Raw genomic sequence first — 72,089 nt, 5'->3', positions numbered from 1 at the left:
CTATTTCAAAAAATTTAATGTATTGTCAATAAGGAAAAGAATGCAATTTTCATTGAGCAAGTTATTAGATTATGTTTTAACACAACAAACTGATCATACAATGCCATTATAATCACCAAGAAATGCCTTACAATTGAGATAGTTCTAAGAAGGTTTTATGTGTACTTGTCACTTTGTTTAGCTTCAAGAAAGCTAATGGTGAACTAAAGTGATTGTAAAGTGGATATTTAGTTGGCTAAATAAAAGTGCAATACTATCAGCTAGCTAACCATAACTAGGACCAGACCTTAATACCTTTAAGCATGATATTAGGCACTAACAAGGTATATAAAATGGAAAATAGTCCACAACAAAAAACACATTACTTCAAGCTATAGGATTGTAAAAGTGAAACCATTAACCTTTTATTGCACTTGGTTTTAAACATATGATGCTAGGGAACTCAAGCAAGTGCTGGGTGTGCACCTTGTATAGGCTAACACCATATTAGGAAATTTGGGATTTCACATACACTTTGGGAACCCCCAATACCTTTATTATTTGACCACATGATCAAATCTTGTTTTCTTACTTAAAGGTGAAGTCTATCCTAAATGCTATTTAGGCTACCTTCCTAAATCCCACTTTCAAATATGGATCAAGATTTAGCCACGTGGTCAAATATTTATCACTTATTTGAATTTGGGACTTGGAAATTTTCTAATTTCTCTAATATGGTGATGGCTAGAGATTCATAATTTTTGGAATATTCTTGAGAATTGAAATTCTGCTAACATTGAAATCCAATACACATTTTTGGATTATGCAAGGAGATACACATGGTGCTCTGTGTGTGTGTGTGTGTGTGTGTGTGTGTGTGGGGGGGGGGGGGGGGGGGGGAGGCAAACATGAGGTTTTCTTGCCTAGAAGCAAAGCTCATCTCTTATCTTTGCCTAGAGGGAAAGCTAAAAGATGCTTTGGAAGAGAGCAACAAGGGCAATGGGGCATGCATATCTCATCTATTATTATCATGGTATTAAAAATGTGTATATGATTAATGATAGTCATGGGTTTATCTAATGGTTTGATGCACTCATGACTATTTTGTGAAAATCCAATGTTGTATAATGGTCACATGAGGCAAAGTGTAACTTATCTTGCAATTAGGTGCAAAAATTTATGGTATTTGCACAAGCATGAGATTAGGCATTTGAAATCTATGTCATGATGGGGAGCATCTTGGATATGAAGAAGTATGTCATGATGGGGAGCATCATAAATGAGGAGGACCATGTAACCTATGAAGAAAAGGGAATTCATGTGACAAGATATTTCTACATGGAAGTAAAATGTGTCGCTTCTAAAATTTAGATTAGAACAAACTTTTGTAGAAACAACAATTTTGTAGAACAATTTAAATGGATTTCTTGCAAAGGAAAACAACAAATTGATACACGTGGGATTTTTCCTTATGCCATGAAAAGGCTCGTTCATGAATGTACAAGGTCTACATCTTGGGCCAAATGCCATTTTTAAGGGTGAGTGTGTAAGGGGAGATTCGGAGCAAAACTAAGCACCATTCTTGAAATTTTTTATTGGTTCCCTACTACAATGTCACTACTACAATGTCATCAATCATATGGGTGGATCTAACCCCAATCTTCATAACAATTTCACTATCCATTTTTTGCTTTGTAATCACTCTAAATCTATTGCATTTAGGACAACTTATATGGCTACATCCATGACATTTATGTTCCAACACCATTATTGATGGTTGCAAGTGAAAGAAATAGCAATAACTTTACATGTGCACATGTCAAAAAATTTGTTGTGGACGAAATGTCATTTTTCCTTGTGATTTATGCAATACAAAAATTTCTTGTGCCTTGCCTAGCACATCTCTTTAAAAAAATTGTCATACTTGTTAGCATGCATGAAGCATCAAGAGAGGTAGTGCTCAAATGTGTAACTCAAATGATGATCTAGGGCTCAATATCAAACATAGTATTTTTCAAACACTTTCTTTGTAAAAATATGTAACTTGATTATACAAACGCCTTAAGGACACAATAGCTTCTACTAAAATATTTTCTTGCAATTGAGATGGTATGTTTTGGGGCTTTCAAATGTGTGAACTTTTTCCATAACATCTATCTCAAAGGTTCATTAGGATGTGGACCTCAAGAAATAGATTTGCAATCCATAAAACTTTGCTTTTTCAAGAGGAGAATAATGTCTACAACATTAAAAGCACAATTTAAATTGGTATTAATACTACACATGTTGATGAAATTGAACCATGAACTAGTTGCCAAAATGCACAAATCAACATTGGACACAAAATATAGAGAAACAAATGCAAAGAAAGTAAAACTTCAATCAAGTACAATCCCCCCCCCCCCCCCCCCCCAAAACCCCCACAATGCATTGAGAGGGCTCTTCTGAATGCATGTAGTTATTGATTTCATTGATCTTGTGCCCAAGAATAGGATATCACATCCATACTTTTTGTTCCTTTCATAAATGGCTCATCTTTTTCTAATATCTAAATTGTATCTAAAATTTTTAAAAAATATATTTGGGTCTTATATAAATCTACGAAACCTTAGGACCACAATATAGAAGCATACAAGATATAAAATGTCTTGTGAACTAAGTGCATAAATACTACATTTTACATGCCAAAAATATTATTTACTTCATCTTACACTCCCTTGGTAATATAAAAATCATAATTTCCTCCAACTCTCCAATCTAATACTCTATCTATCAAAAATACAAAATACATTAATTCCCTTATTATCCACATAACGCAATGCGACCAATGTTATGTGTTCACATGTGTAACAAGTATGACCCTACTACAAATGAGAAAAACTAAAAATACACGTTAAAAATAGTATAATAAAATCACCTATTTAAATCAAGTACATCAATAATCATAAAATTTTCCAAGGGTAGAAAAGTAATTATTTTCAACTAACAACTAGTAAACAGCACAAGTGATCAACCACATACTAATGTTGTCTCATGTGATAAATTTGTACTAAGTCAACCAAGAAGTAACCAAAAGATGAATCCCAATAAATAAATTCAAATGAAAATAAATTTTGTGTTTTGCCTCATGCAACAAACTAGCTTATTCAAATTTGTGTTTGATATAGAATTTAATGTGCTTGTGATTGGTATATAGATATTAAATGATCATAAGTTGGAGAAAGGGTCATTTTCTAAATCCACTGGAATTCCCAAATAAAGTGATTTGTATATTTAACCAAGTACTGACGATATTCATGATCAATACAGATAGTGGATTTATAATGATCAATAATGATTTTAGGAATTAAGACCTTTCTATCCTCCTCAAGCAATGGAGGATCATCAACCACTAGAGCAATAAGAATATTGTCTTTAAAGGGCTTTAATAGGCTCATATGAAAGGAACTACTTGTTTGCCAATGGCACAAAATATCTAACAAAAAGAATTATCATTAATCTTATGAAAAATTCTAAAGGATCCATAATATATTGGGGCTAGTTCTCGATGTCATTCAATGGACTTTAATTTTTGTTTCTCGATTTGAGGCCAAACTAAATAATTTTCCTTAAATAAGATAGATTTTCTCTTTTTCTTTTCTTGAGCAATATACCTTAATTAAGATTTTCCATTCTTTTCAATGAGTTCATGTAAAAAATTTCAAGTGATCATTCATTAAAGAATCAGTTACCTAAGTTCTTGGAAATAGCAATCCAAAAATGATTACAAAAAAAGCCATATCATGCAAAAAGTATAACCTTGGGAGAATAGTGATTATAAATAGCTTACACTACAAGGATATTCACGAATAGTGGTGGGCAGTTCCGATACAAATTAGTGGTGTCACTATTTGTGTCGCTATAAATAGAGATGGTACTTAGACAAAAAAAAAGAGTCGAAACCCGAGCGCAGAATTTTGCTGCAAAGCGCAAAAGAGAGAGTGAAATAGATCGTGTGTTTAGGAGAGAAAGAGAGAAAGAGAGAAAGAGAACTTCTCGCCAGCGCCGCCGTTCATGAAGAAGAGGAGAAAGTGCAAGAAGGGCAAAGAGGAGCCTCCATCGCAAAGAGGAGCTGTCGTCGTGAAGAGGAGACGAAGATCCCATCCTTGGGCCTTTGCAGTGAGTGCATTGCTCAGGCTCTTGGTTTGTTTTTGTTCTTTCTCCTTTTCTTTTGTTAGTTATTGTTGAGAATGAGGTGCATTGAGGAAGAAAGAGAGGAAATGAGAGAGAGAGAGAGAGAGAGAGAGCGAGAGAGCGAGAGAGGGAATAAACATTAAACATAATAAAGAAAGAGAGAAATAGAGAGAGAGGGAGGGAGAGAGGAGAATGAATGAGACAACACGAGGGGGTAGAGAAAAATGAAGAGAGGGTTTGTTCTTGTTCTTTAATTTTTCTTGTTCTTTAATTTCTTCTTTTTTTGTTTGTTTTTTTTTTAACAATGATGTGCATTGAGGGAGAAAGACAGGAAATGAGAGAGGGATAAGAAGAAAGAACGAGAGTGAGAGGGAATAAACATGAAACATAATAAAGAGAGAGAGAGAGAGAGAGAGAGAGAGAGAGAGAGAGAGAGAGAGGGGGGGAGAGAGAGGAGAGAGGAGAATGAATGAGAAAACACGAGGGGGTAGAGAAAAACAAAGAGAGGGTTTGTTCTTGTTCTTTAATTTCTTATTTTCTTGTTTGTTTTCTTTTACAATGATGTACATTGAGGGAGAACGAGAGAAAATGAGATAAGAAATGGGAGAGGGTAGAGAATGTGGTGCATTGAGGGAGAACGATAGGAAACGAGAGAGAGAGAAGAAGAAAGGAAAAGGAAGAGAGAGAGAGAGAGAGAGAGAGAGAGAGAGAGAGAGAGAGAGAGAGATAGGAAATAAGAGAGGGAGAAGAAGAAAGGAAGAGGAAGAGAGAAATGGCCATCACGTCTGTTGTACTCTCATGTTTTGAAACTGTTGAGCAATATATGAAAGGTGGGATGGTGGATGTAGTAGTAGTAGTAGTAGTAGTAGTAGTAGTAGTAGTAGTAGTAGTAGTAGTAGTAGTAGTAGTAGTAGTAGTAGTAGTAGTAGTAGTAGTAGTAGTAGTAGTAGTAGTAGTAGTAGTAGTAGTAGTAGTAGTAGTAGTAGTAGTAGTAGTAGTAGTAGTAGTAGTAGTAGTAGTAGTAGTAGTAGTAGTAGTAGTAGTAGTAGTAGTAGTAGTAGTAGTAGTAGTAGTGAGAGAGAGAGAGAGAGAGAGAGAAAGAGAGAGAGGTTTTGTTAAAGGTGCACCTTGGGTGTGTTCGACGCTTCGGAAAGGCACGGAAGGCCTATGTAAGCAGGCTCGGTAAAGCAAAAGAGAGATTGAACTTGGAGGTGAATGGATAGTTTTCTTGACATGCTTTGTGCTACCTCCTCCTAAACTCTGCATATCAAGTCACAAACAAAGAGAAAAAGGTGGTGAGGTTCGTGCATTACCATGGGATAGACGTAGGGTAGCTAGTCCCTTGTCCCCATGCATAGCATATTAGACTTTACATACTATAGGCCCGCTGCCTATAAGGGGGTGGAGAGAAACAAAGAGAGGGGCAACAAAGAGAGAGAGAGAGAGAGAGAGAGAGAGAGAGAGAGAGAGAGAGAGAGAGAGAGAGAGAGAGAGAATAAAAGAGGGAGAATAAGGAAGAAAGAGGAATAGAGAATGAGAAAGAGAGAATAAACATGAAAGATAAAGAAAACATGAAAGAGAAAGGAGAGAGAACATAAAACAAAGAGTGCAAAGAAATGTGCAAAGAAAGGGGAAGAAAACCAATACTTTAGTTTATGTTAATTTTGTTGAGTTAAAAGAGAAGAAATCCCTTCTCAAACAATTTAAGAAAGAAAAAGAGAATGAGAACAAAACCAAATTGTTTGTCGATACGTAGACCAAATGGACAATGATGAAGGTCGTGATGTTCAAGATCGTGAGCATATCTTAATCAGTGTACCTTGTGCCCTTGCTCTCAATGCAATCTAGCAATTAGACAAAAACGTCGATTGTCTATAGAACATGTATGACACTTCAATGAGTTTCAATCAAAGATCATTGATCAGGCAATCTCGGACTTTGAGCAAATGGTAAGAAAAGTGTATATCAATCATGCATTGTATTCGCAAACTAATTAAATATCATATAAAAAAACATTGGATGTAGCCATAAAATTTATTACAGGGAGATGACATCTCATCCGAAGGAGAAGTACACCTACTGCGGCTAGTTAGAAGAGTTCATGGGCATTCGATGGATAGAGTGCTTGATCCAATCCATCACTTGAAAGGCACTACCCAGTCTATACCATCAATACCAAAGGAGACAGGCAGTCTTTCAGAATTTCCTACAATCTTGGAGCCTGAGATGGAGGCAACGATCGATGCATTGATGCCCGTGGATGCCGAGACATAATGCTTTAGAAAATGGATTATAAACCGTGGAGACATATGTTAGGTTTATACTACAAATGGATTATAAGTGGCCTACGTATTTTGCTATTTGGAGCGTAGTCATTGTTCATAATGCTTCTTCATTTATGGCAATTTGTATTACCAATCACGATTGGGGGATGCCTCACTCCAGAAATACGCAAGTCAATTTATAGGTTGTCAAATTTAGTGCAATGGATCTCACAGAAGGAGATCAAGACATCCTCTATTGAATCTGCAAAGCAAGGAGCAATGGAGACGGTTTGTCTCCTTGTGAGAAGTACTTACCCACTAGCATGCTCACAATACAAACCCACCTCCTAGTGCATCTTGTAGATGAAGTGGAGATTGCGGGACCTGTCCATATGTGATGGATGTTCTTCTTGGAGTGCTTCATGAAAGCCTTGAAAGGCTTTGTGTGACAATGAGATCGGCCAGAAGGTAGCATGGCTAAAGGTTGGTTGGTATCCGAGGCGTTAATGCATATCTCACAATGGCTACCAAAAGTGGATTCAAACAAAAGTACGCTATAGTCATCGCTGAAGGATGATGATAGACTAATCGGAGATGTGGTGGTTGGAAATGGGGTAAGAAAAAGGATGGATGCTTCAGTGGAGTAAAAAGTGAATCATTTTTTTACGTTGCACCGTGCCTCCATGGAGACGTGGCTCACTAGGTACGAGCAAGTCAGGAAAGATTAGGAAGAAGTGCGATCTGAATTTCGACGTAGTACGCTGTCAAAGGGGTTTTTGTCAAAAGGTCGTATCCACTAGGGATCAGAGGTAAAAGGAAGTAGAGATAGAAGATGGAAGAGAAGATAAAGAATACACAAGAGGTAAACACGATAATGACAAAGCACAATGAATCAAATCAATATGTATTGATAGAACCTGAAATTCTTTGTTTGGCACTACTCAGAAGCACTCTCCAGGCATTAGATCTCTTGGAGCTTCTTTGTAAAACAAAAATGTGGGAATCAAAAAATAATAGCTCCTTCTCTGTTGCTCGGAACCCAAATCTGATGGCTCTGTTGGCTCCAAAAGAGAGGTAAAACGGCATAACACTTGCTCACGGATCTCCTAGATCACTCGTTCTTCCTCTTCCAGTTCAAACTGCAGTTTTCATCCTATCAACAGCGATCGCGATGTGCACGATTTTGTCAATCTGTCTTTTTTATGAAAAATCTCATAACTGGCTAAAAAAACAATTTGTTTTTTGCATGCCATCCTAATCTAAAATCTTTTTTGTTTTTTTTTTAATTTTTTATAATAAATAATATCAAAAATACACTAAATTTATCCAAAAATCTAGTATTTTGGGATAATCCATGCAACTCACACTAGTACTAATGACTTAGATCACATTGACTCTCTTTATCAATAAGAAAGTCGAATGATGATGCATTCTATGCTTTTTCACACTGTATCCGCATAGCATCATGGCAACGCACCATCGATCGATTTGATATCCCAATGGCATGGAGGAGATACTGCGGTTTAAGTCTATGCGATGATTGCATGGAGCTTTGATCGCAGCCTCTCACAAAGGGGTAAAGGTCTCTACTGAGGAGTGGGAATTCTTGAGGGGATGTAGTCCAAAGGTGACCACATGTTTTATAAGCTGTCGTATCTAGATTTTATATGTGACAACTAATTAACCATTTCAATGTACAGTACAAAACATACAGTGCGGCGTGGTCGCACAGATGACATTTCCACGTCGAGCGTATCGACAAAATGCGCTCCATCATGGCAAAGTTCAAGCAAGAGAGCCAACAGTGAGCCATGAATCGAAACACTGTTATAGAAGAGATGGAGTATTATGGGGACTTGCAAAGTATTATCATGGTGGATTACCATAGCTTCTCCATGATCCTATTTGATGTACAGTGGTTCAAAGTGGTACTGGAAGGAGACATGGCAACTATTCAACGAGGTCCATCTGGATTTCTCGAAATAGATTCTGAAAAAAGGTGGACAGATTTGCACGACATGTTTGTATTGCCGGCCCATTGCGAACAGGTGCATGAACTCATGTTTTTTAAATTTTATTACAACATGGTATATGTCACAAATGTTAAATCTCTCTTGTATGTGATTTTGAATAAGTAATTTTCTATCCAAACCCCTGACAACCTCAATGATGGTACGTTGTACCTTTAGCTCCCTGAAGTGCGAGAGTATATGATGAAAGCAATTTTCCCAGCGTAGATGAGGATAGTATGTAGTTAGAGGGGTCAATATTGCAAGATGTGGAGGCCGCCCAAAGCTTTGGAGCATGTAGTGGAGGCAGAATCGGGTAACAATGATGGAAAGACAAGAGGCCAAGAATTCTTTGAGAACGAGGTGGACTCATCCTTTTGTGGTGACCTTTCTATCAACCTTTTAGTGTATGTGGAGTTGTGTCAGAAGATTGACATGGGACCATAGGCTATGTTATACTTGGAGTATCCACCTACTCAATTCCTTGATGAATCGCTTATAAGGGTACTCTAGAATATGTATTTTAAGTAACATCTTTCTTTTTAGAGTTATGTTATCATGCTTTTCTTGAATCTTTATATTCATTATGCTAACATCAATTTTTGTCTATGCAGGTGACCTTTGTGGATTTTTGGACAACACGATGAGTCGAGGGATGAGCAACCAAGAGCTACAGGAGATCTTCACATATATGTCTCCAGATCAGATGGCTCAATTCAAAGATATGGTGGGTTGTCTCGAACACCATCAAGCCATTTCGTTGGACCTACTTCAACATGCTCTGATGCTCTGATTTCCAGTAGACAAGGTCCACGCTCCAGACTTGGGCTAGCAGATGGAGAGAGTGGTTCTGGGGGATGTTGATGTGGAGATGTGGATGTAGTGAGCCCACAGTCAGAGATACAAGTGATATTCCTCACTCTCATGCAAGTTCAAGAGAGAGTGGCTCATGTGGTTGTTGTGGAGGTACCGATGCAGTGTCTCCATCTCTTCGTTCTATTGGAGTTGCATCACCTATGGGATTTGTCACACCTATGGGGGACGTCTACTCCAATCACTCCAACTTTTGCTTAGCCATCTGCAGGTGGCACCCCTATGGGTCCTACTCTGAGAGATACCACCCCTATGGGTACACTAGATGTATAGGGGTCTCTTGGATATGCCCAAGATCACGGTCTCGCAGGTGGGAGAGGACACATCTTAGACATACCCCAAAGAGGTATGGATACCTTGTAGATGTAGAACATGAGCTGTCATCATGAATGATGAGGGGAGGAGGATGATGGCTCATATGAGAGAGTTGTGCCAACAAGTTTTTTGGCACAACATCTTGGATCTCATGCTATTTTGGCTATGCAAGTCCCCTATCATTTTGTCGTTGTTTAAGAAATTATGCTTTAATGTCATCAAGACTGAGGGTGGTGCAAATAGTTATGGGAGAAGATATGCGATCTTTATGATAAGCAAAATTGTATTTCACAATTATACTAGCTCAAAAAGCTTGTGGACCTTTGTACAAAAGAAAGTACATCTATGTCTACTCACTTGAATGAGTTTTACTCTATTTGCAACCAACTTAATTCACAAAAGATCATCTTTGATAATAACATAAAGTCTATGTTTTTGCTTATCACACTTCTAGAATCTTGGGATACATTTTGCATGGCTGTTAGCACTAGTGCTCATGAGAATGGTTTTTGATGCTCAAATGTAGAGGGAGCTTTACTCATTGAGGAAGTGAACATGAAGAATGTTGATGGAGCCTCCACCTCTCATGCTCTTACACATAGAGGCAAGAATGATACTAAAGACAGGTATGATCTCCATGGTAGAGATCCACAATAAAACAAATTTAAGTCTAGATCTCATGGGTAGGATTGTAGTAAATCATGTAGTCCTAAGCCTTCTCTTACTCATCATTATTGTGGGCAATAGGGATATATATGGCCATAGTGCCATAAGATGCGCCAAGATAAGCATGAAAAAGGCAAAGGAAAAGTGCAAGATAATGCTAAGACATATGAGTATTAGCATATTACTACATCCACAATTTAAATTGAGGATCTTAATGTATTAGAGTACAATTCAAATGATTATATTGAAAGGTGGAGCAAGAGTGGAAGCACAATTAGAAGCAAGAAAGAAGCAATACCTATGGAGGTTCAAGCAAGTGATAGCAAGACGGTATGTGGAAACTCCAACAATCACAATGTGTAACTTGCCTTCCCTTATTGTATTGTCATATAAAGAATAAAGAATAAAGTGATAGTGATGGGTGACCACCACTTGTAGTGTACATGTGAATGGGTAGTAAGCATAAGTAAATGTAGGTAGCTGAGCACATGCAAGCTTTAACATGAAAGACTCTATTACATGCCAACTAAATGGTGTGTATAGAGTCCAAATGTAACGTGGGCGTCGCAGTTACACCAAGGTCGACAATCAAACAGCCTAACAATAGGGCCTCCTTGCAAGCCTCAATGGGTACAATATGCCCAGCCTCGATAACAAACAAGCCCATGCATTTTTGTACCCTAGATACAGAGAAATAGCACCTCAAAAAAGGTGAAGACATAGCTAAAGGTGGACTTCCTACTATCAGCATGTCTTGCATAGTCAGTTTTCTATGTAGACCACAACTCTAGTATCCTGGCCACCACAACAAATGCACATATCTACAATATCCTTAAGGTATCTCATGATACTCTTCATAGCGTCCCAATGTCATCTACCAAGTGTCACATAATGAGCCACAACTCATGTTACAAATGATATGTCAAGTCCAATGCTGCCTAGCATAGCATAATACAAGTTGCCCATCACAAATGCATAAAAGACCTTGGCCACCTGAACCTTCTCATCATCTGATTAGGGACAAACTTCCTAACTAACATTCACGTGAGAAGGTAATGGGCAGTCAAGAGGCCTACCACCTCGAATGTAGAACCACTCAAGGACTTTATGAATGTACTTTTTCTATCGCGTGTAGAGGAGTCCTTTATAAATGATTATGCATAATGTGCATGCTAAGTATGTGAGAGGCATATCCCATGTCATTCATCCCAAAGCTCTTCTTGAGCTGATGAGAGCTAGATTTTAGGACCCGATTTGGACCCGTTCTTGGAGCGCTGGAGCCCGTTTTGAAGCCGAAAAATGCCCGAGAGGCGTTAAAAAACCAAATTTCATGAAAAATCAAACAGTGGTGGATGATTGAGCTGGAGTTTTCCTAGATACTTTTCGATGATAGGAATCCAATACAAGTCTCGATTTGTCAAATCGGGAGGTCATTTGACCCCCCCCCCAATTTAATCCCTACAAGGATCACTGTTATAAAGCAACTATCGGATCACGAAGCTGTAATGTGTGTGGGAGAGTCTAAGTTGATGGAGTTTGACGCCACGAATCCACTTATTTAGTCAGATTGCAAATAGGAGTTCGTTTGGGCCTTCAAAATCGAAAAATCCATTTGTCGGGGGGAGTGTGAACAAGAAAGGCTGAACCGGTTATTTTAGGTCTTTAAACCTTAATGAAGGATTAAAAGGGGGAAAAAACTCATGAAACTATCAAGACAGAAGGGGGTGCATTTCTTCATGATGCCCCGATGATTGGAGCATCTTCGTTATTGGGCGGGTGAGAGAGATGAAGATGGATTACTGATCCACACAGAGCACTCTCCATTCTGCCTGTAAGCACGCATCATATAATTGAGAAATAACAAACCTAATTTTTTTGGTATTTCTCTCTCCTCCCACTCTCTCCTGCAAGGGATAGTTCTTGCGTGTGAAGGGAGATGAAGCCTGGGTGGTGAATGCTTGTCCGACATGGTATCGGATCACTTCTGAGTCGACTTGGGGCTGGAGATGGATGATTGGAGATGGGCTGAGCATTAATGGTGGACTATTCTGTTGTCTCGAATCCATTTTTAGAAACCCGCAACCATAAAAAACCGGTAATTCTATCTTATAAAGGAAAAAGTATTTCTTTTTTAGATTTGGTTGTTTAAATTATGTTCACATTTGATGAAAATTGGTAGGAATGTTGTTTGCTATATTTTTTATGATTCTATGTCAAAAAAATCAAAATACATAATGCCATAATGCTGAAAATAATTTTCTAAAACCCGAAAACCACATTTTACAAAGGAAAAATGGGATTTTGCATGTTTCGAGTGGGAAAAAATGTGCACATGGACTGGAAATTTGTTTGAGCCTTGCTTGCATCATGTTTGAGGGTTGCACATGGGGAAATGTAGAACCCATAATAATTTATGGTCATAACTAATTACTTAAAACCCGAAGAACACGCATTTTACAAAGAAAATGGGTTTTTTTGTCATTTTGGATTAGATAAAAATGATGCATGAGGGATAAAATGTGAAAAATGAGTAATTCTCAGTTGTCATAATCAAGAAAACTAGAAAAACCAGTGAATGATCTATTTTCTTGATAAATAAATAAGAAAAAATAGCAAAAAATGGAAAATTTTAAGGTTTTTGGGATACAAAAATGTGAAAAAATATGGATAATGTGCGTGCATGTTTGGCAAGGTTGAGGCTTGAGGTATAGCCCTAGATCATCCTTGTTTATATTTGTTAGTGTGCTTTTATTGCTTTATACATTGAAAATGATAAAAATTAAAACCCTACAACTATGCAATGATGCAACACATAAGCAGTAGGGGGAAAAAAGGGTTGTGGAAGTGTTTAAGTACAGAAAATGAAGTAAAGTATAAGCTTTTGGTTATACACATCATATAGGATGATCTTTTGTTTAAGTTTTAAGAGGCTAGTAGGACGAGGTAACTCGGTGCTAGTCTCTAGCAACGCAGCAACAACGAATAGATTGAAAATCATTGAAGGGCTAATTTTTGCACTCCACTTTGCTGATTTGTTTTAAAATAAAATGTTTGTGCACAATAAGCATCCACTTTTTCATTTTGCATGCCACATGGTATAATCTCCTAGATGCATAGCACATGTATGCCGAACATTGAAGACCAACGCTGAGAGTGTGAGGAAGTCCTTTACTGTAGGCTAGACAAGCAGTTCCTTGGGATAAGTTCAATGAGGAAACATCAACTCCTCAATCATTTGATAAATCAAAGAGTGGAGTTTGTATGTTTGATTTTTTTATGTTGAGGCTACGTATCAAGGGGCCAATCCCCGAGATGTAGAAGAGCTGCAGTGAGACCATGGTGTTTTAGCCGAGAGGTTGCCTCTTGTGTATGTGATACGAGGTATTATACATGTGTATTATACATGTATGTTATGGGATCTCCCTCTGAGGAGAAGGGAAGGTAAACATTGGACTGTGTCCTATTACAAACACAAAATCAATATTCAAGTTTAGTGTAGTGTAAGCCTTAGACGCTCCTGGTCGTGAGGCCATGCAGGGTCTTGGGGATAAAAAGATTCCACTCCCCTAGCAAGTCCCATTAAGGCTTGCAATAGTTCCACGAGAGGTAGTTGCAATGGCGGCACTAATACGACCATCGGGCCTGTGAGTATGGATAAGCATGCTATGAGTAGTCCTATTTGTGCTATAGTAAGGCTCTTGAGAAGCCTTTTCAATTTATGGATGAATCATGCTTTCGAGTAGATGTTATTTCTTTTAGTAAAAGCATGGTTCCTATGGCTAAGCAGTTGCAGACTGGACAAAGGAAAGGAAAGACATCTCATATGAAGAAGATGTACCATGCCCAAGGTCCACCTATGCTGAATAAAAGCCCTAAGGATGTGAGGTCATTTGTATCAAGAATCGCATGGTGGAGGGACTTGCTTGAGCTGTTGCGCCAAACACACACTATACATAAGAGGAGGCTCACTCAAGAACACAAGAAGAGAGATGGAGGCCAAAACATTTTCTTGCTGATTTTTTCTTCTTCTTCCACACACTATACAATGTACACAAAGTATATATAAGATACAGCATAAAGGAAAGCGGCCTACCAAGTCAAATAATGCATAACAGACTACACTAATTGACTAGCGTTATATATTTGCTAGCAATAGGTAGGTGTAACAAACTAAATATAATATATGATAAGTCAGTGGCCATGTGAGTATCATAATGACCACCAACATGCTAAGTGTAGATGTGCGGACCCATCTAGCCAGGCAGTCCATCATCACTGTCTACACATGTTGAGCTGGCCATCTCAACACTCCCCCTCAAGCTCAACTCTATCTCTGCAACTTCAAGTAAGCTTCGAAACTTTTGAAGCTCCTCTGCACCCAATGCCTTTGTGAAAATGTCAGCTATCTGATCCTGTGTGCTGACATATACCAAGTCAATCTCTCCTGCAAATACCTTCTCTATCACAAAGTGGTAGTGCACCTCAATGTGTTTTGTCCTAGTATGGAACATTCCATTCCTAGCTAACTGTATGCTGCTCATGTTGTCACAATGAATGACAACTAGACCATCTTCCTGCACATCCAAATCACCTAATAACTTTTGCAGCCATACCACCTCACATGCTATCATAGCAGCACCTCTATACTTAGCCTCTGTACTTGATAAAGCAAGTGTAGGTTGCTTTTTGCTACTCCATGTAACTGCTGCACTACCAAAGGAAAACATGAATCCACTAGTAAATCTTCTGTCTACCAACCCAATCCGCATCTGTGTATCCAAAGACTTGTACATCCTTACCTGCCTCATAACAAAGTCCATAATGTAAAGTGGACTTCACATATCTCAATATATGTCTAATTGCATCCAAATGAGGCTTTCTAGGTATTTTTATAAATTGACCGACAAGGCCAACAACATAGCTCAAGTTTGGCCTTATGATAGTCATGTAAATCAAACTCCCTACCATCCTCCTAAACATAGTAGGGTATTCTATCTCATCCCCAACATTAGCACTCAACTTCACATTTTGCTCCAATGGTACTGAAAGAGGCTTACATGCTGTCATACCATACTTGGATAACATATCCAAGCCATACTGCTTTTGTGATAGCCATATACCATCATCACATCTGATCACCTCAATACCAAGAAAGTATCTCAGCTCACCCAAATTCTTCATCTCAAACTTCTTCTTCAATAAGTTCTTAACTTCAAAAATCCCATTGTCACTGTCACCTGCAATAATCAAGGCATCCACATAGATGACTATGATGACCAAGCCTGCATCTCCCTTTCTCACATAAAGTGAGTGATCAGCATCAGAAATACAAAATCCAATATTGACAAGATACTCTCCAATCTTGTAATACCATGCTCTAGATGCTTGGTTCAGCCCATAGAGTGCCTTCTTTAACCTACACACATATGTGGGATGCTCTAAATCCTCATAACCTATTGGCTGCTCCATATACATTTCTTCTTGCAATTCACCATGCAAAAAGGCATTCTTAGCATCCATTTGCTACAAAATCCAACCTTTGGTTGCTACCAAGGCAATCACACACCTAACAGTTGTTGCCATCCTACCAACTAATCTAAACGTCTCTTCATAATCTATGCCATATGTTTTAGCATAGCCTTTTGCAACCAGCCTAGCCTTATACTTGCTAATATAACTGAACCATCTGCATTATGCTTGACTTTGTAAACCCACTTACAACCAATAGCTTTCTTACCCTTAGGCAAGGATACCAAATCCCAAGTCTTATTGTCTTCTAATGCACCCATCTCCTCATCCATTGCTGCATCCCAATGAGCATGACCAACAGCATCCTCAAAACAAGTGGGCTCAACATCCTCAACTAGTTTCACCATATAAGCATAATGGTGAGCTACATAACCTTCAAAGCCAAATCTTTTAATAGGGTATTTGACCTTGCTAGAATTGTGTACCACTGGATCACTCAATGGAACCTTTACATTACTATGAGCTCTCTGTACACCTCATGTCCTAACTGAGGGAATACCAAGCTCATCATCCAAACTCTATGAACCGCTAGAATCTCCATCAAATCCCAAATGACTAGTAGATGCATTATTACCATCCAGCACTTTCTTCTTTCCTTTGTCTTTGCCTGCAACACTTATAGATACACCTGAAGATGTAGGGCTACTTAGTCTCCCAAACCAAGGGCTCACTATAGGTGTAGTACCAGATGATGTTTCTGGTCCACTAAGACTCCGTAATTCTTGCTTTTCTTTCTGCACATAGCTATCATGATCATTATCATCATCTAATACATCACTAGCAAGTGCATACCAACTATTCATCTCATCAAAAATAACATCCCTGCTCACTCTGAACTCACATGTGGTAGGGTTATAACAATGATACCCTTTCTACTCTAAAGAGTATCCAATAAAAATACATTTTTGAGCCTTTGGATCAAGCTTCTTCCATAGCTCATCTGGCACATGAACATATGCAACACATCCAAATACCCTCAAGTGTCATACGTCAGGCTTCTTGCCAATAAAGCATTCTTTAGGAGTCATCCCATGAACTGTAGCTATGGCACTTCTATTCATAATATAAACAACAATATGGACAACTTCAGACCAAAAATATTTTGTCATATTCTTTTCAGCCATTAATGCCAGTGCAACTTCTGCAATATGCCTACTTTTTCTTTCTGCAACTCCATTTTTCTATGGGATATACCTACAAGTAAATTGGCTTTTTATCCCATGACTCCTCAATAAGCCAGTAAACTCGTTAGAGAGGTACTTCTCCTCTCCATCTGATCTCAAATACTTCACTTTCAAGCTTGTTTTTGTTTCAACAGCTGCCTTGAAAGATTTGAAGTGCTCAAATACATCACTCTTTTCCTTCATGAAATATACCCATTGCTTCCTTGAACAGTCATCAATAAATGTGACAAAGTATTTGCTAGCACCAAGAGATACATTCTGTGTAGGCCCCCAAATATCTATATGCACTATATCAAGTATATTTATTCTCATTTCTCTGTACATGCAAGAAGGGTTGTCTTGCCTGCTTACCAAACTGGCATGCTTCACAAACTTTATGCAATTCTGCAACTCTAAATAAAGGCAACCCTGTAACCAATCCTCTGGACTGCATTAATTTTAGTCTTTGCACATTTGCATGTCCAATACGTTTATGCCATATTTCAATATCTGCAACACTACTCCTTTTCCTTTAGCATACATAGCAGCATCCATGCAAGAATTCCGACATCTAAAGTGAACATGCGGCCAACTCTACTTCCTTTTGCGACCAGCCTGCACTTATCATTAAAGTCTTATACAAAACAACCTTTTGCATTGAATCGAACGTGCAACCCTTGCTCTACCATTTGACTAACAAACACTAGATTTTTTGTGATTGATGGCACATATAATACATCTATTAGACTCTTTGTATGTCCATCATGCAAGGATAAGGGAACCTTTCCAATGTGTGAAATTGGGTGACATGAATCATCACCCGTCTGCACATAACCTGGATCTTGTAAGTCATGCATCTCTCCAAAACATTCAACATGACTAATCATATGATTAGATACACGTGAATTGGCATACCATACATCATCATGTGTCCCCTTTCCTGTAACTGCATTCATCATATGTTGCATAACAAACAAGCGCTCATTTTTGCATTCATTCTGTCGTGAAGATGATGCATAATTTCTTGTTATAATTTACCACATTGAATATCATCCTTATTAGCATAACAATGGGCTACAATATGACCTATCTTGCCACAATAATGGCAAACAATAGCAAAATTTCCAGAACCTCTGTTCTACCATCCACCTCTTCCTCTAGAGCTCCCCCTGCCTCTAAAGTTTCTTCGGCCTCCTGAATTTCTTGTCGAGCTTGTCAATAATGGGATTTCCACTACTCTCTACCATTATCACAAAAAAGGATACAACACAGCAATACACCAAGCAACCTTTTTCACTGATTGCTCAATAATACATGTAGTCTGCAACCTGTTTGTAGATAAACCTTATGTTTGCTTCCTGGTGAACACCTCAAAAATTACAAATTCAAAATCTGTAACCTGTGCACCCACTTTCAATCAATACAGCCGAAATCACATTGTACTGTTGAGAAATAAGCCAAAAGTCTAAGGCATAGTCTAAGCCTTATCATATTGTTGTATGTAAAGTGTCCTTAAGTTTGGGGGCATCTATCTTTTGAGGATACCACTTTAGTGAGTGGACTGTTGTTGGAGATAAGTGTGGGAGAATATTGAAGAAGAAGTGAATGAAGAATGGTTAAGCCTCCATATCCCATGCTATCCACTCTCCATTGCATGTCTTTCTTCCTCTCTTTTCAGTTGGTATCAGAGCACGAGCGCGGGAGCTCAAATTGGAGTGAGGAGCGCATCAAATCGAGGTCTACATCGACTTGGGAGCTAACTATCCACCATTGAAATCAGGTATACTAATCTTGATCTAAGCCACCCAAAGCAGGTATCGGGCTTGAGGAAGCCATTGAGGCTCAGATTTTGAGCTATTGAGTTCGCATCGGATGCATACGAGAAGAGAAAGCATGCTGGAAATCATGTATGACAGCAAGGAATCGGTTTGTTTTTGGTTCAAAATCGAGTCATGGATCGATGCCGAAAGCTTGGGGGCTGCTTGAGCTCAGCCCCAGCTTAAGCACAGGGTCTGCTTGCAAGAAAGAAGCAGGGGGCCTGCTTGCAAGAAACACAGGGCCAGCTTGTTTGAAGTAGAGAGCTTATCTTTAACAGACAAGAAAGAGTGTTGAGTTTGAGAAGATTTGATGGTGCTTAAGGAAGAGCTTTGGGCTCACAAAGTTGATCGTCTACGGCGGGAGTATGCTCTTGAATCATTCGGCGTCATCAAAAACAGGCCGCAGGATGACTGGGAGTGCGCCATTTTCTGAAGGCGGTGACTTGCACACGTGATGGATAATGTTTTTTTTTTTAACCTTATTAGCCTTATTACAAAGGCTTAAGGCCCTCTTAAATTACCCCTGTTCACACTTGTATGCATTGAACTAGATATTTTGGAACCCATGTTCATACTGGAGGAAGATGGAACTAGTTAATTGGTAAACTGGTTCACAGTCAAAGGATTTCACACTACAGAAGAACTTGAACTAGTTGTTTTGGAGCTGAGAAGGGCAGTTTCTATGCAATTTACGGGAGGCCATTTGAAGGCCAATTTTTGCTCAAAAAATTCCAGGAAAAATTCTGTAGCTTCCTCTTGATATGCACTTCTAGCCTGGCATGAAAAATTGCAAAAAATTTGCAGGAAAAATGGTCGATTTTAAGCCCGTGTTTTGATGCATTTTGGGTCATACGGACACCGTTTGAGGTCCGATTTGGATGTTTCTTGTTGGGAACTGAATGTATGACATGTTGGCATCATGGATGGATGTATATAACCATTTTTGGACACATGTATGATAGTCATATTGCTGAATACCATTTCTGGACAGATTGTATTATGGTTTTCTTCTAAATTTGCAGCAGTCATAATGTCCGACACGGCACAAATCACACAGATCGTGGGGGACAAATTGACCAAAGACAACTATAGTGTTTGGTCCTATAGGATGGAGAATTTTTTGATGGATAGAGGTCTATGGGATCTCATAACAGGTGATGATGAATGTCCAGAAGTTCCCGAACATCCAACTGAAGAGCCAAAGAAAGCGTACAAGGATTGGACTGGGAAGAACAGGAAGGTTTTGCATTGGATCTCCATATGTATTTCAGAAACATTGATTCCTCATATCAAAAAGGCAAGTACTTATAAGGAGGCATGGAAAATCATAGAAAAAATGTATGGAACATGTACAGAGGCTCGTAAGATACAACTTAAGCAGAGATTACATGGTGCATGGAGAGGCAATCACAGTATCAGTGACTATGTGGCAGAAATCAAGCAAATTGCAGAAGACCTTGCATCCACTAATGCACATGTTGATGATGATGATTTAGTGTCAGTAACATTAAATGGGCTTGGACCAGCTTTTAAATCTTTGGATACCTCTATTTCTATTAGGGGAGGCTCTATGCCTAACTTTGAGGAGCTTATTGGATTGCTACTTACAGAAGAAATCAAGTTGGGATTGAATGCATCTAGCAGTGGCAAAAATGTAGGTGGAGATAGTGTTTTCTATCACCAGAGAGGTCGTGGCAGCTCATCTAGAGCTAGAGGCTCTTCACCTGGTCGTAGTAATTATGGTTTTGCTCATGGAAGAGGCAACTTTGGTCGTGGTGACTTCATGCATAGAGGCAGGGGGAGATCTTTCCCTAGAGGTAGAGGACGGTCTAGTCCTTCTTCACAGAGAGATGGCACTTGTCATTATTATGGGCATTTTGGTCACTTTGAGAGGGATTGTTATCAAAAATAGAATGCTATGTCTAGGGGTTGTGGAAGGACCCAATATGGCCACTATGCAAGCACTTATGGTGGTACAGGTTATGGACCTAGAGGTGGATCGCCTAGAGGTCATTTATTTGCTATGGAGCATGTGCTTGGGAGCATGACTCATCCTCCTCGTGAGAATGACTGGTTTTTGGATTCAGGAGCTACAAACCACATGGCTCATCATGCTGAGTGGTTTGACAGCAAGGAGCAAGTGCAAAATGATGAATATGTTGCCACTGGTGATGATACTTTATACAAAATTGCTCATATTGGTAGTGTGCCACTTGTTACTAAAGATGGGATTGAGAACAAGCTTGGTGATGTACTTTATGTGCCCACAATAAGTAAGAACCTAGCATCGGTTGGTCAAATGACAGATCAAGGATTGTAGGTGAGATTCAATAAGTTTGGATGTTTCATTGAAGAGTTCCATAATGGGAGAACTGGCAGGGTGATTGCTCATGGTAGAAAGAAAGGGAGATTTTTTGCCTTGGATGCAGGTACTCCAGTGATTCAAAACTCTATGTATGTTGAGAGAGGACATGGGCAAGATAAGGATGTGGAATTATGGCATAGACGGATTGGTCATGTTAATTTGCAAAGATTGAAGCAAATGCAATCAAAACAGATAGTCTGTGGTCTACCGCATTTAGGATATGTAAATTTTGATCATGTATGCGAGGCTTGTCAATTTGTCAAGCAGTCCAGATTGCCATTTCCAAAGAGGGGGAGAATAAGCAGCTATCCTTTGGAAATAATACACTCAAATATTTGGGGCCCATGTCAGAATGTTTCCATGAGCGGAAAATGTAGATTCTATATCACTTTCATTGATGATTTCAGTAGGATGACTTGGGTGTACTTTATGCAGCATAAAAGTGGAGTGTTTGAAAAGTTCTTGGAATTTAAATCTATGGTGGCTGAAAAGCAGTTTGGATGCTACATAAAATGTTTGAGGTCAGATAATGGTGGAGAGTACATGTCATATGAGTTTTGTGACTTCTTGAGAGATCGTGGTATCAAAAGGCAATTGACATGCAGGTATACACCTCAACAAAATGGTGTGGCTGAAAGGAAGAATCGGATTATTGCAGAGGTTGCAAGGGCAATGATGAACCAAATGAACATGCCATTGTCATATTGGGCAGAAGCAGTGCATACTGCAGTTCACATTATGAATAGAACACCTACAGCCTTGATTCATAATATGTCACCATATGAGAGAATGTATGGCATGAAACCTACTGTTGCATACTTTAGAGTCTTTGGATGTGTCTGTTATGTTCATGTTCCGGATGATTTGAGGAAGAAGATGGAACCTAAGGCTATAAAATGCATTTTCCTTGGATATCCTGATGAGAAGAAGGGATACAAATGCTATGATCCAGTGAGTAAGGAAGTATACATAAGCAGGGATGTCAAATTCAGTGAATATGAATCATGGTACAAGCCCAAAATTGTAGTGGATGTTGATTCTTATGAAAGCAATGATGATAATGGCTATGGAAGGAAAATTTCAGCAAACAGCAAGGCTAAAAATCAGCATGTGGAAGATGCTTCAGGACCTCAAGAGAATGTGGAAAGCAATGGTAGCTACAGTCCATGGAGTGGTAGATTGAGAAATGCACAAAGGAGTGCAGAAGTTGCAAAAGGTAAGAGACCAATGACTGAAAGTTCAGAAGATGAATCTATAGATGATGAGTATGGCATTCCGCATGTTAAAACACCTGGCACTAGAAGTGCAGGAAAGTATGTGCCACCACATGCTAGATCAGATGAGACACACGGTAGTGCGCCTCAATTGAGAAGGTCAGAAAGAGTAAGGTATCCAGTTGATAGATTGACTTATAATGGGTTCATGAAGATGCATTATGCATACATGGTTTCTTATGTACAATATGTGGAACCTACTTGCTTTGAAGAAGTAGTAGAGAGCAAAGAGTGGAGACAAGCAATGGATGAAGAGATGGATGCACTAAGGAAAAACAAGACTTGGGATTTGGTGAAACTACCTTATGGCAAGAAGTCCATTGGATGTAAATGGGTTTATAAGATCAAATGTAAGTCGGATGGTTCTCTTGAAAGGTATAAAGCAAGGCTAGTTGCAAAAGGATATGCACAAACTTATGGTTTGGACTATGAAGAAACATTCAGTCCAGTAGCTAAAATGACGATAGTAAGATCAGTAATTGCTTTGGCTTCTATCTATGGTTGGAGGCTTTATCAAATGGATGTGAAAAATGCATTTTTGAATGGCAACTTAGAAGAAAAGTGTACATGGATCAACCAGAGGGCTATGTGGATCCAAAATACCCACATTATGTATGCAGGTTGAAGAAGGCTTTATATGGACTGAAGCAAGCACCAAGAGCATGGTGTGATAGAATCAGCAAATTCTTATGCAGTATGGGATTTCAGCAGAGCAAAGCTGATTATTCACTTTATGTGAGGCATACAGAAGATGGTATGGTTGTTGTGGTCATCTATGTTGATGATCTCATTATTACAAGTACACTTGAGAAGGAGATTACTGAAGTCAAGTATGGGTTACATAAAGAGTTTGATATAAAGGATCTTGGTTTGTTGAGATACTTCTTGGGTATTGAGGTTATTGATACACCTCATGGTATATGGCTGATACAAAGGCAATATGCATTGGAGATGTTGGAAAAATATGGCATGACAGGATGCAAACTGGTTGATACACCATTGGATCAAAATGCTAAGTTGATGGATGATGGATCTTATGTTGAGGATGTTACTATGTTCAGAAAGATGGTTGGTAGTCTTATCTACTTGACCATTACAAGACCAGACTTGAGTTACGTTGTTGGATTGGTAAGTCAGTTTATGCAGAAACCATGCAAATCACATTTGGATGTAGTAAGAAGAGTTCTTAGATATGTGAAAAAGACAGCTGGATTTGGGTTGTTTTATGGAAAAGGAATCAAGCCTACACTGTTTGGATACTCAGATGCAGACTGGGCAGGTAACTCTATGGATAGAAGATCTACTAGTGGCTATGCATTCTCATTTGGGTCAGCCATGGTAAGTTGGAGCAGTAAGAAGCAACCTACAGTTGCTTTATCAAGCACTGAAGCAGAATATAGAGGCATTGCATTGGCAGCATGTGAGCAGACATGGTTGAGATTGATCCTATATGACATGGGGATAGAGATTGATGGTGGAGTTATTATGTATTGTGACAATGTTAGCAGCATTATGTTGGCAAAGAACCTAGTCTATCATGCAAGGACAAAACATATAGAAGTGCACTATCATTTCATTAGAGAAAAAGTCATTGATGGAGATATTGACTTGGTCCATGTGAAGACCAATGACCAAGTTACTGATATCTTTACCAAAGCATTAGGTAAAGATAAGTTTGAGTACTTCAGGAATGCACTTGGAGTCTTATGTGTGCAAACTCATTCTGAGCTTGAGGGGGAGTGTTGAGAAATAAGCCAAAAGTCTAAGGCATAGTCTAAGCCTTATCATATTATTGTATGTAAAGTGTCCTTAAGTTTGGGGGCATCTATCTTTTGAGGATACCACTTTAGTGAGTGGACTGTTGTTGGAGATAAGTGTGGGAGAATATTGAAGAAGAAGTGAATGAAGAATGGTTGAGCCTCCATATCCCATGATGTCCACTCTCCGTTGCGCATCTTTCTCCCTCTCTTTTCATGTACCCTAAAACTGTTGACTGCAACCTTGCTTTTGGCTCTAAAACGGGGCCTAAAATGGCCTCAGATGCCCAAACAAACTGTGGGATATCCCTACACGACTGATCTGTAGAACATATAGTGCTCTACTTGCACACCAAATCTCATAGCAATCTGAGATTTTCCCTCTATCCTACTTCTGGTGCCTCCACAGGCACTATCCAAGAGAAAGAGTGAAAGAATGGGAGAGCTTCTTACCCATTGCTTGCTCGCTCAAATCTTGCTTCTCTTTCTTCACTTCAGCCTTCAAAATCAGCCTCTCTCAGTGGCGTGGCTCTAATACCATGTCAAGAATCGCGTGGTGGAAGGACTTACTTGAGTTGCTACGCTTGTATACACAAGAGGAGGCTCAGTCAAGAATACAAGAAGAGAGATGGAGGTAAAAATGTTTTCTTAATGATTTTTTCTTCTTATTCCACACACTATACAATGTACATAATGTATAGATAAGATACAACATAAATGAAAGTGACCTACTAAGTCAAACAATGAATAACAGACTATACTAATTGACTGGCGCTATATCTTTGCCAGCTATAGGTAGGTGTAGCAAACTAAATATAATAAGTGATAAGTCAGTGGCCATGTGAGTATCATAATGACCACCAATGTGCTAAGTGTAGACGTGCAAACCCATCTAGCTAGGCGGTCCATCATCAATGTCCGCACATTTTGAGCTTGCTATCTCAACAATTTGGCTATAGCAATAAGTCCGCTTTGAGTCCATTAGACCAATGTGGAAAAATGAGACAGTCTAAGGATATGAAAAGGAATATGAGATGGGTTTGGAGACCCAAAATTTCTAAATGTGTGGTTGGTGTGCCAGATGAAAGGCCAGGAATTCCATGTGGATATGCCTTGAGGATTTCCCAAGTGGATGAGATCAATGGCCATAATGACACATTTGATAATATGCACAACCCTAAGCTACATTTAGGTGATGGGCCTAGGGTTGAAGCTCTACCTAGTTTAGGTTACAACATTGACATATACCAAAATCAAAACAGGGAAGACTCGAATGAGCACAAAGCTGTGATTCATGAGTCCAATGAGGTCACTCATTTAGCTCATAGTACCCAAGAAGACATGGCCCTTATTACTGAGATATCAATAGAAAGGCTTGGGCTAGTGGATCTACAAAAGCCCAAGATCAAGCTTTGAGCTGACTCGCATAAGCAGTATGTGGCTAGCCCTCACATCTCATGATATCTTTGGTCTCGACTAGCCAAATAAGATGTAGTATATATGCCAAGAAGACCATGTATTGCATGAAGACATATCCATTTTAGGCCAAGAGGGCCATTTGTTTGTTTAGTGTGGGTGCGGTTAACGTTTTTTGTTCTAATGTTGTGCTAGACAGATTACATGGAACTTGGGGAGAAGCCTTTACTGCATAGGCACTTCTCGTGGCCCAATCCAGGTGATATCTTTCCTTTATGAGTACCTTGTTTTTATACTATATATGTTTGGTTACTTATGAGGAATTTCTTTTGTTGTTGGGGATTGGCAATCGAGGCATGAAGTCCCATGTTTAGGTTAGTATGTTTGTGTGAGGTCTGAGTAGTTGTGGCCTCCTATGCAGGCATTATCAGGCACTGAAAGACCTACTTTAGAAGGTAGTTCTAGTGATCCTATTCTGCTAACCTGCTAGGCAGCCATTCTAGGAGTTTCTATTTGTTGTGAGGCAGTTAAAAAATCCTACTAGAACAAATATATGCAAAGAAGCAAAACCCTACATAGCTGAAGAATAAAAATACAGAGGTGTGTAAAAACGGATTCTAACCCCTATAAGAATAGAAAAGGAAAGAAAGAAAAATCCTTGAGCAATTCTTCATCACCTTGCAAAGGCCTAATAGGTTATTGGGGCTGAGATAAGACCCGGGGCCGATGCCTTGACTTCCTAGGGGTGGGAACTAGCTCAAAAGCAAAGGAAACTAAGAAAGGTTGGAGCGAAAATAAAAGTGAGCATCAGCAAAGAATTAAGTGTCGCCTCGTGAGCGCTTGGTAGGATCTTGGGTATCGAGACATGACCTAAGGTGGATGCCCTGTTCTCCTTGGGTCACTACGCTCAACTCCCTCCTTTTTACAGGCCTGAGTATGAAAAAAAAACATTAAAGGCCTAAAAGAAAAATGTGCTAAAAGATAAAAAATTTTGATCAGGCCATAGGAGTCCTCGCCTAAGAGGAGCTCCTGGTTGAGTTGTCCTCAGTTAGGTAGATAGTTAAGACCACCATTTAGGATGACCTCTCTAATAGTTCTTTTTAGCTTGGCTGTGTTGGAGCAATCAGTTAATGACTAGCTTTAGGCTTTCTGTCAAACTATACTTGACCTACTCCTCGTGAATTTCATGCCTTGGTTTTGACAGGGGTAGGGTGAGAGCTGTGATGTGTTTTGTTGTGTATCTATTTTGTATTAGCTTGATGCTCTTTCTGATTATGCTTGTGCAAATCTGTTCGTGGGATTCGATGGGCTAAGTCGCCCTATCCCGTGGTCGCCAATGAGAGCTAGATTTTTGGACCCAATTTGGACCCATTCTTGGAGCGCTAGAGCCTACGTTTTGGAGCCAAAAAGTGCTCGAGAGGCATTAAAGAACCAATTTTCATGAAAAATCAAACGTTGGTGGATGGCTAGAGCTGGAGTTTACTTAGATGCATTTGATGTCAGGAATCCAAAGCAAGTCTCGGTTCGTCAATCGGAGGTCATTTGACCCTCCATTTAATCCCCGCAAGGTTCAACATTATAAAGTAGCTATCGGATCAGGCAGAAATAAAGTGTGTTCGACACCATGAAGTTGCTTGTCGAATTGGATTGCAAATTGGAGTTCGTTTGGGCCTTCAAAATCGAAAAATCCATTTGTCGGGGGGAGTGTGAACAAGAAAGGCTGAACCGGTTATTTTAGGTCTTTAAACCTTAATGAAGGATTAAAAGGGGGAAAAAACTCATGAAACTATCAAGACAGAAGGGGGCGCATTTCTTCATGACAGGTCCAAGCTTTCTACTCCAGTTCAGGAAGGGGACGTGGCAGGTTCTCTTCAAGAGGCCGTCGTATGGAATGTGGTAGTGACAACCAGCAAAACAGATTGAATCAGCAATTTGGTGATATGCAGGTTTCAGGAGGTCGTGGTAACTTCAGAGGTCGGGGGAGCTTTAGAGGAAGAGGTGGATGGCAGAACAGAGGTTCTAACAACTCTAGTATTGTGTGTCACTACTATGGCAAAACAGGTCATATTGCAGCCCAATGTTATGCTAAGAAAGATGAAATCCACAGTGGTAAGTTGCAGCAAAGAAAACTATGCATCGTCTTCACAACAGAATGAAAACAAAAATGAACATCTGTTTGTTATGCAGCATATGCTGAATGCTATTACAGGAAAGGGAACACATGATGATGTTTGGTATGTTGATTCAGGTCCATCCAATCATATGACCAGCCATGCAGAATGGTTTGGAGAGATGTAGAATTTGCATCAAGGATATTTCTGCTTACATCTCTGTCATTTGAAAAGGGTTGTCTTGCCTGCTTACCAAACTGACATGCTTCGCATACCTTATGAAATTCTGCAACTCTAAATGTAGGCAAACCTGTAACCAACCCTTTAGACTGCATTAATTTCAGCCTTTATACATTTGCATGTCCAATGCATTTGTGCATATAGACATTTGGGGGCCTGCACAAAATGTATCTCTTGGAGGCAGTTCATACTTTGTCACATTCATTGATGATTGTTCTAGAAAGCTGTGGGTATATTTTATGAAGGAAAAGAGTGAAGCGTTTGAGTGCTTGAGGTCAGATGAAGGGGGAGAGTACCTCTCGAATGAGTTCAGTGATTTTCTGAGGTCTCATGGGATAAAGAGACAGTTCACATGCGGGTATACCCCACAACAAAATGGGGTTGCAGAAAGGAAAAACAAGCATATTTCAGAAGTTGCACGTGCCTTGATGGCTGAAAAGAATATGCCTAAGCATTTTTGGCCTGAGGCTATTCATACTGTTGTTTATATTATGAACAGAACTCCCACAGCTGCAGTTCATGGTATGACCCCCAAAGAATATTTTACAGGTAAGAAGTCTGATGTTTCACACTTGAAAGTGTTTGGCTGCATTGCATATGTCCATGTGCCAGATGAGTTGCGGAAGAAACTGAATCCAAAGGAGGCTGAAAAGTGTGTCTTTATTGGATACTCTTTAGAGCAGAAAGGATATCGCTGTTACAACCCTGTCACATGTAAGTTCAGAGTGAGCAGGGATGTCATCTTTAATGAAATGAGCAGTTGGTATGCATCTAGTGGTGATGCATTGGATGATGATGATGATGATCATGACACTCATGTGCAGGCTGAAAAGCAAGAATCACAGACTCTTAGTGGACCAGAGACATCATCTAGTAGTCCTTGGTCTGGGAGACTAAGGAGCACCTCTACATCTTCAGGTGCATCTAGTAGCACTACAGGTAAAGACAAAGGAAAGAATAAGGTGTCAGAAGGCATTGATGCAGTTCTTGATGGAGACTCCAGTGGCTCAGAGAGCCTGGATGATGAGCTTGGCATTCCTTCAGTGAGGACTCCAGGTGTGCGGAGAGCACACGTTAATGCAAAGACTCCATTGAGTGATCCAGTGGTACGCAGGTCTAGCAGGGTGAGATACCTTGTTAAAAGATTTGGTTTTGAAGGTTATGCAACTCACCATTATGCTTATATGGTGAAACTAGTTGAGGATGTTGAGCCCACATGTTTTGAGGAGGGTGTTGGTCATGCTCATTGGGATGCAGCAATGTATGAGGAGATGGCTGCATTAGAGGCCAATAAGAATTGGGATCTAGTATCATTGCCAAAGGGCAAGAAAGCTATTGGATGTAAGTGGGTTTATAAGATTAAACACAATGGAAATGGTTCTATTAGTAGGTACAAAGCTAGGTTGGTTGCAAAAGGCTATGCCCAGGCATATGGCATAGATTATGATGAAACCTTCAGTCCAGTTGCTAGGATGACAAGTGTTAGATGTGTGATTTCTTTGGCAACAGCCAAAGGTTGGAGGTCACAGCAAATGGATGTGAAGAATGCCTTCTTGCATGGTGATTTGCAGGAAGAAGTGTATATGGATCAGCCAGCAGGTTATGAAGATTTAGAGCATCCCACGTATGTGTGCAGGTTGAAGAAGGCGCTCTATGGGCTCAAGCAAGCACCTAGAGCATGGTCTGACAAGATCAGAGAGTATCTTGTCAATACTGGCTTTTATGTTTCTGATGCTGATCACTCACTTTATGTGAGAAAGGGAGATGCAGGTTTGGTCATCATAGTCATCTATGTGGATGACTTGATTATTATAGGTGATAATGATAGTGGGATTGCTGAAGTCAAGGATGTTTTGAAGAAGAAGTTTGAGATGAAGGATTTAGGTGAGCTAAGGTACTTCCTTGGCATTGAGGTGATCAGATGTGATGATGGTATATGGCTGTCCCAAAGATAGTATGGCTTGGATATGTTGTCCAAGTATGGTATGACAACATGCAAACTACTTTTAGTCCCGTTGGAGCAGAATGTAAAGTTGAGTGCTGATGTTTGGATACACAGATGCAGATTGGGCTGGTAGTATGTCTGATAGAATATCTACCAGTAGATACATGTTCTCTCTTGGTAGTGCAGCAGTTGCTTGGAGCAACAAAAAGAAATCTACAGTTGCTTCGTCGAGTACAAAGGCTGAGTATAGAGGTGCTACTGTTGCATCATGTGAAGTAGTATGGCTACAAAAGTTATTGGCTGATTTGGATGTGCAGGTGGAAGGTCCAGTTGTCATTTATTGTGACAACATGAGCAGTATACAGTTGGCTAGGAACCCTGTGTTCCATGCCAGGACAAAACATATTGAGGTACACTACCACTTTGTGAGAGAGAAGGTACTAGCAGGTGAGATTGACTTAGTGTATGTCAGCACACATGATCAAATAGGTGATATCTTCACGAAGGCATTGGATACAGAAAAGCTTCAAAAGTTTCGAAGCTTACTTGGAGTTGCAGAGATGCAGTTCAGCTTGAGGGGGAGTGTTGAGATGACAAGCTCAACACATGAGGACATTGATGATGGACCGCCCGGTTAGATGGGTCCACATGTCTACACTTAGCACGTCGGTGGTCATTATGACTCTCACATGGCCACTGACTCATTACTTATTATATTCAGGTTGTTACACCTATTTACAACTGGCATAGTTATAGCGCCAGTCGACTAGTATAGTCGGTTATGCATTGTTTGACTTAGTAGGCCACTTTCCTTTATGTTGTATTTTATCTATACTTTGTGTACATTGTAAAGTGTGTGGAAGAAGAAGAAGAAATCAGCAAGAAAAATTTTTGGCCTCCATCTCTCTTCTTGTCTCTTGAGTGAGCTTCTCCTTATGCATTCTGTGTGTTCGGCGCAGCATCTTGAGCAAGTCTCCCCACCACACGATTCTTGACATCTAATACATCTTCCCTAACAATGTGTCCATATTGCAACCTTCGAACCAACCATCACTTGGCCAAGTATTCCATCCAACTATAGGCCAAAAGTGAAAGGTGAGAAGAATCGAAGCTTTCTAGGAAGAGCTATGGCGAGAGAGCAAGAGCAAGAAAGAAAGAGACACAAAATGGAAACTCCAACAGTCACAATGTGTGACCGGCCTTCCTTTATTCAAACTGTCACTAAAAGAATAGAGAATAAAGTGATGCTGACGGGCGCCCGCCACCTGCAGTGTGCAGTGGCAGGTACTATCAATGTAGTAATGTACGAGTGGCTAGGCAGAGGCGCCTTTACCCCCAACGACCTCCCACTTAAAGGTGAATCTGTCCCAGTGAGGAGTGAAAAGAAAAAGAAAAGGCAGTACAATGTACATATGTACAACAAGATGAGGAAAAACATCATCTTATCCAACGCCCATCAATCTCTTGAGGAAGGCAAAGCACTTAGTAGTGAGGCTTTTCGTGAGCAGATCTGCAGGATTTTCATCAGTGGAGATCTTGAAAAGGTCAACAGACTTGTCCTCCACCACAATCCCATGTATGAAGTGATACCTCATCTCAATGTGTTTCGTCTTCACATGGAAGATTGGATTCTTGGCTAGTTGAATAGCACTCATAGAATTCGAATGCAACGTAGGTATAGAATCAATCCCAAGGTCATGAACCAAACGGCCCAACCATATGGCCTCCTTGCAAGCCTCAATGGCTGCAACATATTTGGCCTTAGTTGTGGTAGAGAGAGTCGTACACTTGTGAACCCTAGACATCCGAGAAACAGCACCTCCAAAGCATAGGTGAATACATAGCCAGAAGTGGACTTCGTACTATCTGCATGTCCTGCATAATCAGAGTCTATGTTCCCCCACAACTCCAGTATCTTGGCTGCCATAGCAAATACACATATCTATTGTGCCTTTCAAGTATCTCATGATACCTTTCACGGCATCCCAATTTTTCTTGCCAGGTATAGCCATATAGCATGCCACAACACCAACTGCAAAGGCAATATCTGGACAAGTGGCTATCATGGCATACATCAAACTGCCCATGGCTGATGCATCAGAGCCTTGGCCATCTCAACCCTTTGCTCATCTGTTTGCGGACAATTGGCCTGTGAGACCTTCATATAAAAAGGTAATGGATAGCCAATAGGCTTTATGTCCTGCATGCGGAAACGCTAAAGGACTTTATAAATGTACTCCCTCTGTGAGACGTAGAGTAGTCCCTGATGCCTATTGCTCTTAATGCGCATACCAAGAATGTGAGAGGCCTATCCCAAATCCTTCATCTCAAAGCTCTTCTTCAGCTGAGATTTAAGAGCATCCGCCTGCTCATCATGAGTTTTCCCTACTATCAATATATCATCCACATAAAGTACCAAAATAAGCAATGAGCCATCACGGGCTTTCTTTGTGTAAAGACATGGATCCATAGCACTCCTGTTATAGCCATGTGACTGGATAAAGGCATCAAACTTATGATACAACTTCTTAGGTGTTGTTATGGTCGTACACTCTATGTCTCCTCAATGCAAACCTATATACCTATATACCCATATACCTATAGAGATGAGGCTCTACCCCACCTCACCCACCCTCTCACACTCCCTCTCTAGTAGTGGAGAGTCATGAAAGATAATTGCATCACATGCACTAGAAAGCAAGAGGGACTGCCAAGCCCTACCCTTAGACTAAAGAATATGATCTTTTTCATGCCTTGGCCTTAGCCAAGGCCAAAGAATCCAACTCAAAATCAAAGGAGGCAAATGACCCGACAAAGGAGTCTATATCTTGCTTCTTCATCTTCTTCTCCTTTTTCTTTCTTGAAGCTATTAACTCTTTGCAGTTCTTGCGTAAATGCCCCTCCTTACCATAGTGATAGCAATGGGCCTTAGACTTCTTCTTCCAAGCACATGTCTCTAAAGCTACAAAGACCTCATTTGAGCCACTAGACTATGATGGAACCCTTCATTCTATAAACAATAATATTAAGCATTAATATAACCATGTAGCATACCCAAACAGCATATGACATTCAATACATTAACATTAACTGTTATGAATACTTGCTATTCAAACCAAAACTATTCTATTCTATGTAAAATAAAGAACTAAAAGTTACAGAGAATCAACTTTGTGATTGCTCAAATCTTTAGTTCTTGTTGTACTCTTCATTTTGAGCTCTAAAACACCTCAATCAGAGATTATATGCAAGAGTTATTTCCAAAATATGAAGTGTTGTCAAGTTATTGTAATGTTCTGCACGCTCTTGCATACGAAACCCCCCCTTAGCTTAAATAAAAATTAATCAATTTTTTTCACGCCCCCTCCCCCCTTGTCGATGCTACTAGCTAGTGGAGGGAGGGGGAGCTGCAAAAACCAAACAATGTGGCGAAGGGTAGTGACAAGCACAAGGAGGAAGTGAAGGTGATGATGATGACGGAGTGGACTGCATGGCGGCAGCTCCACCCTAGTTGCCCACATGGAGGGGAGGGCCTCCATCACGCCCCCCATATTATCCCCCCTTCCCACTATAAAACCCCCCAGTCATAATAAAAAGATATACGAAGCCTTAGAGGAGGGGCCAGGACGTTGCAGAGAAGAAGAAGGAGAAGAAGAGGAGGAGGAGGAGGAGGAGGAGGAGGAGGAGGAGGAGGAGGAGGAGGAGGAGGAGGAGGAGGAGGAGGAGGAGGAGGAGGAGGAGGAGGAGAAGAAGAAGAGAAGGGAGAGAGAGAAGAAGAAGAGGAAGAAGAAGAGAGAGAGATAAGAAGAGGGAGAGAGAGGGTGAGAGGAAGAGAGAGGGAGAGAAAGAGAAGAAGAAGAAGAAGAAGAGACAATGATAGAGAGAGGAAAGGAAGAAGTTGAGGGAGAGAAGAAGATAGAAGAGAGACAAAGAAAGAAAAAATATATATAATAATAATTAATAGAAGAGGAGGGTATCATCTCAAAGGCCCTACTCTATCACCTCTTGTGGAGTCAAAGTCTCTCTCATCTCTTGCGAAGGCTCTACTATCTCCATCCTAGCTACTCAAAGCTAGATGATGCAACCCTCAAGTCCATTGAAGTTCTACTCAAAGAAACATGCATCCATCATGGGCCCTAAGAGGAGAAGTTTGGGAGCTATGAATGCGGAAGTCGCGAAAGCTGCACTTGGAAATGCCTGCGGAGATAACATTCTGACCCCCATCATGCAAACCCACGTTCATCTATTGCATGAAAGAGGGTGTCCACACGCATTCCTTCTCTCCCATTGGCCGTGGACCCATACCCCATTTCCACATGATTACTCCTTCGATCGCAAGATCATCTTGCTCCCCACTTGGCCCTTGCTAATCAAGTACAAGATGTGGAAGTCCTGTGCAAAGCACATCTAAAAAAGAGAAGAGATCGAGGATGGCGCCCACGCAGAAATTGTCGCACCCAGATGGCAATCCCTCAGAAGGCTCAGGTGAGGGCATCATTGCCAATCCGCATGAGATACCAATAGTAAGTAATGTATTTCCAAATTAATAGATGCTTGCTTTAATTTCTCACATTAGATCTGTATTATGCCGTGTAAGAATAGGACATTGAAAATGATAAACTGCATCGTAAGTATTCGAAAGATTGAATTCCCAAAATGCATGTATCAAGAGGAGTTAATTGTGTTTAGACACTACGCAATGAATTCATAAACAACATTTAAGGTTTCAAGCATGTCCTCGCAATAATAGGTGTGTTTTCCTTTCTTTGAAGGTATAAGTTGCAACTTGCATGCTTGGCGGATTGCATGGCAAGCAACTTAGTCTAGAAAATAATTGTTATCGAAGCTCTAGACCTTCGTCCAAGTTCTCATTAATAGCTTATGGTTGATAGATTAGGAGTCTTCATGTTATGCATAGTTAATACAAATGGCGATCATAAGGACTAAAACTGAGATGTCTTGAGATCTGTCCGATAGCCACAATGTTATCAATCCTATTCAGGGACTAGAATGGATACAAACAACTCTAGGCCTCAAAGGAAAAGGAAGGACTCAAGGGTTAGGAAACCCTAAGTCAAAGGAAAGACCGATGCTTTTGTACTCGTTAGGAAGAAGGTTTGGTTACAGTCAAAGTAAGGGAGTATTAGAACTCACATCTTGAGCAATGTTGAAACTTCGATATATGTCCTAGTCAAATAGAGAAAGTGTTAAGTAAATTTTTCATGTAATTGCTTAGATCCCAAGGGGGAGAGCAAATACGTGATGGAAAAGTTATCGCGACTATTCCTGCAATGTTTGGAAAAAAGGATACCATTGTTTTATTGATTGATCAAATAATGTCCTATATGCTTTTGCATTAAATTGATTGTTGAAATGTGATCTGAATGATTATTCCAGGATGATTATTCCAAGTGCTTGTGTTTGATGGTAAATGCATGGTAGGGTTCTGTAATGACAAGTTGCCATGGGAATAAATGAATGTTATCTTGGAATATGATATTAGGCTGATTGCCTTGATTGTGCTTGATTCTTAATTGGATTAATTAAGGAAGGATATTTTGTGTGGGTGAATCATCTCCAAGGTCATACTGAGTTTCAACTCGAGAGGGCACTACTCGATTCACGGGCCGAAGGTCGAGTGGTGAAAAGGCCAACCACAGAAATTGTGTCTCACTTCTAGATCGCTTGGCTTTAGTGGAGCTTTGGACACCCCTTGCCGAGTCCAGGACGACAGAGTTGTAGGCTGCCATGAGCCCAACATTTGGAGGTATTGGAAGATCCTATTCTAGATAATGGATGGAAATTGTGGTGCCATGTGATTTGGACCAGTTACTTCTACAGGGTAGAAGGGGTACTTCTATTGGATAGAAGGGGATATATAATTCTCCTGTATGGGCAGGAGACAAAGATTAACTTGAAGATAAGTTAATGAGCTTGTTTGAGCTTGTTTGTCCAAAGAATTACTTGCTCTATTTTCGTATCTATGCTATAAATTACGGAAATGAACCCTGTTCCCTAAAAGGCTTAATTAACGAAGCTGATTTTTTAAGTGTCGCACATAAATGTGGTAGGACCTATTTAGAAAACTAAAGCTATCAAGGGAAGCGAGTGGGTGGAATCTGTGACGGGTCTCTTCTACGGCAAGGTGGTTCCAAAGAACTGGGAGGCTTCTCACAAGATTTTATCATCGTTCGACCTTTAGGCATTGCTTAATTCATGTTGTTTTAGGGGACCGGAATGGGACTATGCCCTACGGGCAGAGAGGTTGAGCAGCGCATCCCTCTTGTTTCCCATTCTCTTTGAACCAAGTGCAGTATGGATCTGCTTTGGATTGGGTATCTCTGCATAAAGAAGGATGTCCAGAATCCGACGCTAGAATGCTATCAAGAGACCTTGTCCACTAGGAACCCAAGGTTTAGGTCCATCTTAGTGGGTTCAGCCGTGGACGTTCCGTTGCGAGGCGGACTCAAGAAACCCTAGGCAACAAACCCTGTGACATTCCATAGGAGTGCCATGCGCATTGCTAAAAACGTGCTTGGACAACTAATGGACAAGCACATTACATTATCATAGCTATCCACAAATTTTTTAGTGTGCTTTGTATTCACTCAAAAATGGATAGAATGGTGGCCAAATTCAAACACCAAATATAGCATGATCACAAATTAGTTATGAGTGAACTATGTGTCTTTAAACACTTTTGTCTCAATATGTTGGCCCTACTATTTCAAATGTACCTACTTCAAGCCAAATTTTATGTTGATCAAGAGAATGGCATTTGTAATTGCAATCATAATTATTCAATTGGTTTCCTCCCCTTGTTTCTTTTGTAAGCACAATGATTGTTAGCCTTCGTGGGCCAAAACTTTTTGTTGCTTATTTCCTTTCAATTTTATCAATAAGACATGGTGATGTGAAAATCTGACCTCTACCCTCATTGTAGAGATCAAGAAAAAATAAATTATTTTGTGGACTGAATGTCAATTGAAACCATTGTGGCCACATGGCTAGTCTTTGCTCCTTTTGCATGCACCTATACCTTAGTTTTATGAAAAAATTAACTAGTGCACATCATACTCTTATGGTGTTGCTTAGTTTGATACAATTCGCATGGGAGGGAATCCGGCTCTCAATAAAATATCCAATTGATTTACACCAAAATATATTTTCAAAAATTATGGAGCCTTTTACATTTGCAATTAGCAGTGACCTTAGCTTAATCATATTGTAGCATTTCTACTTGTGCTTAAGAGTACTTTTGAGTAGGGGAGAATAATCATCATTGTCATCAAGTGCCATGACTTTCAAGTTGAAATAGAAGTTTTTTTAAAAAAATTGGGATCTTGTAGCAAGAGTAGAAGAAGTGACTTATGGTATAGATAGGGTATGGTCTGCAAGTTGAAGGGTAAAATCTAGTGTATGAACCAATCCTATGCAACTCATGCTCTACTACACATGCACAAAGACCTTGGTCTTTAATTGAAGATGCTTAGTAAGGAGGTCTTCTAGAGAAATTGGAAATTTTAAAGAAAAGAAAGATCTACCTTTTCTCATTTTATTCGTCAGTTGCCTATAATTGACAATGGCTATATCAAAGTCTAAAGCTAGTTCAATTGTCAAAGTTTGTTGGAACCAACAATGCAAATCACGGGTGCTACTAGAATTGAAGTCTTAGAGGCTTGATATTAGGCCCCCCTCCTTCCATATTAGCGTGTGTAGCTATAGACTTAGAAGCATACAAGATATGAAATGTCTTGCACACTAAGTGCATAAATAATACATTTCAAAATGTTAAAAATATAATTTGTGCTCCATATAGTGCTCCCTTGGTAATATAATATAAAAATCATAATTTTCTCTAATTATCCAATTTAATAATCTACCCACTAAAAATACAAAACACATTAATTCCACTATCATCCACCTAGCACAATGCAACTAGCACTTTTACATGTGCAACAAATCGTGATTATGCAATGGATGAGCAAAAATAAAAATCCACATAAAACATAATAGCCAAATTACTTATGTAAATCAACAAAGCCAATATTCATAACAACACAGATCCATCCTAAGGACTACCTACAACCACAAAAATTGATCTAAGAATTATTTACATAGGTTTTAGCTAAAAGCCATGTAAACTCTGTGCTACCTTAACATATATACACACATTGACACACACACTGACATACATGGAGAGATCTTAATATGTATGAGGTATAGGTAAGCAAGTATTTCTCATGATAGTTACAAATCTTTACGTACATTGTTGTGACATCACTTCATTTAAATATTTCCACTAATTAAGTTTTTTGTATTTATCGTTGCCTTAGTTGCTCATTTACTATTTTATATCCCATCTCACATTTACTTGGACCATATGTACCATCAAATGTTCTCTAATTTCAATGAGTTGTTGACTTTGATATGAGTTACTCACTTTAATATTTATAAACATGTGAACTGTATGAAGAGAAACTGGCCCTAAATTGATATATATTTATGGTTTCCAAACACATTGCAGTGTTGTGTCTTTTTGCTTTTGTAATTATAGTTAAGAGTTTAAATAGTACTATTTTCTGAGACTTCACATATGCAATGAGAAATTATGAGTGGATGTCACAAGCAAGTATTTTGTGTCAATGTCAAGGTATTGTATATGTATAATAGGCATACATATATGTTTAAAAATGAGTTGTTATAAAATAGCAAATGCTTTTCATATGTTCCTTGTGTTGTAGTTGCCTTTTTATGTTATCCACACAACCACATGGCATAGACATTTAAATCTCACCTTGTCAAGAGATTTTACCTACCAATACACATGAAGATAAGTAGCTTGAAGCCATGGTGTAGAAGCATGGTAGGATAATTGTATTTTTAGAGAGTAACTTGGTATTTAGTCCTCTTTTTTGGTCCTTTCTTTCACTTGTGCTACAATCAAAGTGACTTTTCCAACTTTAACAATTCTTAGTTGCCACTTTATGCAAACTTTAACTTATGAAGTCATGCCCTTATGAAACTCTAAAAAACTCTTAAGCCTAAATTTTTCACACTCACACACAAATTTTTAGAAGTACATGATCAAAAATAGAGAGAGAGAGAGAGAGAGAGAGAGAGAGAGAGAGAATAGTGAATGAAGAACCAATATGGTTTTTTTAAGGGATTCAAATCCTTAAGATCAACCTATGGGATGAGCAATATGTTAAGTCTTTTTGAGGCCCTTCCAATCTAAGAATGGAGACTAAAAAAAGGGGGAGAGAGAAATGATCATGTGTCCCCCTACTATTGCATCAAAGGGCCAAAGAAAATCTACCCTCAAATCAAAGGATCCTCATCAATGTTGCTTATTGAACCAACACAATATCCAAGGCATCAAAAATAGCAACACTTAAAGCTTACATGCAAATTCTTTTCAAATTGAACTTGGATGGAAGCCCACTAGTAAATAAATAATGATGGATTGAGTGGAAGGGTTGCTAAGTGTGGAAGGATATGCATAGTAGAGAGACAAAAAAGGAGCTCATTTTAGTAATATATATGGTTGAGCCCATGAATACCTCAACTCATTGTAGACCTTCTCAATGGGGACATCCGTGGCCTCTTTCTCTGCCATTACAAGGATATAAAGGAATAGCAACGGCCATTTGCAACGTAAATTAGCAACGGACATTTGCAACGTAAATTAGCGACGGCCATTTGCAACGTAAATTAGTGGTGTCGTAAATTGCCGTCGTTATTTTGACGGTACTCAAACGAAAAAAAATAGGCCGAAACCTAAGCGCAGTATTTTGTGCAAAATAGCGAAAGAGAGAGTGAACTACACTGATCCCCCACTTCGGCCGTTGATGGGATGACACCTTTTGAGGCTTACTTTGGGACTAAGCCCGATGTTTCTTATTTTAGGGTCTTTGGGTGTGATGCTTATGTTCACATTCCCAAGGATCATCGTGATAAATTTGAAGCAGCTTCCCGAAGACAAGTATTTGTTGGCTACAGCTCCCAGTCCCAAGGCAAAGAGGAGCCACCCTTGCAAAGAGGAGCCGCCGAATCCATCCTCGAGCCTTTGATGTGAGTGCATTGCTCCCTCTTGGTTTGTTCTTATTTTTTCTTATTTTCTTTTGTTTGTTTTTGTTAAGAATGATGTGTATTGAGGGAGAAAGAGAAGAAATGAGAGAGTGAGAGAAAGAGATAAAAAGAAAGAAAGAACAAGAGAGAGAGAGAGAGAGGAAATAAACATGAAACATAATAAAGAAAGAAAGAAAGAGAGAGGGAGGGAGCGAGAGAAGAAGAGAGGAGAAGGAATGGATGAAAAACAAAGAGAGGGTAAGATCTTGTTCTTTAATTTCTTCTTTTATTGTTTGTTGTAGTAGTTGTAGTAGTAGTAGTAGTAGTAGTAGTAGCAGCAGCAGCAGTAGTAGTAGAAGTAGTAGAGAGAGAGAAATAGATGTTTTGTTAAAGGTACACCTTGGGTGTGTTCGACGCTTCGGGAAGGCGAGTAGTAGTAGTAGCAGTAGCAGTAGCAGTAGTAGCAGCAGTAGCAGCAATAGTGAGAGCTTTTGTTAAAGGTGCACCTTGGGTGTGTTCGATGCTTCGAGAAGGCGAGTACTAGCAGTAGTAATATGTGTTCGACGCTTCAGGAAGGCGAGTAGTAGTAGTAGTAGTAGTAGTAGTAGTAGTAGTAGTAGTAGTAGTAGTAGTAGTAGTAGTAGTAGTAGTAGTAGTAGTAGTAGTAGTAGTAGTAGTAGTAGTAGTAGTAGTAGTAGTAGTAGTAGTAGTAGTAGTAGTAGTAGTAGTAGTAGTAGTAGTAGTAGTAGTAGTAGTAGTAGTAGTAGTAGTAGTAGTAGTAGTAGTAGTAGTAGTAGTAGAAGAGAGAGAGAGAGAGAGAGAGAGAGGTTTTTTTAAAGGTGCACCTTGGGTGCGTTCGACACTTCAGAAAGGCGAGTAGTAGTAGTAGTAGTAGTAGTAGTAGTAGTAGTAGTAGTAGTAGTAGTAGTAGTAGTAGTAGTAGTAGTAGTAGTAGTAGTAGTAGTAGTAGAAGTAGAAGAGAGAGAGAGAGAGAGAGAGAGAGGTTTTTTTAAAGGTGCACCTTGGGTGCGTTCGACACTTCAGAAAGGCGAGTAGTAGTAGTAGTAGTAGTAGTAGTAGTAGTAGTAGTAGTAGTAGTAGTAGTAGTAGTAGTAGTAGTAGTAGTAGTAGTAGTAGTAGTAGTAGTAGTAGTAGTAGTAGTAGTAGTAGTAGTAGTAGTAGTAGTAGTAGTAGTAGTAGTAGTAGTAGTAGTAGTAGTAGTAGTAGTAGTAGTAGTAGTAGTAGTAGTAGTAGTAGTAGTAGTAGTAGTAGTAGTAGTAGTAGTAGTAGTAGTAGTAGTAGTAGTAGTAGTAGTAGTAGTAGTAGTAGTAGTAGTAGTAGTAGTAGTAGTAGTAGTAGTAGTAGTAGTAGTAGTAGTAGTAGTAGTAGTAGTAGTAGTAGTAGTAGTAGTAGTAGTAGTTAAGGATGTACCTTAGGTGTGTTTGACACTTCGAGAAGGCGTAGAAAGCATGTGTCTCCAGGCCCGATAAAGCAAGTAGTAGTAGTAGTAGTAGTAGTGGTAGTGGTAGTGGTAGTGGTAGTGGTAGTGGTAGTAGTGGTAGTAGTGGTAGTAGTAGTAGCACCACCTTAGGTGTGTTTGACACTTCGAGAAGGCGTAGAAAGCATGTGTCTCTAGGCTCGATAAAGCAAAAGAGAGATTGGACTTGGAGGTGAATGGATGGTTTTATTGATATGCTTTGCCCTACCTCCTCCTATGCTCTGCATATCAAGTCGCACATAAAGGAAAAAAGGCAGTGAGGTCTGGTGCAATACCACGAGATGGGGAATACTCCAACATAGGGTAGCTAGTCCCTCGCCCCCATACATAGCATATTAGACTTTACATACTGTAGGCCGTCCGTAGGTGAATGAAGACTTTACATACGTTAATTTTGTTGAGTTATAAGAGAAGAAATCCCTTCTCAAAAAATTTAAGAAAAAAAATGATGATAACAAAAATAAATTATTTGTCGTAACGTAGACCAAATGGAAACGATGAAGGCCATGATGTTCAGGATCATGAGGCATATATTAATCAATGTATCCCATGTCCTTGCTCTCAATGCAAGCTAGCAATTAGACAAAAATATTGATTGTCGATAGAATACGTACGACACTTGGGCGAGTTTCAATTAGTGATCACATTGATAAGGCAATCTCAAATTTTGAGAAAACTGTAAGAAAAGTGTATATCAATCATGTATTGTATTCGCAAACTAATTGAATATCATATACAAAAACATTGAATGTGGCCGTAAAATTTATTGCAAGGAGGTGACATCTCATCCCAAGGAAGAGTGCACCTTTTGTGGCCAGTTAAAAGAGTTCATGGGCCTGCGATGGATGGAGTGCCTAAACCAATCCACCACTTGGAAGGCACTACCCAATCTATACCATCAATACCAAAGGAGATAGGCAGCCTTTCAAACTTTCCTATAATCTTGGAGCGTGAGATGGAGGCAATGATCAATGCATTGATATCCATGGATATCAAGACATCTGATCCACTTAGAGAGGAAGCATCCATACCATTATATGATGGGTGCCGAGTATCTCGCCTGAAGACACTGCTTGCACTCCTAACTGTGCAAGTAAAATATTGGTGGAGCAATGCGAGTGTGACTGAGTTGTTCAGTACCTTCTACGTATGCTTCATTGATTTCTTTTTGGCACCATCTTAAAAAACAATTGTTCTTTTGCAAGGTGTTTTATAATTTCTTTTCAGATTGCTAAAGTATCATATATTACCACTTGCAAATACCATGTCTGAGTCTTGTGATGATGCACGATATGTTTTACGAAAGCTTAGCGTGGACTACAACAACATCTATGCATGTGTCAATGATTGTGTACTGTTTCAAGGAGAATATGAGACTATGGAGACATGTCCAAAATGTGGTGCTCACACGTAACGACAAGACTTGCAAGGGCAAACCATCCCTCAAAAAGTTCTTAGACACTTTCCACTTAACCCCCTATATACATCACATGTTTTGTATATCCGGCATGGCAAGCTTGACAACCTGGCATGCACAGAATAGATTCACAGATGGAATCCAATGAATTTCAATGGATTCATGCACATGGAGCCACATTGACTTTCCAAGCTTTGCCCGAGAGCTAAGGAATCTTTGGCTCGGTCTTACTATGGATGGCGGAAAGCCATTCGGTCTGTGCTCAACTTCTTACAGTGTGTGGCCTCCTATAGTCCTTGTTAACTACAATATCCCTCCATGGCTTTCTACAAAGAAGGATACCTCATCCTTAGCTTGCTCGCTCCTGGTCGCTACAAAGTCAAGAATATGGACGTGTATCTTCATCCATTACTTGATGAGCTTACAATTTTTTGGGAGGAGGGGATCATCCTGGAAAATATGAGCAAGCCTGATGGTTGACATTCTGCCAATATACGAGCCATTCTCATGTGGACCATGCATGACTTTCCGGGATTGTGCTCAAGTAAGTAGACTTCCATTCTTGTTGGTAATATCTATGTTCTTGTTGGTAATATCTATCATAGCTCGTTCAAGTCTGTATTCATTGTATAGAGGTGTTGGGAAAGGTATGGTTACCTTAGGTTATCATGCATATCCATTGTGTGGGCCACAGTTAGACTCCCGAAGGTCACGAACCATGAAGAAGATGGTATATCAAGGACACATCGCTTTCTTGCCGAAGGGTCATGAACTGAGGGAAGGTTTTCTTGGACGACCTCCAACACGAATGAACACCCAAAGCTGGTACAAGCTGAAAATGGTCCACACAGAGTCATATCCAAATGGAATGTGACGGTTCTCAGTTTCCTATGAGTTGTCGCATTGGACCCCCTTATAGATCAACCACTTGTTAGATCCCATGCATATTTTCAATAATGTGGGTAGCTTACTATGGGACCACATCATAGGAAAGAGATACACTACAAGGGCACAAATGGATTTGAAGGAGGTAGGCAAGATGGAGATGCTTTGGTTGCAATCGAGTGGCGCTGATGGTCGCTTATAGCTACCTCACACTCCTTGGGTTTTGTCCACTAAAGAAGAGCACCTTGTGAAGCAAATTATCAAGTCTATCCGCACTCCAATGGATATGATGCATTCTCTCACGTCCGCATTTTTTAAAGATGACCAATTATTAGGGCTAAAATCCCATGATTAGCATAAGATATGTGAGGTTTGTACTACAAATGGATTGTAAGTAGGCTACGTATTTTGCTATTTGGAGTGTAGTCGTTGTTCATAATGCTTCTTCATTTGTGGCAGTTTGTACTACTGATCACGATCGCAGGATGCCTTACTCCAGAAATACGCAGAGCGATTTACATGTTGTCAAATTTAGTGCAATGGATCTCACAGAAGGAGATTCAACACATCCTCTATTAAATCCACAAGGCAAGAAGCAGTGGAGATGGTCTCTCTCTTTGAGAAGTACTTGCCCACCAACATGATAACGATACAAATCCACCTTCTAATGCATCTTGTAGATGAAGTGGAGATTGTTGGACCTATCCATACGCAATGGATGTTCTTCTTAGAGTGCTTCATGAAAACCCTGAAAGGCTTTGTGCGACAACGAGCTCAGCCAGAAGGTAGCATGGCTGAAGGTTGGTTGGTGTCTGAGGCGTTAGTGCATATTTCACAGTGGCTACCAATGGTGGATTCAGACAACAATATGCTATGGTCGTTGAAGGACGATAGACTGATCGGAGATGTGGTGGTTAAAAATGGGGTGGAAAAAAGAATGGATGCTGCAATGGAGGAGAAATTGAATTGTTTTTGTATGTTGCACCATGCTTCCATGGAGACGTGGCTCGCTAGGTACAAGCAAGCCAGGAAAGATTGCGAAGAAGCGTGATCTGAATTTCGATGTAGTACATGCCATCGACTGATTCGATATCCCGAGGGCATGAAGGAGATGCCGCAGTTTATGTCAACGCAATGGTTGTATGGAGCTTTGACTACAGCGTCTCGTGAAGGGCCGGAGATCTCAACTGAGGAAGTGGGAATTCTCAAGGGGATATTGTCCAAAGGTAACAACGTGTTTAGGGTTTGTCGTATCTAGATTTTATATGCGACAACTAATTGATTGTTTCAATGTACAGTACAAAATATGTGGTCGCATATACGATATTTTCGCATGGAGAGTATTGACAAAATGCGCTTCACAACAGATTATGGTATCATGGCAAAGTTCAAGCAAGAGAGCTGACGACGAGCAATGGATCCAAACACCGTTATAGATGAGATGGAGTATTCTGGGAACTTGCAAAGTATTATCATGGTGGATTACCATAGATTCTCCATGATCCTATTCGATGTGCAGCGGTTCAAAGTAGTACTTGAAGGAGTTGGGGCAACAGTTCGACGAGGTCCGTCTGGATTTCTTAAAATAGATTTCGAAAAAAGATGGATGGATTTGCGCAACATGTTTTTATTGCCGACCCATTGTGAACAAGTACATGAACTCAAGTTTTTTTTATTTTATTACAACATGGTACATATCACAAAAGTTAAATCTCTCTTGTACGTGATTTTGAAAATGTAATTTTCTATCCAAACCCCTGATAACCTCAATGGTGGTATATTGTACCTCCAACTCCCCGAAGTGCAAGAGTATATGATGAAAGCAATGTTCTCAATGTAGATGAGGACAGTATGCAAATAGAGAGGTCGATATTGTAGGGGGTGGAGGCCGCCGAAAGCTTGGAGCGTGTAGAGGAGCTAGAATTTGGTAACAATGATGGAAAGACAGGAGACCAAGAATTCTTTGAGAACGAGGTGGACTCATCCTTTTGTGGTGACCTTTTTATCGACCTTCCAGTGTATGTGGAGTTGTGTCAGGAGATTGACATGGGACCATAGGGTACATCATACTTGGAGCATCCACCTACTTAATTCGTTGATGAATCACTTATAAGGGTACATAAGATTTGCGTTTTAAGTAAGATCATTATTTTAAGATTTATATTATCGTGCTTTGCTTGATTTATACTAATTATGCTAAAATCAATTTTTGTCTATGCAAGTGAACTTTGTGGATATTTAGATCCGCACGATGAGTCGAGGGATGAGTGACGAGGAGCTATAGGAGATCTTCACACGTATGTCTCCATATCAAATGGCTCGATTTAGGGATATGGTGGACCAGGAGCCATATCTCGGACACCGTCAAGCTGTTCTATTAGATCTACTTCAGTGTGCTCTGATGCTTTGATTTCTAGTACATGAGCTCGACGCTCCAAACTTGGGCCAGGCGGAGGGAGTGGTTCTGGGGGATACTACAGAGATGTGGATGCAGTCGGCTCAAGATACAGGTGCTACTCCTCGCTCTCGTGAAGATTCAAGAGAGCATGGCTCACGTGGTTGTTATGGAGGTATCGACGCAGTATCTCCATCTCGTCATTTTACTAGAGTTGCGTCACCTGTGAGATTTGTCACACCTGTGGGGAAGTCTACTCTAGTCACTCCAACTTTTGCTTAGTCGTCCGCAGGTGGCACCCCTATGGATGCTACTCCGAGAGGTACCACCCCCGTATGTATACCAAATATACAAGGGTCTCTTGGATATGCCCAAGAGGAGTGCGATCACAGGTGGGAGAGGATACATCTTAGGCATACCCCAGAGGGGTATAGATACCTTCTAGATGATAGGACAGGAGCCATCATCATGAATGAGGGGAGGAGGGTGATGGCTTGTATGAGAGAGTTGTGCCAACAAGTTTTTCGGCACAACGTCTTGGATCATTGGAAGAACATACCGGAGGGGAGCAAATACTACATAGTAGCATCCTTGTATGAGGAGTTTCCAGTACCCACCACAACAGATAGGTTTTCCACACACTGGATGATGGATTGCATGCATGCATACATGTCACAAACGATCGGACACACGCAAGGCACTTAAGAGTGGGGCCTTAAAGCCTGAGTGGCTAGATGCAGATGACTGGCATCAACTCAAGGAAGAGGCTATAGATTCTCCGAGACGTTGGAGATAGCAACACAAGCCAACAAGGGCACGACTGGAGAGTTAGGAGTGGTCCATCATCTTGGGAGTGGCCACCACAGGACTTATCCGGAGGACTTTGTAAGTTTTTCTTTTGTTCTTCTCACTTATTTTTTTGCAATATCCCTTGTACTAACAATCGTGTTTCTAACAGTTGTATTTTGTTTTCTTTATAGCACTCCATTACAAACCGTGATCCCACTACACTAGAGACTTGATATGCAGAGAGACATGGTCTCACTGTATTGATCGACCGATTATATGCACACGGTGGCCCAATAAGTCACTCATCTTTCTTGCTCGTAGTTACTAATTTTAATTAAAATGCATTATTATATGGTGGACTGATGTGTAGTTGTTTCTTTTTTTGCAAAGTTTGTTCGATGCTCCTTTGTGGCGAGACAAGCTTTCGAATGGCGAGGATCTATATCTCGCCCTTGGATTTGTGGAGCACACATCCTCGTCTTTTTTGGTCATGTGATTTATGTAGGCATTTTCTATGCACTATGTTATTATCATCCTTTGTATCCTACAATGATTCTACCGTCACTTTCATTACATGATCTTGTATTTATTTTATGTATCAGTCTTATGGATTCAAGTACACTTTGCCTTCATTTTGAGGAGCATTGTACACTTTACTGTAACTTTTTTATATGGCCCAAATAAAGCATGTAGTGCTATTTGTGGTAGGACTGCCCTGCCACCAAAAAAAAAATCTCCGTAACCGTCGCTATTAGCGTCGCAAATATACTACATGCGTCACTATTAGTGTCGCAGTTTGTGTCACAAACCGTCGCTATTAGTGTCGCTATTTGCATCGTTATCAGCCACACAAATGATAGCGACGCAAATAGTGATGCTAATAGCAACGCTTATAGTAATGGTTCTATGCCGTCGCTAATACCGACAACAGGGGCAAATTTTTTTATGAACATCTTTATCGCTTTGAACGTCGGTATGAGGCCTGTATCTTGTAGTGTGCCTTAATATGCTCACCCCAAAGTCTAACAATGATGGTTCTTTTAATCTTTTAAAGGCCCTTTTAATTTAGGAGTGAAAAAAAAAACAAACAAGAGAAATAGAAATGGCCATGTACTACTATGTTGTTACAAGTGTTGTGTGTGTGTGTGTGTGTGTGTGTGTGTGTGTGTGTGTGTGTTACTATTGGAAAGAAGGATATAGATGCAACACACATGTCATGTATAACCACATACTCTCTCTCTCTCTCTCTCTCTCTCTCTCTCTCTCTCTCTCTCTCTCTCTCTCTCTCTCATAAAAGGATCAAAGTTCATCTACATTAACATCAAATGGGGCTCACAACTTGTAACTTTTTAAACCAAAAGGCATCAAAAATAGCAACACTTAAAGCTTGCATATAATTTTTTTTCAATTTGAATTTGGACATGGAAGCCTAGTAATAAATGAAGAACTATAGATTGTGTCAAAGGGTCCTTTTTTGGGAGGGGGAGTCATTAGAGAGAGAGAGAGAGAGAGAGAGAGAGAGAGAGAGAGAGAGAGAGAGAGAGAGAGAGAGAGAGAGAGAGTGTGTGTGTGTGTGTGTGTGTGTGTGTGTGTGTGTGTGTGTGTGTGTGTGTGTGTGTGTGTGTGTGTGTGTGTGTGTGTGTGTGTGTGTGTGTGTGTGTGTGTGTGTGTGTGTGTGTGTGTGTGTGTGTGTGTGTGTGTGTGATATGTTGGTTATACTTTTCTTTCATGAATCGCAAAGGGAATTTATGGCTTCTATTTGCTTTCAAAAGCACGAAGTGAGCATGGATAACAACCAACAAGATGCATTTAGTAGGCCTACTAACAAAGCTTATCGTGCCAACTATTTGTCGAAGATACTATGAAGTTTTGCCTTACTTTGCTAGGTGCTACTAGAAAGGTAAAGGTAGCTATTACATTCTATAAAAGATTTCCTTCAAATTCCTGATTAGTTGGTTTTGATCAATGGTTTTACTTTCCCCTTTTTGGTGGGGAAGCCTAACCCCTCCATTTATTGCTTATGTAATAGGAAGTTCATTCTATAAAACTATTAAGAATGCTATTAAGTGAGTCATAAGTGTCTTGGAGATAAAAGTTGACAAGAGAGAACTTGTAGGTAAAGAGAAAAATGGTTTTGAGAAACAACCATGCTATTTCATTTAAGCAAGTTAGCTATCAAGCATGCTTCGTAGCTTAAGTCCCAATGGGGGAAAGAGGGCAATAAGGGGCACATTTTATTGAGATGCATGCCATGTCCAATGTTACAATCCAATGTCACAGCTACCCTTCTTTACTCTAGTTGTATATATAGGTTCACAAGTCAATTTGCTCATATGTCCAATGTGGCTCTTGGAGTTGGAAGCAAACCATCATATTATTGGTTAGACATGAGTTAACTATCACCCATTTTTGGAATGTTGAACTTCTTAATACATTATCAAGTTGGTTTTCTATCCACAAGTGAAATTTTGAAATAAGCTCGAAAGTTTGAAGTCTTGGCCAAGTCCATGAATAAATAGAAGCCCAACATTCATGAAAAAGCAAGATTTACTGCGAAGTGAATCATTACAATAGAAAATAAACTTTTTAATTGTGAAATCTAGGTTTTGTTTTTGTCATAATATGATCAAGGAACTGACAAAATCTTTTTATTATAAAAACCTACAATTGAAAGAAAGGAAAAAAAATTGCAAATCTATAAGGGAGGTTCAACTAAAAAATAAAGGGGAGTTCAAGACAAATACTTAAAATATTAAGAAAGAAAGCCTATAAAAAAGGGAAGTTCAAGACAAATACTTAAACTTGCGAAAGTTGGGGTCTAAGGATTTAAAATTTTAGGGAGAGATTTAAAAACTTAAGGAAATAATGAAGAGAAATTATAAGATGGCTACTTTTAACTTATTTTTCAGCACCATTTCCTAACAACTATTTTTTACCACATGCGATGAGGGCTACTATTTATATGTCAATCATTTTTCGACAAGCCCAATTTACATAGAGGGTTGGGTTTATTTTTTAGACCGCATTTTCTTTTGAAAAAAATAACATTTGTGAATTTTTGTATGCATATGATGTAGTTTGGGCCATTGATCCCAACTCGTATTGAGGGTCTTAAAAGGCCGAGAAAGAGATAGTCCCCAAGGTACTAAGAGCTCGAGTGGCTAATTGGGGGACAGGAATCCTATTCCCCCTATTAGCTCTTGGTCATGCCGCTACTAGTAGGGTTAGTGGGGGTTGCTTCCCCTTGCATTTCCTCCACTAAACCCCTGAAAATTATGGGTGGTAGTGTAGCATTGACAGCGCTAACCAACTGGTCTCATTCTTTTTTAGATGTCAAAATACGACCACCAATTCAAGTGTTTTTATTTTCAAAAATCATGGAATATACTTTCTTTTCATTTTCAAAAATACTAGGATATACTTTAAAAATATCTTCAGATTGCTCCTACCACATAAAAAATTGCTCTTCGTTTTTCTTCTTCTACTTCGCCTCCCTTGCTCTTCCCTTTAGTGATGGAAGCCTTGGTGCGACCAAAGGCTCTAAATGTGGAGCTCGTTCGCCTCCGAAATTTTGGCCTTTTCAGTAGCCTTTACGCTCGATTTGAGTGTTGCCGTGCGGCGTGTATCAATTATTGCGCATTCCTTTGCGGTCCTTCGTGAGAGGTTGCGTTGGCGTACAATTTTACAACCAACAAATATCAACAGTGCTCTGCACACACAAATATCAACAATAATTTGGATAAGCCTCTGGCCCACCATCTTGGCGACAGCCCCGAGCCCCATGCACGTTTGGACAAACCTCGAGCCTCGAGCCTCGGCACCACCTGACGTATAAGTTTACAGCTCCTGATCGCAAATAATATGGTTAAGACAGAGGTATAGGTTTCTTGGCTTTGTTCTGCCTCTCTCTGCCTGCAGGCTGCCATCTTGCTTTGTTCGCAGGCTGCAGCCCCGCCCAGAATGCAGTGCCTCCATCTCCCCTCTTGCTTTCTGGGGGCGAAGCTTCCTACCTTCACAAAAGAAAGCGCTTTACATGCCCATACTCATACATTGACTGTCAAGGCCACTTTGTCCATCGATGAGAAGTCTCTGAGACCTTCTGTCAATAGATCGCACCTTCAAGCTCTAGAAGAAGAAGAAGAAGAGCTGCAGGAAGAGAAGGCTGCACAGAGAGAATCAGTGCCTGACCAGGCCTCCCAATCCCAGCTGCTGTTTCCTCCCTCAAGCAACCCGGCAGAGGCCGGGGTGAGACAGGACCACAAGACACATGTCGAGAAGATGCAAATTCAGGCTCCCCCTCGCGTGATCCATACTCCAAAGCCGGCTGAGCTGAATTACAACGAACTGATCGCATCCAACATGGATGATCAGAATGCCCTATCGACACTCTGCAATGTGATGGACACGCTGGTGAACTCCGTCCTCAGCTTGCAGGAGCTGGCGTCGGATGTGGATCCAGCAGTGCAGTTGTCCGGCAACTTCTGCCCGGTAGGAGAGACGCCGCCGACGGAGTGCCGCGAGATGAGGGGGCAGCTCCCGCCAGACCTGAGCGGGATCTACATACGCAATGGGCCTAACGCGGTGCACGTGCGCGACCGGGAGGGCTACCACAGCTTCGACGGCGACGGAATGCTGCACGCCGTCAGGATCAAGAGCGGCCGGGCCACCTACTGCGCGCGCTACGTCAAGACAAGCCGCCACCTCCAGGAGGAGGCCGCCGCCAGGCCCCTCTTCCCTAAGTTCTTCGGCGCCCTCCGGGGGTTGCCGGGGGTGGCGCGCATGGCGCTAATGGCGGCGCGCGTGGCGGCGGGGCTGGTGACAATTACAGAGGGCTGGGGCCTGTCGAACACTAGCGTTGGCTACTTCAACGGCCAGGTGCTGTCCATGTCGGAGGACGACATGCCCTACGTCGTGCGGGTGACGGAGGCCGGGGACCTGGAGACGGCGGGGCGTGTCCAGTTCCGGCAGGGTAACGGCTGGCCGAAGATAAACATGTGCGCGCACCCGAAGGTGGATCCGGCGACGGGGGAGATGGTGGCCTTCGGGATTAATCCGGCATTCCCACCATTCAGTGTCTTCCGCGTGTCAGCCGACGGGATTCTGTCCGGCGAGGCGTCCGTGCCGCTGCTGGACGTGCCGCTGGTGCACGATTTTGCCATCACGCGCCGGTTCGTCGTCTTCCCCGACAGCCAGTTCGTCGTCCGGCCCTGGGAGTTTGTCGCCGGGCGCATGCCGGTGGTCTGCGACGGGGCGAAGGTGCCGCGTCTGGGCCTCCTCCCGCGCTACGGCACCGCGTCGGAGGTCCTGTCGGAAGCGCGCTGGTTCGACGTCCCGGGCTGCAACTGCCTCCACTATGTAAACGCCTGGGAGGACGGTGACGACGTGGTGCTGGTGACGTCCATCCTGTCGCCGCCGGAACGCTTCCTGGAGATCCCGGCGACGGGGACGAACTGCACGCTGACGGAGGTGCGGCTGAACGTGAGGTCCGGCAGGGCGTCCCGGAAGACGATCTGCGAGGGCAACTTCGAGTTCGGCACCATCAATCAGAAGTACGTCGGGCGGCGGAGCAGGTACGCGTATCTGGCCTCGGGCTTCTACCCAGGGCTCACCGGGGTGGTGAAGGTGGACCTGCAGGAGGGGGCCGTGGTCGGCCGACGGGAGTTCGGGCCGCACTGTCACGGCAACGAGCCTTTCTTCGTCCCTCGACGGCCTCGTACTCGCACACCTGCTGACAAGCCGGCAGTTGCAGCATCAGGTGCAGCAGCCGCAGAAGAAGAAGAAGAAGAAAAACAGCAACAACAACGTCAAGAAGAAGATGACGGCTACCTTCTCTGCTTCGTCCACAACAACAGCACCCAGGTCTCCGAGCTGCTCGTCATGGACGCTCGTTCCCCTTCCCTCCATATCCTCTCTGCTATCACTCTCCCTTCTCGCGTCCCTTATGGCTTCCATGGCTTCTTCATCGACGAAGAGCAGCTCGCCAGCCAATTTGGTCCACGTACTTAGTAGGCATTTCTATACACATGTAACATATTGTTCATAACACTACATGAATCTCCTTACACTCTTAATGTATAAATCCGAGATAACTCCATAGCACACTACACTAGAATGGCAACTACCATGGGATGTAGATTTGTCTTTGTCTTTCATAATTAAGTTGTAAATAACAATTTGAAAGGAAACTAAATGCATTTCAGTTTATTTCTTCCTACCACATGCTGCGTAGCTACTAGCATGTGGGTCACATTTGAACTTTTAGGCCTTAAATGGCTTTGTTTAATTGATGTTTGAACTTTCAGGTCATGTTTGCACTTTTAGGACTATGGCTTTGTGAATTGATGAAGAGATTGATACATGGCAAGAGATAGATTGAGGAACAATTACATTCCCAAAAGAGGGAAAAGTTTGGGAAAAGTTTAGTGCAGCCAAAAACAAAAGTACAACATGTATCTAGTGAGAAAAAGTATTGTACATTCAAAGAAAAAGAGTTATTACCAACTACTTTGTAGAAAGTGGCACTCTAAAAGATTCCTAAATATCATAATAACAAGATCCCATATTTAGAGGGCTAACTTAGCTCTTTCCTCCTCCAACTAAAGTATGAGGTTTGCCAATTGGGCTTGAAGTTCTTAACATTGTTTTTGCAACCCTTCTACTTCTTACTCCATATATTTTATTTCTAGGTCATGTTCATCTAATTGTGCTTGGAGGTCCAATAGCTATTGAGTGGATTGTATTATGAATCTTCTATAGACCTCCTAGGCCTCATCCAACAATGCTTGGAGTTCTGATTTACTATGAATGGCTTCGACCTTGTCTCTTCATATAGAGATTCCAAGGCACAAATTATAATGCCAACTTAAGGACCCTTGAGATACAAATCCAAGAGAATATTGGAGGTCAAAGAGAGACCCCTTATTAATTACCCTCTCCAAGAATACCTAATGTAATGGAAAAACTTTCCAAAAGAAGCTACAATGTGGATTGAGGAATCCATATTTCGAGGAGATTGTGTTGAGTTTCTCTGGAGACAAGTTATACCATGCAAAGGTGATACATTATATATAGTAGTACAAATGTAGCACAATGTGAATGGAAGGATAAAGGGATGGGTGGATGGAGCATTAAATAGTATTGCCTATGTGACAAAATAATAGGCTATTATAGTGTCAAGGGTACAACCATGCAAGGCAATCCTATCTAACTACATCCATCAAGATTGGTGAATATAGTATATCATGCATCCTTGATGAGGTGGTGCATGTATAGCATTTGGTTAGTCTCTCAATGCTAGCAAGTACTACTTGTGCTGCTAGCAAATCTCTATAGTCTCTCTCTATTGTGAGTTATGTATCTTATATCCCCACACCTTGGACTGATGTGCAACTCTAATATTCTTAGCTCTCTAGAGTGTCATCCCTCTCTCAATGGGGTGAATGTGTGATCATTGTCTAGAAAAAGTTAGTAAGTTGTGACTAGCTTGCTCCCATCTACAAGGTACCTAACTAGAGTGATGATGTGTGGACTCTCTAAATATTGGCCCTGATCTGGGGATTCCATAATGACTAGTCTAGTGAGATGTCTTATATGAGAATGTAGGGTATCCCAACTGGATTGTTTTGCAGACCCTACATCTACACATGGTGGTCCTATCTCCATCCCCTTTGAGCACAGTTTGCAAGTCTTTTGGCTCCAGGGATGCAAATTGCTCTCTTTGGTTCAATCTCAATTAGAGAGAGAAAATACCCTAAATTGATCAATGTGGCTAGTTCCATCTCATGGGACATGGATATATCTAGAAGAACCATGTGGTGTGATACTAAAAAAGTCATCCTTCTAGTATGGCATCTTTATTAGAGCCCACAAGGATGACTCTCCTATATTTTATGTGGAATAGAGTGAGATAATGTGTGATAGCGAAATGATTGACACGTGTCACAATATAGTTTACTAATAATTGAAGAACTAATGGTATGTGTGTAATTAGTCTACTTATGTGAGCTAAGATAGGACGTGTGTTTCTAAAGTGTTTGATATGTCAACCTTGTTTGAAAGAGTAAGAAACTTGCTCAATAGCGCATATATGGAATGTATTTTATGTTGTTTGCTCTTTCTTTATTTGATTTAAAAGTCTTATAGCTAGCTTCTCTAATGGAAAACTTGAGTTTCACAATGCATTCATATAATAACTTTGAGTATTGTGGAGTTGGCAAGTATTTTGCTACTATAGGTTCATGCTAAAACATTATATAATAGGTTAAATGTTTTTGTTTACCTAAACAAGTAGGCTAAATGTAGCATCACCCTCCTACCTTTTATAATTGACACTTGTCTATCCTTAAGGGATAATGTTGTAAAGTATTAGTGGTACTAGTAGAAATATATGTGCTTATCTATTTTTAGAACCTCCTAGCAATGCAAGTTCATATGCAATGTAGAAATAATAGATAGGTAAGTGGAGGGTAAGTGGCGCAAAAGTAGCATGTGCTCCTCTATTTTTAGAACCTCATGGTGCCAATGCATATGCCATCTGGAAAATAATAAATAGATATTAAAGATTTTGCTTTGCATATACATGATCCACATGTGTACACATGGGATGATGATGAGTTGATGTGATACCTATGTGGTGCAATGATGTAAATGTAATGTGTTATGGAATTATGGTATCCACAACATATTATTATAATTCACTCTAGAAATGAGATTTTTTTTAATTTTATTTATTGTGGATTTTGTATATTTGTTACATGATTCATGACTTGTTGCATGAGTGCACATGTGTGACACTAGTCACATTATACTTGACAAATAGATGGAAGGATACTAATGTGTTTTGTGTTGTGTTGAGTACATTATTAGATAGAGTCACGCAAAACAAATATTTTTGGGAGATCATTTTAATGTGTGAAAATTACATGCTTCATAGTATGGAGCTGTTATATTTTTTTGGCACTCATTAGTGCAAGGACTTTGCATACACACATACAAAATTGATTTATTTTGAGTGTATTTATTATAAAATCTTAGAAAGGCTAAAATAGTATTTTTGGATATAAAGTTATTTAGAATAGGTTATGCTAGATTTATTTTGACGAAAGCAAGTCATGCAAGAAGAGTAAAGGCAAGAACTCAAAAACATGCCTTGAATGTATTTTGAGCACAAAAGTCTAATACAATTTATAAATACATACATGTGGGAGGTGCTCACCCATTCATGGGGGAGATTGTATCCAATGTTATTGTGTCAAGCAACCTTTGTTAATTTCTCTTCTCTCTTGCAATTTGTTCTATTTCTATTTTCTTGCAATAATTGTTTATTATATGATAAAGGCTAGCAACATTGGTATCAAAGTGCATTGATTGGTGCATGCATCAACCCTTATTACAATCCCTATCAGTAGCTCTAAACGCAAAACATAATTTCATATGAAAAAGTCTTGGATATTAGCCCTCCACTTCACCCAAGCACTTCCATGGTTTATGAGTGGTCAATACTAATATCAAGCTCTATCTAGCTCTCCACCTCTTCCAAGCATAATGTTGCTCAAGAGTGATTGTTAAACTAACACTAATCAAAACACATCAATACATCAAGTATGTCTTCTATCATGAGATAGAACCTGATGTCTTTCATTGCTTTCTTTCCATAAAGCATCCACACAGACATAAACAAATACATGCAAATTTAGTGCAGCATCCTTTTTTGCTTTAGATGTAAGCAATAAGATAGGCCTCTAGCATCACAACCTAGCATTATGTTTCCATTTAAAATAATCTATTTTGTCCCCATATTCATGTGCATTCAATTATCTTCAATTCTTTAGTTTAAGTAAATCCTTCTATGCTAACTTGTTGGAAGTGAACATTTAATTGCTTTCTCCAACCATCCATGACCATAGATTACTTAAGAAGCAACATATCAAAAGCCATGAATTTTGATATGATCTTTCTTCGCAAGTCCAACCTATACAAGAAATTTGGGAATGTTTTTGTGTTGGACACCTTTAAATTAGCTCTAATAATCACCTCTAGAATCGTCTCCATCTCTCTTTCACTATGTAGCTTCCTAGTATTTATGTGCAATGAAAACTCTTTCGCTTTTATGCATCATCTCTAAAGAAGATATTTGAGTTAATTGTAGGAACTATAGCATGCTATTAATTTTTAGTTGACTTCTTTTCTTATTTGATGTGATTGATTCCCTTGAAGCAATCAAAATTTAGGATGCTCCTTCATTTCTTAATCATCTATAGTCAATTATATCAATAGGATAAAAGTTAACAATTTGAAAACATCCCTTTCAACATTCATATTGCATGTAATATCTTTATATTATTATTCATCACGACTAGGTCATTGATATGCTTCATAGTCCTTATCCATATTCCAAAGCAATCAATCAATAGATTGCCTTGTTAAAGTTACCTCTACAGTTTTGATATTATTACATCAAAAACTTACATACACTACAAGATACAGGTCTCATAGCGACGTTCAAAGCGATGAAAATGTTCATAAAAAATTTTTCCCTCGTCGTCGTAAAAAATATCGGTATTAGCGACGCCATAGAACAACCGTTATTATCCTCGCTATATGTGTTGCTATTTGTGTCACTACGCTGATAGTGACGCAAATATCAATGATTTGCGATGCTAACTGCAACGCTAATAGCGATGCATGCAGTAAATTTGTGACGCTAATAGTGATGGTTACAGGAAAAAAAGTTGGAATAGCACTATGTGCTTTATTTGGGCCATACAAAAGAGTTATAGTAAAGTATACAATGGTCGTAAAAATGAAGACAAAGTGTACTTGAATCCATAAGACTTATACATAAAATAAATACAAGATCGTGTAATGAAAGTGACAGTACAATCATGGCAAGATACAAAGGATGATAATAAGATAGTGCATAGAAAATGCCTACATAAATCACATGACCAAAAGAGAAGAGGATGTGTGCTCCACGGATCCAAGGGCGGGCTATAGATCCTCGCCATCCGAAAGCTTGTCCTGTTGCAAAGGATCATCAAATAGACTCTGCAAAAAAAGAAACAACTACACATCAGTCCACCATACAATAATGCATTTTAATTAAAATTAGTAACTATGGACAAGAAAGATGAGTGACTTACTAGGCCACCGCATCCATAAAATCAGTCGATCAATGTAGTGAGACCTTGTCTCTCTGCATATCAAGTCTCTAGGCCGATGGGATCACGGTTTATAATGGAGTGCTATAAAGAAAACAAAATACAACTATTAGATTCATGATTGTCAGTACAAGGCATATTACCAAAAAATAAACAAGGAGAACAAAAGAAAAACTTACAAAGTTCTCCAGATAAGTCATGTGGCCGCCACTCCCAAGATGATGGACCACTCCTGCCTCCAGTCATACCCTCGCCCTCTCGAGCTGTTATCTCCAACGTCTTGAAGAATCTGTAGCCTTCTCCCTGAGTCGGCACCAGTCATTTGCTTCCTCCCTGAGTCGGCGCCAGTCATTTGCTTCTAGCCACTCGAAATTTGAGGCCCCACTCTTAAGTGCCTTGCATGCGTCCGATCGTCTGTGTGACATGTACGCATGCATACACTCCATCATCCATCCTGTGGAAAATCTATCTGCAACGACGGGTACTGAAAACTCCTCATGCAAGGATACTACTATGTAGTCCTTGCTCCCCTCTGGTATGTTCTTACAATGATCCAAGACGTTGTGCTAAAAAACTTGTTGGCACAACTCTCTCATGCGAGCCATCACCCTCCTCCCCTCATCATTCATGATGATGGCTCATGTCCAATCATCTACAAGGTATCCATACCCCTCTGAGGTATGCCTAAGATCTGTCCTCTCCCACCTGCGACCACGCTTCTAGGCATATCTAGGAGACCCCTGTACATCTAGTATACCTACAGGGGTAGTATCTCTCGGAGTAGCATCCATAGGGGTGCCACCTGTAGAGACGGCTAAGCAAAAACTGGAGTGATTGGAGTAGATGACTCCACAGGTGTGACAAATCCCATAGGTGTTGCAACTCCAACAGAACGACGAGATGGAGACACTACATCGATACCTCCACAACAACCACCTGAGCCACACTCTCTTGAACCTGCAGCACGAGAGCGAGGAGTAGCACATGTATCCCAAGCCAAACCGCATGCTCACTACATCCACCTCTCTGCAGCATCCCCCAAAACCACTCCCTCCATCCAGTCCAAGTCTGGAGTGTCGACATCATTTTACTGGATTCTGAAGCATCAAAGTGCACTGAAGTAGATCTAACAGAATGGCCTGATCGTGTCTAAGATAGCTCCTGGTCCACCATATCTTTGAATCAATCCATCTAATCTTGAGACATACAGGTGAAGATCTCCTATAGCTCCTCATCGCTCATCCTCAACTCATCATGCGAATCTAAATATCCACAAAGGTCACTTGCACATACAAAAATTGATGTTAGCATAATCAGTATAAATCAAGCAAAGCACGGTAATATAAATCTTCTAAAAATGATCTTAAAACACATATCTTATGTACCCTTATAAGCGATTCATCAACGAATTGAGTAGGTGGATGCTCCAAGTATGAAGTACCCTATGGTCCCATGTCAATCTTGTGACAACTCCGCATACACTGGAAGGTCGATAGAAAGGTCACCACAAAAGGATAAGTCAATCTCGTTCTCAAAGAATTCTTGGACTCCTGTATTTCCATCATTGTTACCCAATTCTAGCTCTTCTACATGCTCCAAGCTTTCGGCGGCCTCCACCCCTTGCAATATCAACCCCTCTATTTACATACTATCCTCATCTATGCTAGAAACATTGCTTTGATCATATACTCTCGCACTTCGTGGAGCTGAAGGTACAATATACCACCATCGAGGTTGTCGGGGATTTGGATAGAAAATTACATGTTCAAAATCACGTACCAGATGGACCACATCAAACTGTTGCCCCAACTCCTTTAAGTAGCATTTTAAACCACTGCACATCGAATAGGATCATGGAGAAGCTACAGTAATCCACCGTGATAATACTTTGCAAGTTTCTAAAATACTCCATCTCATCTATAACGGTGTTTGGATCCATTGCTCGTCGTCAGCTCTCTTGCTCGAACTTTGGCATGATACCAGAATTTATTGTGGAGCGCATTTTGTCGATATGCTCCATGCAGAAATGCCGTTTACTTGACCACACCGCACTGTATATTTTGTACTATTCATTGAAACAGTCAATTAGTTATCGCATTATAAAATCTAGATATGACAAACCCTAAACACATCGTCACCTTTGGACTACATCCCCTCGAGAATTCCCACTCCTCAATTGAGACCTTCGCCCCTTCGCGAGACACTATAGTCAAAGCTCCATGTAACCATCACGTTGGCATAAACCGTGGTATCTCCTCCATGCCCTCGAGATATCGAATCAATTGATGGCGTGTACTATATCAAAATTCAGATCGCGCTTCTTCCCAATCTTTCTTGGCTTGCTCGTACCTAGCGAGCCATGTCTCTATGGAGGTATGGTGCAACATACAAAAACGATTCACTTTCTTCTCCATTGCAGCATCCATTCTTTTTTCCACCCCATTTCCAACTACCACATCTTCGGTCATCTATCATCATCCTTCAATGACCATAGCATACTGTTGTTTGAATCCACAATTGGTAGCCATTGTGAAATATACACTAATGCCTCTTAGATACCAACCAACCTTCAGCCATGCTACCTTCTAGCCGAGCTCGTTATCGCATAAAGCCTTTCAGGGTTTTCATGAAGCAACTGACCATCTATCATCGTCCTTCAACGACGAACATAGCATATTGTTGTTTGAATCCACAATTGGTAGCCACTGTGAAATATACACTAATGCCTCTCAGACACCAACCAACCTTCAGCCATGCTACCTTCTAGCCAAGCTCGTTATCGCATAAAGCCTTTCAGGATTTTCATGAAGCAACTGACCATCGGCACTCGACTGCAACCAAAGCACCTTCATCTTGCCTACCTCCTTCAAATCCATTCGTATCCCTGTAGTGTCTCTCTTTCCTGTTATGTGGTCCCATAGTAAGCTATCCACATTCTTAAAAATATACATGGGATCCAACAAGTGGTTGATCTCTAAGTGGGTCCAACACGGCAACTTGTAGAAAACTAAGAGCTATCGCATTCCATTGGATGTGACTCCGTATAGACCATTTTTTGCCCGTACCAACTTTGGGCATTCATTCGTACTAGAGGTCGTCCAAAAAAACCTTCCCTCTGTTCATGACCCTCCGACAAGAAAGCGGCGTGTCCTTGATATACCATCTTCTTCATGGTTCATGACCTTCAGAAGTCTAATTGCAGCCCACACAATGGACATGCATGATAACCTGAGGTAACCAAACTTGTCCCAACACCTCTATCCAGTGAATACAAACTGCAATGAGCTATGATAGATATTACCAATGATAACAGAAGCCTACTTACCTCAGCACTCCCCGAATCCCAGAAAGTCATGCATGGTCCACATGAGAATGGCTCGAATATTGGCAGATTGTCGACCATCGCGCTTGCTCATATCTTCCACGGCGACCCCTCCTCCCACAAAATCTTAAGCTCATTGACTAATGGATGAAGATACGCGTCCATATTCTTGACTTTGTAGCGGCTGTGAACGAGCAAGCTAAGGATGAGGTGTCCTTTCTTTGTAGAAAGCCATGGAGGGATGTTGTAGTTAACAAGGACTACATGCCACACACTGTAAGAAGTTGAGCGTAGACCGAATGGGTTCACGCCATCCATAGCAAGACCGATCCGAAGATTCCTTGGCTCTTAGGCAAAGCTTGGAAAGGTAGAGTCAATGTGACTCCATGCACGTGAATCCGTTGATATTCATTGGAATCCATCAGTGCATCTATTCTGTGCATGCCACATTGTCATGCTGCTATGCGTACACCATGTAAAAAAATCTAGAGTGTGGCTTCCTTATAGATTTAGAGATCCAATGTCACTTTAGGCATTAGTATTAGTGTCCATGGTTCAAAAATATTAGATTTTTGGACAAGTTTTAGCCCATTTTTGATATTTTTGATATTATCTCTTGTAAAAATCCATAAAACTATAGATAACTTCTAGATTAGGATGACATGTAAATGAAAGCATGTAGCTTTCAGCCAATTTGAGAGGATTTTATGTAAAAAGAGAGATTGATGAAATCCCATGACGTGCAATCGTTGTTTTTGAACAATGAACAGTACTTTGAAGTGAAAGATGAAGAAGGAGTGATCTGGCAGAAATTTGGACAGGTGTCCTACTATTTTACCCACCTCTTCGGAGCCAATGGAAGCATTAGATTGGTGATCTAAGCAGCATAGAGGAAGGTATTATTTTATACATGTTTTTGTCTACAAGAGTTTTATCTTCTCATAATGCAAAAATAAATTGGCAGGCTTCATCTCTGTTGGTATTCTTCTACATTTTCTAATTCTTTTTAGGAGTATTCTTCTATGTCTTCAATTTCTTCGAAACCCTTCTCTTCCATCTACTCCTCTCCCTGAATCTAACTTCATCCTGCTATCCCTTACCCCCGTGGTGGACTTTCGACACCAAACACTCTGACACCGTGTTAGGGGAAGTTTATGGTATCATCAGAGGTGAATTCCAAAAGATATTTGGGCCGATTTGGGGCTAATATCTTCAGCCATATTTAGAGCATTAGCTACATCAATGTTCTTTTAATTCATTTCTTACTCTACAGAAGACATCTTGTCAAAATATGCAAGTATTATGTGCCCCTATGGCAGGGCAATGCTTGTAGATCATTCATAGATACTTTGAGTTGAATTAAGAGGAGCTTTTTCTCTTATTTCTTGGCTATGGTAACTTATCCTTATCAAGAACTCAATTTGAAGCTCTCTTGAAGCAAGTCGCTTTGCCCTACAAGCCTTGTAATTGACTCATAAGCTTTTGTCCCTAACAGTCTACATTGAATGTAATCATGCAAACTTGATTCATGCTATGGCATCATGTATGAATGATGGGATGCAGAGTTGTTTATGATACATGATAGCATATTGTACTTGATTTTATAATTTGTGATTGCTCTTACAGTCAAGAAAACAAGCTTGATTTGAGTTAGAACTTATGAGATAATGCTCTTGTTATCTTTGCTAAGAACATGCAGTTGTTGGAAGCTTTATTAATATCTTCAAGAACTTGGCTTGAAACCTTCAAACCTTCTCTTATCTCTACCATCTCTGAAGTTTAAGCTCTTGAAACCCCATACATTATTCTCTCTCAAGCCCCTATGACTGACCATGAAGTACCTCTTGAACCTTTAAACATTCACTGTAATCTACTTATCTCTTGAAGACACATCTCTATCTATCTTGTCGAGTTTTCTTGCCAAACCCCTGTGGTGACCTTCAACCCTACATGCTGCAACATTGGTGAACCCAACGTGGTTGGTGTAAGAGAACTCCAAGATGGGGGATTCTTCAGGAGATACTCTACAACAGTTGGTGCGCATATTGGAGCAAACTCAGCAACAACAAATCCAAATGTTACAACAACAACAACAACAAAGGCAAGATGAAGAGAAGATTGATTACATATCTATCAAGGCCCTAGAGGAAGTTGGGCGGAAATTAAAATAATTTAATGGTCAAAATGTCTCTCTTTTCATTCGCTTGTATGTTGAGAAAATGCTCTTCTTTGGTGTACCACAACATGCATGGAGTCGCTATTTTGCCAGACTAGCCAAGCATGGTCTTCAAGAAAGAATCCATGATCTTTTCAGTGAGATACGGATTGGGTTGCATTCAAAAAATCCCTACGCGAAGAATTCTTCTTAGAAGACTCTGGCCTAATGAAGAAGAAAAGTTTCACTACTTGGGTTGAGAAACCCAACAAAGGTTTAGCTGCAACAACTTTTGTTGAGTGTTGAAATGACTTGTTTTTTGGCTGATTTTTGTTGTTTTTGAGAGCTGAATGGTTGATTTTATGGGATGATTGATTGATTTGGAAGTGGTTTGAGAGTGTTTTAGATGATAATGATTTTGTTTTGGAAGTTCATGATGTTTGTTGGTGGTTCTGTGATGTTCTGATAGGTTTTGATTGGTTCTATATACCTTCTGTTTTGCTCTGTTTTGGTCTGTTTTGTTCTGATTGTCTTCTGTAAAGAGGGAAGGAGTATTGATTGATGAAGAATGAGATATTGTGAAAGTTTATTAAATGGTTTGTGAGAGTTTGGAAGTGGTTTGAGAGTGAGTTATGTGGATTTGATGACCTTCTGTAACCTTCTGTAGGTCTTCTGTAGAGCTTCTACTTCTGTTCTGTCTCTGTTCTGTTCTGTACTGTAGCTGTTCTGGTACTGTTCTGTAGACTGTTCTGTATGCTTCTGTAAGTGTTCTGTGGAATGTATATGTGACTTTGGGAAAGTTTTCTAGCCTTGGAAAGAGGTGAATACAAGTGCAAAAGAGCTGAAAGAAGTGGAAGAAGTAGCTGCCAAAGACTCAAGTGAAGACTAGAGTGAAGTGACAGTAGTGAGCTGTGAAGAGACACTGTAGTGGCTCTGGTGACTCTTCATATCAGACATACCTCTTGGGAGGGGTATCCACGACCTAAGAAGGATTATTGAGAGTGATTTTTGAGAGATTGTAGTGAGGATATGATGTATTATTGATGGAGAGAGAGAGAGAGAGTCAGAGATAGCCAATTCTACTCAAATAGAGTGATTGTATATGAGAGATTGAGAGAGAAGACTATGAAGATATTGAAGATGAATACTATGTGATGTATTTCCATTCAAAGATGGTGTATTCCTTTGCTTTCTTTGTTCTATTGATGGATTTTGTGAAGATGTTGAAGAATATGGTTGATTCTATCAAAACCGTGGGAGGTCTACATGATGCTGCATGAAGATTTGTTGTGCCTGGTGTTCTTTTCTTCATTGTGATCATATGAAACATGATAAACAAGCTTGTTGATGTTACAAGATAGATTTTCTTGCAAGAGAATTCACTTTTCCTTGGTGTTCCTCTCGGGGCTCCATGTTTTTGGTGCGCAGCCGGGGAAACTTGCCATCAACAAGCACCAAAAGAGGCTGAAAATGAAGGAAATGGCATTGCCAAGAAGAGAAGAATTCAATGGATGTTTGTAAAATTCCTTCTTCCACTGAAGAGTTGGAATTTCTCATAATCAAAGCCACTTTCCACAAAAAGTTCATCCCACAATGGCGGAAACACATCACCATCATGATGCATGCTCTATGTGGTGGACAGTTTCCTCTTCCTATTGAAGCAGCAGAAACTTGCATCTTGGTGGCAAACTGTTTGGGAACAAACTAAAGAGCAGAAACAAAGAGAATGACCATCCATGGAAGATTTGGCATTTATTGAAAAGTTTCCAGACAACATCAAGTGGGAGATTGTGAAGAAGCTTCAGGAGTCTTGGTCTGTAGAGGTTCACAAAGACAAGAAGAAAAAAAGTTGGAATTTGTTCGTGGATGCTCAACAACAAGATACATGGGATGCCTGGTGTACTGATAATCTTCTGTTTGTTCAATTAGCAACCCACTGAAAGTTGGTAGACAGAGTGTTTTTCACAACATATACTGTTGAAACCATCAGAAGTTGGCATTACTATGATGATGGCACTACCACAATGCTCAAACGTATGCATTTTGACACCTTTAGAACCGAATACCTTCCTCTGTGCAGTGGCATGAAAGAAGAATTCAGGGACGTTGAAAAGAAAGAAGTAGAAGAAATGTTGGCAAGAGAGTCCTCCAGAGACTGAAGCCTTCTGTTAACCCTCTGTGGAGCACTAACAACATAGTGGAGCCACACCCCTGATGAATGACGCGATAAAGAGGCAAGCGTTAGAACGAATCCAGAGGTACGTGAGAAGAGAGAAAGCAAAAATCAGGGCTGAGAACGAGCTAGCAGCAGAAGCCGCCTTTGACGCCCTTGCGGAACTCTTTACAGAAGACCCAATGGCACATCAAGCCCTTCCTCCTGCTGGAGGTCCACTTCCAAGCCAGATCCGTCCTGGAAATATTGATGACAGACCAGTGAATGTAGTCCCATTGCCAGTTTTTAAGGGAGAGTACAATGAAGACCCCGATCTTCATGTAGCAGAGTTTATGGTAGCGTGTGTGGCTAACAATGCCAAAACCCCTGAGCATTGGTTAGCAATATTCCCCGCCACTTTCAAGGGCGCGGCGTTTCAGTGGTATGAGAGACAAGCAGCAGGAACTTTTGGCACATGGGACGACCTGAAGTTGGCCTTCCTCACTAAATTCAGGCGTGAAGGTTTTGAAGAGCGGATGAGAGAGGAATTTATGAACCTAAGTCAGTCCTCTGGAGAAAGAGTGGAAGCTTATGTCTCAAGAATGGAATCCATCCTGAAGAGATGGACTAACCATAATCTAGATGATGGCATTCAGAAGGGGGTGTTTCTCAGAGGATTACAACCAGAAGTCCGTAAGTTTGTGGAGCTACAAAGACCAGCCACCCTGCAAGCTGCAACAGAAGGTGCAAGACTGTACGATGAAGTGGAAGCTAGATTGGCGATGAATACAGGAAGAGGAGTCCTACCTCCCCTGATGCCAGGAATGATGTATCCACCAAATGCAGTTCCAGGGACTGTTCCCTACCCCTACCAACAGATGCCCCCGGTATCACAGTACAGTGCACCAAATCCACAGTGGCCACAATCCATGCCTCAAATGATGGCTCAACCACAACAACAATGGTCCCAACCAATTTCCTCAATGACAAATCAGCAGCAACCGTGGAACCCTACCCACTGGAGTCAACAGCCAACAGTTCAAACAGGAGCCCTGAATCAGAACCAGAACAGAGACCCCTCTATACCAGCCCAACCCGTTTATGCAGTGATTACAGAGACTCCTCAAAACCCTCCTGCCAGTACGTCCGGAGGAGAAAGCTTGAAGGATTATTTATCCAACTCAGTTGCAAACATCAAAAAGGAGTTGATGGATGTGATCACAGAGCAACTACAGACGTTAAAAGTGAACACAGCAAGCATATCCAACGTTGCAGGAGCAGGAAGAGATGTGATACGGTCAAATACTTGGTGTGGTAAGTGTCATCAAGCAGGCCATTTAGCCACTGAATGTACACGCAAACCAACCATTCCTGGAGCCTTCTGTTCCTACTGTTTGCGGAAGAATCATACAGAGGACATTTGCTCTCTGAAGGAGATGCATGATAGGAGAAGGAAGGAAGAAGACGCAAGATTTAACTTGCTGGAATCCAAAATGACAACACAAGATATTGGACCCAAGCCTAGAGAGTTTGGTCCTAACTTCGGACCCAGAAGATTTCCCTCTCAAAGTTACAGAGGAAGACAGTCTGGCGGTGGTCAGAGATCAGAAGTGGAATGTTACAGATGCGGAGAAAAGGGACACATCTCACCAAATTGTCCAAATCCTCGAAGGTCAGTGGATTACAAGCCCTTATGCAGTCGATGCAAAGGAGAAGGCCACACTGCAAAAGACTGTCCAAGCCCAGCCCCAGTGAAAAACAGTGCTACTGATAGTCCGGTCAAGGCCCAAGAGCCTACCTCCAATTTAGTGGAATTGGAAGTTGCTGCCATCACGCGTGCAAAGCAGAAGGAACCACTTATCCAGAAAGAAAATAACCCTCCTGCTAGAACAGTGAAGTTCAATCTTCCACCAGAAGAACAGAACAGAACAGAGCCTAACAGTGCCGTACAGAGCACTACAGTGCCACAGAGAGTTACAGAGACAGTTACAGAGACAGGACCAGAGGTCCAGGATACAGAAGAGGAGGCAGTGCCACAAGTGGCAGAAGAAGTTCCTGTAATTCCTCTGTTAGAAGAAAGAGGGAAAATGAAAATGGGTGTTGCCCCATTCCCTAACCGGTTAGAGACGCCAGTGGATCCTATTAAGGAATACGATCTAGTCAGAGATCTAGATACCTTTAAACCAAACCTCACATTCCGACAATTATTGATGTTGTCTCCCAGTTGCCGGAAAAGGTTCAAAAGTATACTGACAAGAAGACGTGGTTTAAGGATTGCTCCCTCAACAGCAACAAAGCCCAACAAGGCTCCAGAGCCTGTAAAAGAAGTGGATGTGGCTAACGCTTTCCTAGATCCGAGTACTCCAGAGACTGGTGTATGGATAGAAGGTTGCTTCATTTCCAACGCACTGATTGATGGTGGTTCGTCAGTGAACATTATGACGGATGTGACAATGAAGGATCTAGGCCTACAAGGTGTGCAACCAACCCAATGGCTCATCAGACTGGCGGATCAGAGTAGAATCAAGCCTTTGGGCATTCTTCCATATGTGAAGACTATAGTGGCTGGAAAAGATTATTGGCTAACCTATCTGGTGGTGAAGCCAAACTCTTATGGTACATCCTATCCTCTGTTACTGGGCAGACCATGGCTTTTTGAAGCCAGAGCAAGGACGGATTGGTTCAAAGGAACCTTGACCTTGGGCAGAGGACCCAATAAAGTGGTGCTGAAACTGTATGGTTCTCAAAAAGGACATGGATCCACCTCCTTGGAATTATCTTCTGACTCCCCTAATGAGGTTACGGATGAAACATCAGCAGATGAAGATGTTGTCAAACAGATCCTTCCAAAGAAAACAGTGGCACATTCCTTAACAGTGGATACTGTAAGCCGACTTCCAAAAGATGCAAAGCCGTTATCAATGGGTGAATACTTCCTGCCTGAACCAGGAATGACTTCTGAAATCACTTCTGACAGTGAGATAGAAGCATGGATGTACTGCTCTCCCTGTTACATGGCCATAGCAGAAACAGAGACAGAGGCAGGAGAGGAAAGAGAGAATCTGTTCTTCTGTTACAAAGCTCCTACAGAGACAGAAGCAGAGACAGAAGCAGAAGCAGAAGCAGAGACAGAGACAGAGATAGAAGAGGATGAATATGATATGGACGAAGAAGGTTATGAAAGTGAAACGGAAAAATCTATCCACCCTGAAGAGGACACATTTGAGGGAGAAGTTCCAGAAGCATCAGAAGCCGACGAGCTCATGCTATGGGACAGTATGGTGATGATACCATTTGGTCTAGTAAATGGATCTTCTCATATGCAAAACCTTTATAAGAAATGGATTAAGAAGAACAAGCCGTCTTTCAAGAGTGGCTCCTGCCGTCCTAACCCATCCTTGCAAAAGAAAGATGATGATGATGCACCGTGCCAACAAGCACCACTCCGACAAACCCAACAGAAATTAGAGGGTCCCTGTTATGTGACGTTCGTGGATGTGTCATCTTCGGAAGATGAGTCTTCAAGCCAATAGGTAATTAATTTTGAAACCAAACCCGAAATAGCTCTAATCCCATTCCAACATCTTAAGGAGCAACCTAAGTCTCCACCAAAAGAAGAAGTTGGTTCTAGTGGGAAATCAGAAGAGGACACCACTCCCTTGAAGGAGTCGGATCTGTATCCAGAAGCAGTCCGTGGGACCTTCATCCGTGAAGTAGAAGGTGAAAGGCAGTTAACCTTTGTGGATGCAGATGGCACTAAACGCCACTTGAAGGTGGGTAGCAGTCTCCCAGAAGAGGAGTTGTCAACCTTGTACAACTTGTTGAAAGAAAATTTGGACGTCTTTGCATGGTCCTACAAAGACCTAAAGGGGATTGATCCCACAATATGTCAACATCATATTGACTTGGAGCCTGATGCCAAGCCAGTACGGCAACGACAGAGGCGAATGAACCCGAATTATTCCACATTGGTGAAAGCGGAGCTGCTGAAGCTTCTGGAAGCCGAGTTCATCTATCCAGTGGCAAATAGTGAATGGGTTTCACCCATCGTGGTTGTACCCAAGAAAAATGGCAAATTGCGAATATGTGTGGATTTCCGAAAGCTTAATTCCAAGACGAAGAAGGATCATTTTCCTATCCCTTTCACAGATCAACTGTTGGACACAGTGGCAGGACATGAGCTTTATTCCCTTCTGGATGGATTCAGTGGATACAACCAAGTGCAGATTGCGGAAGAAGACCAATCCAAAACAACCTTCACCACAGAATGGGGAACCTATGCTTACCAGGTGATGCCATTTGGGCTCTGCAATGCCCCTGCTACTTTCCAACAAGTCATGATGGCCGCATTTCAAAATCATCTGCACGACTTTATTGAGGTATATTTGGATGACTTCTGTGTCTATAGCTTGATCCATGAACACTGGGAACACCTGGAACAATGCTTTGACCGATGCCGGGAGTATGGGATTTTCCTCAACCCCGACAAATGCATCTTTGGGGTCTCTTCTGGAGTTCTGTTGGGCCACATTGTCTCTGCACAAGGGATATCAACAGACCCTGCAAAGATTGAAAACATCGCAGCTCTGACAGCACCCACCAACCTCAAACAGTTGAGGGGATTCCTAGGCCATGTGGGTTACTACAGAAGGTTTATAGCCCATTTTGCGACAAAGGCAACTTCCTTGCACAAGCTTCTGAGGAAAGATGCAGAGTTTACTTGGATAGAAGAATGTGACAAAGCCTTCCACACTCTGAAGCAGTGTCTGATAGAGGCACCCATTCTGCAACCTCCTGATTGGACGAAAGAGTTCCATGTACACACTGATGCATCAATTGAAGGGTTAGGTGCTGTCCTCTGCCAAAAGGGCTCCTCCAAATTGGATCAACCAATCTATTATGCAAGCCGAAAAGTCACTGATAGGGAACGGAACTATACAGTGACAGAGCTGGAGTGCTTGGCAATGGTGTTTGCCTTGGAAAAGTTTCGTCATTACCTCCTATCTACCCACTTTAAATTTTATGTGGATCATGAGGCCCTGTCCTTCCTGATGAACAAAGCAAATGTGAAAGGACGAATGATGAGATGGCTCCTTTTATTCCAGGAGTTCGACTTTGAGGTGATTACTAAGCCTGGCCGTTCCCATGTTCTGGTTGATCATCTGTCGCGTATCCCACAAACTGCAGACGAGGAGCAGGATGATCCCGACCTTCCTGATGCTTCCTTATTCTTGGTAGAAACGGTAACTCCCTGGTATGCAGACATTGCCAATCTGCTGGCAACCCAACAGTACCCTCCTGGTATTTCTAGTCGGGAAAGGAAGAAGCTCATGCTAGAATCAGCCCCATACACCCTGCTAGGTGGTGCACTGTACAAGAAAGGCAAAGATGAAGTGCTCCGAAGATGTGTTGCAGGAAATGAAATTGGGATTGTTTTGAAGGCTTGCCATGACGAGCCATGTGGAGGTCACTTTGCAGGAGAAGCTACAGCCAGGAAGGCTCTGCTAGCAGGATATTGGTGGCCTACCATTCATAAGGATGCCTATGATTACTGTAAAAGATGTGATGCTTGTCAAAGAATGGGGAAACCCACGAAGACAAGTGCCATGCCACTGCAACCTATTCTTCCTTTGAAGCCGTTTGAGAAGTGGGGCATTGACTTCGTCGGTCCAATCGATCCTCCCACTAGAAGGAAACAGAACAAATACATCCTTGTATGTACGGATTATGTCACAAAGTGGTGTGAAGCTAAAGCCCTAAATCGGGACGATGGTAACAGCGTGGCCCTATTCATGTACGAGAATATCATCACCCGTTTTGGTAGTCCCTTAGAGCTGGTAAGTGACAGAGGCACTCATTTCCTCAACAAAGTCATGGAAGAGTTGACAGAGTTGTATAAGATCCGCCATCGCAAGTCCACTCCTTATTACCCTAGAGCCAAGGGCCAAGTCAAAGTCACGAATCGCATCCTCTGCTCGATTCTGACAAGAACAATTGCCGCACATCGTCGTGATTGGGATGATCGACTTATAGAGGCCCTCTGGGCGTACAGAACCTCCCATAAAGCAGCAACAGGACAAACACCCTTCCAGCTGGTGTATGGTACAGAAGCTGTTTTTCCTGTTGAATTGGAACTACCCTCTTTGAGAGTGGCTATCAAAGAGCGTTTGGGGGATGATGATTCACTGCAACGCCGTCTCCTGCACTTGGAATGTTTGGACGAAATTCGTAGGATGGCTCTATAGTGCATGGAAGCCACGCAAGCTCGACGTAAGGCTTACCATGACAGCTTCATCAAGCACAAGGAGTTCAAAGAAGGTGATTTGGTCCTAGCCTATGATACACGCTTT

General features: G+C 40.8%; 1 pseudogene; it reads left to right on the top strand.

Annotated features, from left to right (window-relative positions):
- The first annotated feature begins 50,911 nt into the window (after positions 1–50,911).
- Positions 50,912–52,957, top strand: LOC148037184 (zeaxanthin 7,8(7',8')-cleavage dioxygenase, chromoplastic pseudogene; annotated as a pseudogene).
- Positions 52,958–72,089: the final 19,132 nt, after the last annotated feature.

Source organism: Lygodium microphyllum, chromosome 4, assembly GCF_053477565.2.
Source record: "Lygodium microphyllum isolate KBCC chromosome 4, Lygodium_microphyllum_v1.1.10, whole genome shotgun sequence".
NCBI classification, from domain to species: domain Eukaryota; kingdom Viridiplantae; phylum Streptophyta; class Polypodiopsida; order Schizaeales; family Lygodiaceae; genus Lygodium; species Lygodium microphyllum.
Note: the sequence above shows the minus strand (reverse complement) of the source record. Positions and strands in the feature narration are given on the sequence as shown.